Source organism: Notamacropus eugenii, chromosome 6 (genome assembly GCF_028372415.1).
Source record: "Notamacropus eugenii isolate mMacEug1 chromosome 6, mMacEug1.pri_v2, whole genome shotgun sequence".
In the NCBI taxonomy this organism is placed as follows: domain Eukaryota; kingdom Metazoa; phylum Chordata; class Mammalia; order Diprotodontia; family Macropodidae; genus Notamacropus; species Notamacropus eugenii.
The window spans coordinates 157,896,099-157,968,187 of NC_092877.1; the positions used below are offsets into that span (position 1 = coordinate 157,896,099).

Below are 72,089 nucleotides of genomic sequence, written 5' to 3' on the forward strand. Positions count from 1 at the left end.
AAAATTTGATTTTCAAATACAAGAATTAAGAGAAGCATGAAAGGGTTTAGGAAAGAGAAACTATGAGGTACTCATTAAAGTTCAACTGTTTACATTCCTACATGGAAAGATGATATTTGTCCTTCATGAGACCTTTCTCAGTATTAGGATAATTGGAGGCAACATGTGTATGTGAGTGTGTGTGTGTGTATGTGTGTGTGTGTGTGTGTGCAGAGAGAGAGACACAGAGGGCATAGTGTGAGTTGAAATGAAGGGATGATAGCTAAAAAAGAAAATTAAAGAATAGGAGGAATGTACTAGGAGAAAGAGAAAGAGAGAGGTAAATGTAGTAAATCATCTCACATAAAAGAAGCAAGAAAAAGCTTTTACAATGGAGGGAAAGAAGGGCAAGGTGAAAGGGAATAAGTAAACCTTCCTTTCTCCAGATTTGGCTTCATGAGGAAATAACAAACACACTTTTGTTGGGTATGGAAGTTTATCTTACCCTACAGAAAAGCAGTGGGGAAGGAAATGAGAGTGGTGGGATAATAGAAGGGATGGTAGATTGAGGCAAGGTGTAATCAGAAGCAAACACTGTGGTAGAGGGATGGGTCAAAGGAGAGAATTGAATAAATGGAGGACAGGACAGGGTAGAGGAAAATATAGTTAGTCTTTTACAACATGATTGTTATGGAAGTATTTTGCATAACTACACATTTATAACCTTTATTGAATTGCTTGCCTTCTTGTAGAACTCAAAGCTTTATACATCAGTGTTAGAGTTTGCTTTTACATGCAACTAGAAACTAAGGTATATATGAGCAATGGGATATAGAAATCTATCTTACCCTACAGGAGAATAGAAGGGAAGGAGATAGGGGGTGGTAGAAGGGAGGGCAGATTGGAGGAAAGGGCAATCAGAATACATGCTGCCCTGGGGTGGGGGTAGGAAGGAGTTGAGGAGAAAATTTTAAATTCAAAATTTTGTGGAAGTGAATGTTGAAAACTGAAAATAAATAAATTTATATGAAAAAAAGACTTTCAAATACTTGCAGACATTTATTACATCCTCCCCTCCATCTATTGATGCCCCAACTAACTCATTTGTAGCATTATCTTGAAGGCCTTCAGGGGTATGCTGGGGCAAACTGGAACTTGTTCATAAGAGCTGATTCTTAAATTTTCAATTTGAGTCTTTACAACTCAGAAATTGACAAATGCCACCAATGAGGACTCGACTTACTGTTTTGTTGTTTTACAGAATAAATCCATTTATTAAAAGGATTTGTTTTGTGAAGTTTGGATTCAGTCAAAGGGCTGCACTTGAGGGCCTGGAGTCACACGTGACCTTGAGACCTCAGGTTGCCCATGCTTTGTCTAGACTTAGGAAAGTGATGGAGAATATATTAAGGATTAAAATTAAACTTAAAAGTGTACCCCTTGTATTTTCTCACTGCCCTTTGACCCTACTGCTCTCCCAGTTCAGGAAACTCTTCAGATTATCAACATTCTTCTGAAAATGTGCTGCCTGGGACTATATTCAATAATCGAGATGTGGTCTGACCAGGGAAGACTAACAAGAATAATGCCTCTCAAGTCCTAGAAACTAGATGTTCCTTAAGGTAGCCTAAGATCACCCTAGATCTTGGCTGCCATATTATACTGTTGACTCATGCAGTCCACAAAAAGCCTTAAATCTTTTTTTTTCAGAACTGCTGTCTGAGTGTGCTGCCCTCATGTTATATTTGTGAAAGAGAGGATTTTATTTACATACATTTATCACTACTAATTTCATTTTGTTAGATTGAGCCTATTGTGTCAGCTTTTAGAACTTAATGGATTCTATCACCCATTGTCTTAGCTATTTCTCCAAGTCTTGCGTCATCTGCAAATTTTGTGAGCATGTCAAGCATAACTTCATCCAAATCATTAATAATGATGTTAAATACCACAAGGTCAAAAAAAATAACTGAGGCACCCTACAGGTGACTTCCTTCTAAACTTACATGGAAATATTAATGATAACTCTTTGGATCTGATTCCTTCATCCAGTTCTTAATCTACCTCACTGCATTATTATCTAGCCCACATCTCTCCATGTTTTTCTGAATGAATAATGTGAAAGATTTTGTCAATAGCTTTGTTAAATTCTAAGAAAATGACATGTACAATATTTCCCTCATTTAACTAATAATCCTGACATAAAAGGAAATCCAGGATCTATTTTTAAACTTAGAAAAAAGAAGAAAAGTTATTGAAAAGAAGTCAATATTAATAATATTCCTGCTTCTGTGCTTCAAAGATATTAATTATTCCTCAATTTAAGAATGTCTTCTCCCAAATATATGGTCTCATGTATTGCTTTGGCCAAAAGATTCACCACCTAAGCAGCCACTCCTCAAGTGATGAGCTGTTTTGAACTTAGCTAGGCTGGTCCATAGACAGGAGACATAGAGCCTTCATCTGGGTCCACAGCCAAAGCCTTTCAAGATTTGTAGGACCTGACTAAGCATTCATACCAATGGCATGGGCTTTAAGAACCAAGAACCACATTCTCATCATGATGAGGAATACAGAGGAACAAATCAGTAGAAGATTGTATTTCATAATCAGTAACACTTCTAAAGGCAAATGATTCTCCATCAAACAATTAAGTTCAAATATGTTTACTTTAAATTTATGAAAAAAATGCTAATGGGTGTAAACTATAGATTATTTCTCATATGCTGCATACTCCCTTCCCACTGAAAAAGTGTACTTTCTGGGAAAAGCTTTCTAGGTGGCCCTGAGTGGCCTAATTAGGATATCTTCACATTAAGAATGGGGTATAAAATTCCAGTATGATTTGGCATATTTTCCATGTGACTAAGAATAAAAGTACCAAAGGGAATATGGTCAGGAATGGGCCAAGGATGCTGCCAGGATATGATATCAGGCATGCTAAGACTCTCCAGCTTATATCCTTTCTTATCTCCTTAGGAGGAAATTTTACTTGTGTGTCTAGGTCAAATTCTCATACAGTAATCTTCCCTCACTGAGGATCTCCCCCTCTACTTAGGGCTGCCCCACATGACGAAGAGGGTATGATGCTAATGCTTCCATTCACAGGAAGGGGGTAATAGAGGTCAATTATTTCTACACTAAAAGAAATTGCTACTTTCACGGTAGCTCCATTTCATTAACAGTAGATGAAATTCTCTTCCTGTAAGATGTTGAGAAGTTTCCAAACATTTAGAATTCAATAATACAATTGCCAGAGTTTCATAAAAGGGAAATTTGTTCCAAACAGTTACTCCTTCAAGACTTCAAAATTAAAATATGCACTAGAATTTTCACGATATTCTGATCTACAAGTCTGTATAGGAGAGCTTTAAAGTCAATGCGATTACTGTCATGTTTTTCTTTTGTAGATTATGAGGTCATAAACTATATTCTGATTTTCTGACATTAAAATTCTATCACTCTAGGAGTAGAATATCAGTGTCTCTGCCTGACTCAATGAGCTGAAAGATTTGTGCAGATTTTGATGACCTGGGTATTTGTCTCAGACTATCATGGACTGTTTGCATAACCATGGAGCCAGTAGGAGACTCAGTAGAGACTCAGTGCTCCTGAAATCAGGAAGATTGTTGTTCAATTTGGCCTCAGACACTTACTAGCTATGAGATCCTAGGCAAGTCAATATACCTCTGCCTCAGTTTCTTCAACTATAAAGGAGTGATGACAATGGTACCTGCCCACCTCCCGAGTTTGCCACAAAGATCAAACGAGATAAATATTGTATTTAATGAAATGCTTACTTCCTTTCATAGACAGGTCATAATCTCTTGGGATTTCCTTTTCCTGCTCTGTAAAATGAAAGGGTTAAATTAAGTGAGCACTAAGGTCCCTGTGATCTTTATGGTCTCTGGTCTAAACCACATTATTCCATGGATTCATTTTTCCTTGCTCCACATTTCCTTCTGCCGTACTGAAACTTGCTCTGGCTCTGCCTTTATTTGCCCTTCACTCAAATGAATATTGTTTAAATTCACGGGACGCTATAGCAATGTGTCCATATCTCAGCATTTTTTATTGGCTACATCCCATTCATAATGGCCTCAGATATTTAGAAAAATAGCAACATCAGTCAGACCATTATACAGTTTAACAGATGGTATACTCTTTGAGGTTAAAGACCATGTCTTCTTTGTGCTCTGGAAAGTTTCCCTAGTACCTAATAAACTCAATAAATATTGATGCTAAAAGATAGCTTGTAAACATAACTGTCCATGTCACCCTGCAGGCATAAAAAGATACACCCAGACTCTAAGCTCACAAAGGAGTTTACAATGTCATTTAATTTGCTACATATACCATCTTGTACACTAGAGTATGTAGACTGATAAATCATCAAATTTTAGAGCTGAATGGACCTCAGTGGCCATCTGGTATAACCCATACCATACACAAAAGAAACTCCCAATATTACAGACCCAGCAAGTAGTCACCCAACCTCTGCTTAACCACCACTTAAGAGGAGGAGCCAGGGCAACCATGTGGCACAGTGGATAGAGAACTGCTTCTGGAGTCAGAAGCACCTGAGTTCAAATACAGCCTCAGATAGTTACTAGCTGTGTGACCCTGGGAAAGTTACTTAATCCTGATTGCCTTAAGGGAAAAAAAAAAAAGAGGAACCTGCCCCATCTAGATGACTCATTCTACTTTTGGATAGATCTAATTGCTAGGAAGTGTTTCCTGACATCAAGCCAAAAATGTCCTCTGTGCAACCACTATCCATTGCTCCTGTTTGTGCCCTAGGGGCCAAATGGAATGTCTATTCCCTTCTCTATATGGCAGCCTTTCAAATACTTGAGGATGGATTTGAAAGTCTAAAGCTTTCTGTAGATGAAATTGTCAAATATCTACATAAGCAGCACACATTCCAGCTAACTGATACCTAGCAGGTTCAATTCATTGGTGCATGAAAATTGAGCACATGGGGTGTGTTGAACTAAGCCTATCTCCAATGGAAAAGAAATACCATGATTTGAAAAATATCTATTTTATAGCAGGTCTTAGAAAGATAGATTAGTCACCTTATCATCATCTATTTAAAGAAAATGAATCTTTCAACAAGATTCTTTCTTGCCATATCTTTCTGCTGAGGTTAATCAACCTTTTCAAATTTGTTACCAACTTATCAGTAAGCCAGGGAATATGCTAGTATGAAACAAACCATATAGGAAGGAACTAAATTCGTTAGAAATAAGCGGAATTTTCTCATTATTAACACCATTTTGGCTTTCAGGAAGAAAAATGAAGGACATTAGCTCTGAGAATTAAAAGCTTGGCCTTTAGCAATTCATTATTCATAAATAATACATCATGAATTATTCACCAATTTCATTTTAATAAAATAGGTAATAAAAGAGTGAGGATAGCTGAAATGAACAGATGTTCCTGGAACTTGTATTTATTTGCTTCAAATTATACATTAAGCATTTAAATTAATCTGGGCCTCCTTACGTATAGGAATTGGGGATCACCCTCAATACAATACTTACAGGGCACCAAAAAGGTTGTCTGCCAAATATGTATCACAATAGCCACCCATGTTGCCTGGAATTCCCACATTAAAGTTACCCCTTTGGACTGAAGTATTAAATCTCCAGAATGTCTCTATTAAAATTTAAAATATGTTATGTAGAAAGATTAATGTTTCAAATCAGGGGTTTTTTGGTCCTGTGTAAGGAACTCTCCGTTGAGAAAAGCTCCTCCACCAAATGCTGCTCCTCTCATCCATTCCTTACCCCCCATTTTCTACCTTTTACTCTGGGAACCTTAATCAAAACAATTCTCCATTGCTTCTCAAATTGGTGAGCCACTCCCCTGTGGCTCAAGTCACTATCCCTGTGAGTTACTGGACCAAAATAGACTTTCCTGGCCACTGCTCCCTTAAATCACAGGATCTTACATCCTAGAATTAAAGCTAGAAAAGCTAGGGGTCAGGTTTAATGCCATCATTTTATGGATGAAACAACTGGTGACCAAAATATCTAAATGACTTATTTAGGGTCACACAGCTAAAAAGTATCTGAGGAAATGGCACTAAGGGAGATGAGAATAAATAGGAATGCTGAAGACAAACTTCAGCTACCATTTTGCCAAGGACAAGTCTCACCAATAAGCAGGCGTGTCTTGAAGGTAATACGAGAACCTAGTATTAGAAGATCCAACAATAGCTTTTCTGCTATTTTTTTGCATTTGATTTTTGTTTTACTTTTAAATTGTGCAAATATAAATTAAAATCAATCTACAGAAAAATATTTTATTTTACTACTTTACTAAAATATGATTGCTGATGTTATTATATTGTTATTTAATTATTCATTCTTCTCAAAAAGAAAGTGAGGAACATTAAGAACAGTATGCAAAATACTGGTGTGGAGTAGCATTTTTTTGTAGACAATTCTTAAATGAAATATCAATATCAATTTCTCAAGTAAACAAAAAAAATTAAAAAGAATAGTCCTTCAAAAATTATTTCAAAAGTAAAGTTTAGGGGTAAATATACAAACAGATACTTTGTTCTTCAAAAATGTTTGAGGCAATGAGATCCAATGATCACTTTCCACTACTGTAAAATGAGGATAATAATAGCACCTAGGTCATGGGGTTGTGGTGAGTATCAAGCAAGATATTTGTCAAAAGCATTTAGCATAGTGCCTAGTACACAGAAGGCACTACGTAAATGCTTATTCCCTTCCCTTTCTAGAGGCCTAGGTTCATTCATGTTAATATGAATGGGATATGGGATATAAAGATGGGCCATTGAGAAAGGGATGGGAACTGGTCTTGAGATTAGAATAGTGTTGAGGAGATATCACAACAGCAGGATTTAACTCATAATATCTTCACTTTTTGTTAGAAGAGAAATAGGTTTAGACATTATAGTTGATGTGAACAAGATGCAAATATCTACTGTCATTCTAGCCAAATCTGAAGAAAATCTTAATAGATAATAAAACTGGCTTCAAAAAAAGTGACAAACTAAATTCTTTCACTTCTACCCATAAAAAGAAAAACTTTCTGTATACATGTATTTTTTTTTCTAACTAACCAACTTCCAGTCTAAGAACCACTTGGTTCCAAGTCACAAGGTATAATTTAGATCTCTCTTTAGAAAAAGTGGAGCTATGAGTATAAATAGTCGGCTGTGAATTGTTTCTATTCTGAAAATGCAATTTATTTCCAGAAGGTCTGGGAATACTATGCTTTTGCTGTAGCTATGGCAGGGTTTTTGCTACATTCCTGGAGGCTACACTACGTGTTAATTAATGATCCAATAGATCTGTGCAGGTCATCATTAAAGTCTTTGAGTTTTTTGTGAGTCCTAGATATGGATTTGCCAGTGCTGAGAGAAGCAACATGTACTCTTTGGACATCTCTGTTCTGAAGGGAAGGATCCTAAATCTAAGGTTCTCCAAAACCTAGGAGGTCAAAATGCTCCAAGAACCAAGGTAACATTTGGTCACTGTAATCTTTAAGGTCTTTCTTTACAATATGTCTGAATCTCCTCTGCTAAGCAAAGGGATCAATGTGAGCACCTTCAGGACAGTATTCTATTTTTATAGTCTCAGTGCCTGTTATAGTGCTTTGCACATAACAGGTGTGAAAAGGTGTTTGTTGAGTTGAATTGAATTGAACTTAGTCAATAACACTGACTGGTTTGATTAAATTAGATCAGATCATCATTAAAACCATTCTGCAGTCAAATACTTAGGCCAATCCAATATAAAATATTTTTAAAGTACAAGGCAACATGTATAGGGTATGGGGGTACAAAAAAATAGCTCCTGCTATTGGAGCCATATGGAGAAAAAGTGGATGTTTTCTGTGAAGGCAGAATATTTTCAGAAACAATTCTACAGAAGTCTTGTAGAAGTACTCAAGTAGTTCTATGTCCCAATACTTTTATCCCAATTTTTACATTAATAACAAGCCCTTCAAAGTCATTGATTCATAGGCAATATTTTGGCTCCATGTGCATTGATGTAGGTGAGAAGAATTTTGGCCCTCTGTTCTATCACATCAATAAGTTTTTCAATTCCTTGTCGACCTCCTTGGCTTTCCCAATAAACTTTGTCAATAAACAAGGATTGAAGGAGCTTCTCTCTTAAGTGCTGACTCTTCAGAACTGAAACTGCAGATTCAGGAAACCTGAAAAGACAAAATGACATTTCAATCTAGGAATTGTTTAGAAGGATTATAGCCAACAGTTCTACCCATCATTGATCCATCGTAAATCATAATTCATAATTGCCTCTTTAAAAATAGACCATTCAAGTCACTGTCACTACTGGTATGTCTTTTAACAATGACATATTAGAAAAATGTCATTCGATTTATCTAAATTTTTAACATTACTCCTATCTTGGTATTTGGGGATGTATCCATATAGGCAAGGTAAAGAGCAGAACTGGGTGACTGGAATACATTTCTTTAATCATCTATTTTGCTTTATCCATGGTGATAATTTTCAATTATCATGAAGGATGAGTCTGCTTATAGACCATCAGTTAAGGGTAGGGCAGGTAGTTATTTAACAAAAACTATATTAACAATTTTAGCTGATGTATTTTTCATAGATAATAGGTACAGAACTAATGTTCTTATAAGGGACTCGATGTGGGGGCTCTCTATAGCTTCCTCAAATCCAAATCCTTTGGCTGAAAATGGGCAGTCTATTTGTTTCTAGCTTTGAAGCATCTGTCTGGACACCCTATGTGTGGAGAGGCAAGTAACATCAACCTCCTGAAAGAAAGCACAGTCATTTGAGAGATCTGTGACTTGAAGGAGCAGGGTGTTAAATGTGAGAGTATGTACTTACAAGCTGCTTTGAGCTCCCTAGAAAAATTTGCTCTGTGAGAGACTAAACTGTTAATAAAACTCAAGATGGATGGTCCCTGATCATGTCTTCTGGTGATTGTTATTTCTAGGGAGCTATAACTTAAGGAGGTATTTATTATGTAACATCCTTCCAAATGCGCTAAATGACAGTCTAGGTACCTGAGTCTTCCTTCGTACGAAAGGATGATTTGGGTGCAGGAAGGAAGAAAGCCATCACATGTCAAACCTTCAGCCGTAAGTCCACAAAAAAGATATGCAAGATGCAGACAGAGATAAAGCAGGCCATGTTGACAATTAATTAAGATGGGATTTTGAAGAATATTACAAACAGAATTAGCTCAAATTCCCAAGTGTTTTCCCCCAAGCCCATATTCTCCAAGGAAGTATACTTTAGAAGGATCATTTAAATATGTTAGCAGAAGACTGAACAAGAGTGGCTGTTTCTTGTTCCACTTATCACAATAAAAAGAGTATTATTTAGTAGCTATCTCATTTTCTGCCACTTATTAAGCATTTGACTTTGGGCAACTACTTTAGCCTCTCTGAACCTCTGTTTCCTCATCTCTAAAACATGAATACTCATAATCCAGTGCCTCTAGGAGTGATTGTGAAGATCAAATGTGATACAGTAGATGTGAAAAGATTTCTAAAAGTATGTATAATATACCTTATATATTTATATATTATGTATATTATATAAATATATTTATATAATGTTTTGTGACATGTATGTTGTGTGCATGTATATTTAATGTTACCTATTTCATACATATTAATATATTGTATATATTTGGTATTACATGTTAACATATTGCATATAATGTGTATATATGTACATGTGTGTATGTGCATGTGCTCACTTGTGTGTGTGTGTGTGTGTGTGTGTGTGTGTGTGTGTGTGTAACAAGATCAATGGCAGTTTTTGGGTAAGAGTAGCAGTGTCCTGGAGCTAGCCAGACTTGCTCCCAAGAGCTGATTGTTAAATCTTCATAGTGAACATTTACACCTTGGAAACTGACATATGTTCAAATAGATTTATTATTTTGTTGATTATCTAGATTTGAGAAAATATTCATAATGAACATTAAATTTTAAAAGACATCATGCTTGCATTTTCTTCAAATACCTAACTGTTTACCATTTACCAGAACATCCCTGGATAATATTAGTAACTTCTTCAAAATCTTTAAGTACTCCTTCCATCAACAGAGATTGCAACTACTCCATAGTTTAGAAAACAGTCTTTAAAAGATGTTAAAACTAACCAATTCATTATCCCATATCCACACTAGGAATAAGATTCTCCAAACAGAGACTATCATCAAACAGTACAACAACTTCTTTCAACAGACTCACATTTTGTAGACTCTATGTTGTCTATAAGATAAAGTCTATATATGACCAGAAAAGGTGATAAGCCCATCGTACTGTTGGAGGTTGAAACTCCATAACATGTTTCATATCTGCCAATTTCTCTCTACTCACATAGCTACCATCTCAGTTCAAACTCTCATCACCTGGACTACTGTGATGGCCTCCTAATTGATCTCCTTGTCTCAAGTCTTTCACTATTACAAATCTGTCTCAACACAGCTGACAAAGTGATATTCCTTAACACAGGTCTGATCACATCACTCACGTATTCAACAAACTCTAGTGGTTCCCTATTTCCTCTAGGATAGAATGTTAGTCTCCCTATTTGGATTTTAAAACCTTTTACAATCTGCCCTACCCTGCCTTCCCTCTTCATCCTCATTACCCATTACTCTCTCTCCTTCACTCTATGGCCCAGCCAAACTGGCCTTCTATCTGTTCCTCACATGGCACTCCATTCCTCACCAAGACTAGAATAGATTTCTTCCTTCCTACTTCAAAGAAGCCCTCTTTTCCTTTTCCTTCAAGACAAAGTTTAAGCACAACCTTTTATAGAAAGCTATCCCAGCAAGTGCTAGTAGTTCCCTTCCTAATAACCTTGAATTTAACTACCTTGTATTTTATGAAAGGTATAAAAGATATTGATTTTCTATTTAGCCATACAACATATAGTTATATATGTCAATGGCATCTTCCCAAAGACAACGTAAGATTTTTGAGTGTAGGAATTGTTTCATTCTTTATTTTTGAATCCCCAGTGCTTAAAGCACATAGTAGTAAGTTAATAAATGCTGACTTGATTTGACATACAGGATGACAAGGGGTGAAAGAGCTGTCATTTGCATTGGTGGAAGCAGTTCTGGTGCCAGTGAAATCACTGACCTTAGAAAGTGACAATATATTAGGAGCCATGAGATGGTAACGGGGATAATTTCTGTGTAACTAGGTTTTGCTCTACTTAGCATTACTTCCCTAGCTCCAGCCTTCTTTCCTAAGAGACACAAATTATATTTCTATTAAAAGTAGGGCCTAAAGCCTAATTTCTTTCAGTCTTTCTACTTTTCAGCACTGAAAAGAGTATGAGCTCATTATTATTATAATCCAAAAACTTACTCTTTGATTCCTTCTAATAATTTGAAATTTAAATTATCTTCACTTCGGTCAAAGAAACCTTTATTGTCTATAAAGACCAAATGTCTTGGGTCATGCTTTCTTTGAACGATGTGTGTTAGCTCCACAGTATCTTGGTTATCACATTTCTGCCTCACTCCCTTCTGACCACAGGTATCCTCCTTCCGAGGTCTGAATCCACAGCAGTTTACATCTAAGCGGTGGTAGATCTGAAAATACAAAGATTGAAAAAATAATAATAAGCCAGGTTACAAAATGTTCTCAACATTTATGAATACCAGAAGAGTTCTAGAAGTGAATAAGGGCTATGCTTTATTAAGAAATGACTTGTCAAGATCAAAAGGAATTAAATAATTTAATTAAAGGCAAATGTCAGTGTAAATTCACAGTTTGAGACAATATGATTTAACCATGACTGGTATAGAGGATAGAGAGCTGGATATGGAGGCAGTTGAAACCAGAGTTTCAATAGTAATTGCGACCCTAGGCAAAACATTTAACCTCTGAGAGCTTTTCTTTCCTCATCTATAAAACTGGGATAGTAATATCAACAGAGTAGTTTTGAGGCTGTAATGAAGGTAACGTGTAAAATATTTTTTGAACCTTAAAAGCTATTAGTATTAACTAACTCCAGCTTACCCTAATGCTAGCAAGTCAGATCAATCCACACAACTTGCCATCTCTATCCTTTACGTATAAAATCCCCTTGATATAAAGATATGTGGTCAGAAGAATCCCTTGCTTTATTTATGGTAACAAAGGAACTGTAGCTCCTAAATCATAAAAATTTCAATATGATTAAAACTTAATAGACAGCAGTATCACAAGGAATAAAACATCAAACTTGGAAGCAAATAGATCTGGATATAAATTCACCCCTAATATTTGCTAGCCTTGGGACCATGGGCAAATAAGTTACCTAACCTCTCTGAATTAGTCTCCTCATCTGTAAAATGGGCAAGAGGCAAAAAGAAAGACATTGCCAATAGTGCCTGCATACCTACTTCATAAAATTATTCTGAGGTTTCAAATGAGGTGTCTATAAAGTGTTCTGCAAACTTTAAAACTTTTCTATAAATGTTATCAATTATAATGATGATGTTCAAAGTTAGAGCCCTATCAAAGAAAGAGTGCAATCTACACATTTTGTCTTTTCTTGGGGAGGAAACATGTGAAGACAAACAGTAGCTCCCAGCCCCTGGAGTATTACCCCTATCTATGGTCCAAACCACTAATATAGTGTTTTACTAGGATGACACAATTATATTTTCAGAGCTGGAGGGAACCTTAGAGATCACCTAGCCCAATGCTTTTATTTTACAGATATGCCATGCCTAAGATCACATAGTCAGGGCATAGTCTGGGCACTGTGCTAAGCAGTAAGGATACAAAGAAAAGGAAAAACACTCCTTGTTCTTACGGAGCTTATAACCTAATCACAGAGACACATGGGATCCACATAGGTAGGAATCTGGATTTAAGCAGATATCTTTTGATTCCAGTTCCAACACTCTCCATTGTACCATGCTGCCTTCCTAATACTGCCAGCTCAAATTCGAAGAGTCCATAACTTTGTCTAGAGAGGAAGCAAAATGGAGAACTATTCTATGTTTTGGACATAGTCATGGCATAGGTCGGAGTTCCAAGTCCCATTTACAAGTGTTGAGACCAAGAACATTAGAATCACTTAAATAAGTCCATAGTAACTGAAAAATTCACACAGGAAAAGCAACAGGGATAAAGAATGTGCATTACTTAGACTGTGCTAGGAAAATATAAAGAGAGCCAGTAGAGATCAGCCATCAGTCCACACATCTTAAAAGTGTGCTGCAAACAGACAAATTGGAGCCCAAAAGTGAACAAAAGGAGGAAAATTAATTGGAGCATTTTGGGAAATTAAAACTTTGGGGGTTTTTTTGGTTGTTGTTTTTGTTTTTAATGGCACCATGCTATCACTGAAACAAAAGTCGACTTTTTTTCTCCCCAGTCAACATTGTTCCAGAGTTACAAATGGAAGACATCTTATTTAGCTTACTTGGAATATTATCTAAGACTGATCACCATCCTCCCACTTTTGTTATCTCTTGTTCCTTGCTCCCACCCCACCAACCTACCATCCCTGCCATTTCTACCTAGAATAGGCAGTGAAAGGATAGGCCAGTCATAGTGAGCTGATTCTGTAATGATGCTCAATTAGGAATGATCCATGCACTAAAAAGAGAAGTGGTACATGGCAGGAATCTGATGCCCTACATGGCTATTTAAATTCACACAGTTTAGAGCAAATTGCTGGTGAGAGAGGCAGATGTGTTTCAAATGAGTTGACCAGCAGTTACATGAAGAGTCAGAAATTTCACGCAAGGGTAGTGTCAGTGTGGTAAAAAAGAACAGAGATATGCCTAAATAGATAAACAGAAAGCCAGGGACCTGCCCTGAATGTGAGCAAGAGTTCAAGAATCTGTCCCCAAGCTGACAGAAAAGCAAGTCAGTTGCCACAAGGGGTCAACAGGTTGTTCAAAGGATAATATGTGTTAAATCAGCTCATGCAAAGATCATATCATATAGGCTTCTCCATGATCCCTTTAAAGGAAATAATTAGTCTAATGAGGATAACAGAAAATATTTTGATAACTTCATTGAACTGTTTCTATAAAACCAGAGGTTTTATTTGCATAAGTAATTTCTTTGTTATAATTGGATAAAAAAGGAAACATAATCTAAACAGGGCAGTATCTGGAAGCCATTGTTGCAGTTCTATTAAGTACAGGAAAAAATGAATACAGAAATCTGTGTCTCTTTCAGCCCAATTCCTTCTCCCCACATAAGCATTAGACAAGAAATGTTATGGAGGCCCCATGCAATTGGCCCATACTTTCTTTTTGTACATTTCTAGATAAAAATTCACTGATGTAGTACAGATGGTCAGACCTGTCTGCAAGCCAACTACTGTAGATTGTATATCTCTCAGTAGACTTTTTAAGCATTCTGAGGACAACATCCTACTGTGACATATCCTACCATACCCTGAACATTGGACTTGCTGTGTGTTGTTGACTAACGATTACAATAGGCTCATGAAAACACATTTGCATTTGGATTATTTTTTCTCTGCGCTACAATTGCTAACAAAGATGTGGCTATAAAGAGCTTCACTGGCATTAAATAACAATCACTCTATAGAATATGTCCCATTTCTCAGTGAATGGGTATTTATTCTACCAATCTATTTTCAAACTGCATGAAATCAACTAAAATTGGATATGGAAAAGATCTATTTGGGTTCTCTTTTCTATTCCCTTGACAGCAGTAGGTTGTTTCCTGTGGTGTATTTTTAAAGTGCTTTGTCTAATCTAGTTCTGAATGACTCAAAAGATGATGCTTTACTCCGCCATTTCCCTTGGCAGACTGCTGCAGTCAGAGGCTGTCAGACCTCACTCTTAAGAAATGTTTTTTTGTGTTGAGCCCAACTTTCCTTTGGTAAAATGTTATCCAATTAAATTTAATTGTACCCATTCACATAACCAGTACACAGAAAGACCAAAACTTGTTCCAAAATAATATTAAGTATAAACACATGTATGTGTGTAAATATACATAAGTATATATGTCTACTGTTATATATTGTTTTTATAAGTGGTAGTATAGACACATATGCATGATAGTAGTTACATATATGTACATATAACCACTTATAAAATCAGTAAATAAGAGTAGATATATACACAAAGAGATTGTCCTATACAAATATATTTATAGTCATATAAATCTAGACAAAAAAGGCTTTAAAGCCCTTGTTTCAAGTCTTGCTGTGAACACTTATTAGTTGTGTAACTATGATCAAAACATTCTGTGCCCTGAGGCAATTCTCTAAGATTAAATGTTACAGATGAGTGACCCATTTGTAATGATGGAAAGAAATTCTATACTGAATATATTTTACACTAATAAAATCACAAGTCAGATACCCCCCAAGAAAGATAGCTCTTTGTGATCTTCTTCAAGAAATGACAAATAAAGCTTCCATCCTCTGCTATCATCTAGACAACTAATAACCAAGACATCCAGTCCCTCCCTACAATTCATTTTCTTTGGACTTCCTAAGATTTTTGTTTCTCCCAGCTCTTCTCAGAAATTCATCTAGATTCTTCTATTTCCATTCATAGTCAGACTAAAAATAATCCACCCTCTAATCCACTCCTTAAAGTTTAGTGCCTCTCTGGCTGCCAGTTAGTGGAGGAACATTATGAAGAAATTTCTGCTTATTTTTTTAAGGGAGAGCACAGCTCTGTAAAGTCTAACAGGGTAACTCTGACTGATACAGAAGTAGACTGCTCATGTTGAAACACTCCCATTTTTGACTGGTGCATTCCTAAGCACTGTAGTTCATGTCTGCATTTCTGTTGTGGTGGTAGTTAGGTAGTCATCCCCAAAGGAAGTGGTGTTTAAGGAAAGTTCTTAACAAATTTTTTTAATGAAATAGTTTCAAACTGACTACTGAACTGCAGAAGAGATTGTGTTATAGCATGATGAAATTATGTCTGCTTACCTCTTTCTTGAATAAAAAGATATGACTTTGTCCACTGTAAACTGTTCTATTCATCCATTTCTAATCACTTAAGAAAATGTGTGTTTTAAGCATTTTGCTAACTAAAAATTACCTCAAGAATCCAGGTGTTTCTGCCAAATTTTCTGTTCATGGAGATATTTTTAGACAGATTTACTTCTACCGAGATGTTTTTCCCTCTTTCCTTTTTGGTACCATTACTTTTACAGCTCAGCAAGAAAACCTTCTCAGTTCGTTATTTAAGTTAGGCCTACAGAATAAAAATAGAATGGCCCAAACTTGATTCTGTCTTTTAAAAAGCTCCACAAATATCTGAGCTAGACCATCTCATGTTCTAACCCAAGAGTTATTGCCCCACATACACCCTATTCCTTTCCCTGGTGTTTGTGACACATTCAATAATGATTTTGTCTAACCAACAAAACTCTAGCTTAATTATTATGTTACTTATAGTCTCTCTCATTTTCTAGAAAAAACATTACCAAATACTATTTTCTTCACAGTCAAACTCATTCTGAGTAGGGCTCATGTCTGAATGATGTCTGAATGACTTGTATACTTCTAGAGATAGCTTGGAGTACCTGTCCAGGAGTCAGGAAGACTCATCTTCCTGAATTCAAAGCTAGTCTCAGATACTTCCTAGCTATGTGACCCTGAGCAAGTCACTTGATCCTATTTGTCTCAATTTCCTTATCTGTAAAATGAGCTGGAGAAGGAAATGGCAAAAACTTCAGTATCTCTGCTAAGAAAACCCTCAATGGGCTCAGAAAAAGTTGGACACAACTGAACAACAAAACAGCAGCATACTTCTCTCATCAAAAATCACTGGCAAAGAAAGAAGCAACATATGAGACAGTCATTCACTGACATTTTACATTTTCATTTATGAATTACATTACCTAAACAGTTATATGCTCAACACCTTCCCCATCCTCTTCCAACTTCTCCACCACAACTCTACCTAGTTCTCCAGATGTCTTGAAATCAGTGAACTCTTTGGCTTCACTGATTCTGGTTACAATTCAGCACCACATTTTCTTTCTTCATATAGGTGTGTCCACACCCTCTGAGTGGCCATGTGAAATTCTATCCTTACTGTCTCGCTCAAAAATAATTCCATAATGCCTATAGGATAAAACTCTAGATTTCTTCAGCCTGGAATTTCACAAATTAGCTTCAACCTACATTTCTTCATCCTTTTCACTCTTATATTTCCCTAAATGAACCCTTTCATAGGACTAGATATGCATGGTCTCTTTGTGTACACTTGACGCTCTCCTACCTCCCTGTCTCTGCTTGAAATCATTCTCCTACAACCCACCTCCATCCTAGAATGGGCATCATTCCTATCTATATAAGTACTCTCTCAGGGCCTGTCCAAAATGATTTCTCTTCCTTGAAGACTCCTTGATCATCCCAGAAAAGAGTCCTCCCCCCCTATATCTAGGAGCCCATACACTCTCTATCCTACTAAGTTAGTATTAGGTTCATGTAACCCACACCTTTAGACACAATCAATTTCGATGACTTAAACCTGTAATGACGGCCCTGGCTCCTTGGCCCCTGATTCATTCACTCTCCAGTTTTTGAGGCAGTTCACCGTCACTTATTTGCTTAACTCCAGCCCAGGCCCTGAGCCCCAAGCAGTTACAATGTAAAGGAAGTACAAGGACTGATGAATTTGTGACTCAGGTGGTTCAGCCTCAACTTATGCTGGTCTTAAGGAGTTTGTACCCCAGTTCTGATAACTTGGCCCTTCACTTGTTAATTTGTGACCAGGGATCCTCCTCATTTTCTCTTTTTTACTATTTATATTTTTTACTATTTGGATTTTATTTTTCCCCCAGTTTCATGTCAAGAAAAATTTTAGCATTTATTTTTATAAGATTTTGAGTTCCAAATTTTCTCACTCCCTCTCTCCCCTTCCTTCTTCTGAAAATGGTAGGCAATTTGATGTAGTTTATACATGTAATATTGTGTAACAAAATATTTCCACATTAGTAATAGCTGTGAAAGAAGAAACAGATTAAAAGGAAAAAAAACATTAGAAAGAAGTAAATGAAAAAATACTTCAATCTGCATTCAGAGACCATCAGTTCTTTATCTTGAGTATGAATGGCATTTTCTTTCATGAGTCCTTTGTGCCTGTCTTGGATCATTCAGTTGCTGAGAAAAGCTGAGGCACTGATCATGACACAATGGTGCTGATACTGTGTACAATGTTTTCTTGGTTCTTCTCATTTCACTTTGCATACGTGGTACAAGTCTTTCCAGGTTTCTTTCTGAAATCTGACTGTTCATCACTTCTTATTGCACAATAATATTTCATCACATTTATATATCACAGCTTGTTCAGCTATTCCCCAGTTGATTTCCAATATTTTTCCTCCATGAAAAAGACTGCTATAAATATTTATGTACATATAAGTTCTTGTCCTTTTTTATGATTTCTTTGGGATACAAACCTCAGTGGTATTGCTGGATCACAGTTTGGTTGCCCTAAAGGCATAGTTCCAAATTGCTCTCCAGAATGGTTGCATCAGTTCACCATTCCATCAACACTGTGTTAGTGTGCCAACTTTCCCACCTCCTCATCAATATTTATCATTTCCCTTTTTTGTCATATTAGCCAATCTAATAGGTGCAAGGTGATACCTCAGAGTTGTTTTAATTTGCATTTCTCTAATCAAAAATGATTTAGAACACTTCTTCATATGCCTAAAGATAGTTTTGATTTTTTCATCTGAAAACTGACTGTTCATATCCTTTGACCAAATTTATCAATTGGGGAATAGTTTGTATTCTTGTAAACTTGACTCAGTTCTCTACTTGAGAAATTAGGCCTTTATCATAGACATTTGTTATAAAGATTGTTTCCCAGCTTCCTACTTTCCTTCCAATCTTGGTTGCATTGGTTTTGTTTGTGCAAAGTTTTTTAATTTAATATAATCCAAATTATCTATTTTACATATTGTAATGTTCTTTATCTCTTGTTTGGTCATGAATTTTCCCCTCCGCATAGATATGACAGGTCAGCTATTTCCTGCTCCTCTAAATTGCTTGTGGTATATTATGTCTAAATCATGCCAAAGGTCTGTAATATCTAACTTTTCTAATATCCTATTTATCTCCTTCCTTTCTTTGGTGTGTATTTTTTGGTTGCATTTACTGAGTTCTGAGTGGGGAGTAATGAAGTCCTTGAATAGTATAATTTTGCTCTCTATTTCTTCCTATAACTCACTTACCTTCTCCTCTAAGAGTTTGGAAGCTATAACATTTGGTTCACATGCACTTAGTATTGCTATCAGTTCACTGTCTATGGTATCTTTTAGGAACATGTAGTTTCCTTCCTCTTTTAACTAGGTCTATTTTTGCATTTATGTTGTCTAAGATTAGGATTGCCTCCTCTGCTTTTTTGTGCTTCTTTTTTTACTTCAGCTGAAGCATAATATTGAATCCCTTATGTTTTCTTTTTCCTTTATACCTGTTTATTCTTCTCTTGGGTCTTGATATTGGAGGTCAGATTTTTGGCTTAGTTCTAATCTTTTCTTTGTAAAAGCTTGAAATCCTTCCATTTCATCAACTGACAATTTTTTTCCTTAATGTATTATGCTTAATTTTGCTAGATGATTCTTGGTTGTAGACCTAGGTCCTTTGCCTTCCAGAATGTCATGTTCTATGGCCTCTGATCCTTTAATTTTTCAGCTGTCATGTGCTGTGTAATCCTGAATGTCACTCCATAATATTTGAATTGTTTCTTTGTGGTCAGTGCAGTATTTTTTCCATGACCTAATACTTCTGAAATTTGGCTATACTCTTCTTTGGAGTTTTTATTTTGGGATGTCTTTCCTGAGGTGATCAATGGATTCTTTCAACACCTGTTTTGCCTGCTAGTTTCAGGTCATCAGGGCAGTTTTCCTTGATAATTTCTTTTTCTAAATATTTATTTATTTACTTTTAGTTTACAACATTCATTTCCACAAAATTTTGAGTTCCAATTTTCTCCCCATCTCTCTCCTCCCCTCACTCATAATGCTTTGACTACCCCTTACTTCAATATGCCCTTCCTTCTAATACCCCTCCCTTCCCTTATCCCCATCTTCTCTCTTTTCTTGTAGGGCAAGATAGATTTCTATACCCCATTACCTGTATTTCTTATTTCCCGGTTTTATGCAAAAACAGTTCTCAACATTTGTTCCTAAAACTTTGAGTTCCAACTTCTCTCCCTTCTTCCCTCCCCACTCATCCCCACTGAGAAGGCCAGCAATTCAATATAGGCTATATATGTGTAGTTTTACAAAAGGCCTCCATAACAGTCATATTGCATAAGACTAACTATATTTCCCTTCATCATATCCTGCCTCCCTCATTTCTTCTATTCTGTCTTTTGCCCTTGCCCCTCCCCATATGTTTACTTCTAATTCTTGCTCCTCCCATTTGCCCTCCCTTCTGTCACACTCCACCCCACTTGTCCCCTTCTCCCATACTTTCGTGTAGTGTAAGATAAATTTTCGTATCAAATTGCGTGACCATGTTATTCCCTCTTTAAGTCAAATGTGAAGAGAGTAAGCTTCACTTTTCCCTCTCACCTCCTCCCTTTTCTATTCCATTGAAAAAGCTATTTCTTTCCTCTTTCATGACAGATAATCTGCCCCATTCCATTGCTCCTTTTCTCCTCTCATTATATTCCTTTTTCATCCCATAATTTTATTTTTTAGATATCATCCCTTCTTTTTCAACTCATCCTGTCCTCTCTGTCTATATGTGTGTGTGTATGTGTGTGTGTGTGTGTGTGTGTGTGTATAATCCCTCCAACTACCCAAATACTGAGAAAATTCTCAAGAGTTACAAATATTATTTTTCTATGTAGGAATGTAAACAGTTCAGCCTTAGAAAGTCCTTTATGATTTCTCTTTACCTTATCATGTTTCTCTTGATTCTTGCGTTTGAAAGTCAAATTTTCTATTCAGTTCTAGGCTTTTCATCAAAACTATTTGAATGTCCTCTATTTCATTGAATGACCATTTTTTTCCTCTTAAGTATTATACTTAGCTCTGCTGGGTGGGTGATTCTTGGTTTTAATCATAGTTCCTTTGACTTGTGGAATATCATATTCCAAGCCCTTTGATCCCTTGATGTAGAAGCTGCCAGATCCTACATTATCCTGATTGTATTTCCACAATACTTGAATTGTTTCTTTCTGGTTGCTTGCAATATTTTGTCCTTGACCTGGGCACTCTGGAATTTGGCTACAATATTCCTAGGACTTTTTCTTTTCAGATTTCTTTCAGGAGGTGATCAGTGAATTCTTTCAATATTTATTTTACCCTCTGGTTCCAGAATAGCAGGGTGGTTTTCCTTGATAATTTCATGAAAGATGATGCCTAGGCTCTTTTTTTGATCAGGGCCTTCAGGTAGTTCCATAATTTTTATATTGTGTCTCCTGGATCTATTTTCCAGGTCACTTGTTTTTCCAATGAGATATTTCACAGTCTTCTTTTTTTTTTCATTCTTTTAGTTTTGTTTCACAATCCTTTTTCAGCTCTTCTATGGACTGAGAATATTGAATATTTACTTTGAAAATTTTGGATGCAGAAGCCTGATGTTATGCTTTGTTCTTCCTCATCTGAGAGAATGGAAGAAAATACCTGTTCACCATGAAAGTAACCTTCTATAGTCTTATTTTTTTCCCTTGTTACTTGATTTTTGTGTCCTTTTTCAAGAGGAGGGTGTACTCTAGGGTCCTGTAAGTTCTCAGTTCCTCCAATCAAGGGAGAGGAGTTTACTCCTCTCCTGGACTATGCATTGGTCTGGGAACAATCAAAAACTTTTCTGCCCAGAATTTGTGAGTAGAATTCCCTCTCCACAACTGTCTCCAGCTCCACCATACCAGTGGTCCTCCTCCTTACCCCAGCTCCCTGCTCAGAGCTGAGATTCAGATCAGGGGCTCAATTCCCCCAGGGGCTTTAGGTGAAGGGCTCCCAGGTCTGAGATTCAGATCAGCTGCTCAGTTCCCCCAGGGGCTTTAGGTGGAGGGTTTAAAAAATGGATGTTGCTGCTGCAGCGGCTGCTTGGTGGGGCCAGACTGTGTTCCCTTCTCACCCAGATTAAAAGGCTTTCTCACTGACCTTTGAAGCTGTCTTTGGCATTTGTGGATTGAACAGTGTGGGAACTGCTGCTGCCAGTGGTTTCCTGAAACCTGTTCTGGGTCCTGTCCCTGCCAATGCTAGGCTGCACACTGCTCTGAGCCCGGTGTGATAGACCTTTCCTATTAGCCTTCCACGCTGTCTTGGGCTGAAAATCTCTTTCACTCTTTTGTTTTGTGGCTTCTGCTGCTCTAGAATTTGTTTAGTCACTTTTTATAGGTATTTTATGGGCTATGTGGGGGAGCTTCTACAGGTCTATCTTTCTACTCCACCATCTTGGATCCCCCCTCTCCTTGATAATTTCTTGAATGATATTGTCTAAGAATTTCTTTTGATTTATGGTTTTCAGGTTATCTAATGATTCTTGTATCGTTACTTCTGGATCTATTTTCCAGGTCAGCAGTATTTTCCAAGAGGTATTTTATGTTTTCTTCCATTTTTTCATACCTTTGAATTTCTTTGATTGTTTCTTGGTGTCTCATAGAGTCATTAGCTTCCACTTATCTGATTATAACTTTTAAGGTGTTTTTCTCAATTAACTTTTGCACTTTCTTTTCCATTTGACCAATTGTACTCTTTAAAAGGTTGTTTTCTCCAGTGTGTTTTTGCATCTCCTTTTCCATTTGGCCAATTCTACTTTATTAAACAGTGTTCTAAACTGTTGACTCTTTTTCTCATAATTCTCTTGCGTCACTCTCATTTCTTTTCCCATCTTTTTTTTCTACTTCTCTGATATGATTTTTAAGCTCTCTTTAAAATTCTTCTATGAGTTCTTTTGGGACTTGAGACCATTTCATGTTTTTCTTTTAGGTTTTGCCCATCAGTGTTTTGACATCATTGTCCTCTTCTGAGTTTGTATCTTCATCTTCCTTGTCACCATAATAACTTTCTATGGTCAGATTCTTTTTTTCATTGTTTTTTGCTCACCTTCTTTTTGCCTTTTTACTTTCTTTTAAATTTGAACTATGTACCTGGAGTGAAAGGGGAGCTGTCTCAGGCTTCTGGTGCCAGGGGCTGCAGGTTCTGGCTCTTTACCTGGTACCATGCTGATGTTGCCCTGAAGTCTCTGGGGGATCTTTATGTCTGGTGCTGTGCTTAGGGCATGAGGGCTGGCTGGTGCTGCTAGAGGCCATAGGGGTCTGGCACCTTAGCTGGTGCTATGCTGGGGTCCTAGTATAAAATGGGGAAGATGTAAATTAGTTTATCTCAAATGTTTTTTTTTTCCATTTGAAATCTATGATCTTCTGATAAGAACCATACCTGCTTCTCACAGTTGTTGAAAAGGTGGAATGTAAAGCAGTTCTAAAAACCTAAAGAGTTATATACATCTCAGCCCTTTATTTGTATGGAGGCTAGTTGGCAGAAGACCTGGGTTCAGATCCTGCCTCTGACCCATACTGGGTGAACCAGGGAAGGTTACTTAAATTCTCAGGGCTGAAAAGTTGCTGAATGCACCAGTAAAGGTCATTCCCTCACTGGGAATTCCCTACCTGAGTGACAACACAGAGCCAGACCAAAATATTTTTGGTACTATTATTACTAGCCCACCCTCAATCATAGTTGCCTGTCCTATTCCCCTATGATAAGCAAACCTGGGTACTCTGCCCTGTGACCTATATTCTATAAGACTAGAATCCTTGCTTTGTTTTTGATGGTTCTTCCACACCCCCAGAGCCCTATCTCTGAACTAGAGGTTCTAGTATCGTATTCATCCTTGCTATCACCAGTCAGATATCCTTGACACTTTCTTCCTGGATCTCTAGTATTGTCTACTGCCACGCTCCTGATGTGCCACAGGGCTCATCCTGCTTCCCCACCATGGGACCTCCCTAGCTATTCCTTACCCCATCTCCAGATAGTCAAAATACATGCTTAATCATGACTTTGTTCACCTTCAAGCCAAGGACTTTCACAGGCTATTTCCCACATACATTTTACCTGAAAACAAATCCTACAATGCTATAAGTATATCATTCCCAGATCCCTGTTTGAGTTCAAAATAAGCAAAAACTAATATTACTATGCCCCCCCCCACATCCTCTTACTGGTATTGAGGCTGTTCCTACCACCCACACAACTCTCTGTTTCTCACAAGCAGGGCCAATTAGGAACACATGCCATTTTCAATATGGTATCACATACACTAGGACTACATTCATCCAACACCATATCACCATTGTCCTTCAAATGTCCTTCACCACTCCCTAAAGATAGTTCCAGGGACTCAGCACATGTTTGATGTCAGGGTTCAAAGCCTCAGTGGAGTGGGCCAGCCTCTACCTAGCCCCATCATTCCTTCTCTCTTCTCTGTCAAATGTTTCTGAATTCTACAACACAAAGTCTGAGAAACACCCCCAGCTTCCCAGGATCTTGACCTGAATAAACACTGTACTTTAAAACACTCATTATTCACACTCCACAGACCCACGCAGTAACTCACGCCCATGGACAATACTGTGATTCACAGTACCAACCTTTCTCTCAGTCAGTCAATAAGCATTTTGTCAGGCACTGTGCTAGGCACTAGGGATTCAAGGACAAAGAATGAACCAAGCCTGACTATCAAAAAATTTATACTTAAGGGGAAGCAAACAGTTGCACTTATACATACATACAACACAAATATAAAGTGAATAAATGCAAATATATGCAAAGTAGTGGAGATTGGTCAAGGTCTTGTAAGAACAGTTATTAGGTGCAAAAATAGTAACTGCTAATAACAGCTAATCTTTAGATAGTTGTTTAAGATTTACCAAGCACTTTACTGTATACTACCCAATCTAATTTTCACAACTCCTCTATGACATAAGCGCTAATTGTTGTATTCATTTTACAGATGAGGGAACTGAGTCTTGTACATACTTGGGTAACTAATTTCTCTCTGCTTCTATATTCTTCATCTTCAGTTTAACCGTGTTACAAATATCCAGAGTCTTGCTGCAGACCACTGATTCCCTGCCTTTATATGAGCCACTACCCAGGACTTCACCTGTGTCTTGTCTGGCATCCCTAGGTCTAAAGCATGTTATAAGGTAGCCTAGAACAAATTGCTCTCAGAATTTTACCCTGATCATTCCACTTAATAGAGTGGAATTCCACTCAATTCCACCAAACTGGGCTGCTTTCTGTCCTCTACTATTATCCTGTTTGCTTTTTTCCCCATCTTTGCTTACATCATTGCTTCCATGCAAAGACATATCTCCATTCCTTCAAAATCAAGTCACATCTTTCTGGGGGGAAAGCATGCACACAAATACAAGATACATACAAAGTAATTGTAATGCTGAGGGTGAAAAAGGAAAGCCCTCAAACCACCCCCATAGCCACGGTTTGGGAACGTCCCCCTAGGAACTTAGAGCATTCTGTGATATGCAAAGGTCACAGTGTCATTGATTTAGGTCTGGAAGTGACCTTAGAGGTATCACATCCAACCCTTTAATTTTACAGATGAGGAGACTGAGACTGAGAAATGGTAAATGACTTGTCCAGGATCACCCAACCAGGAAGTGTCTGAGGCCATAATTTGAACTAGGTCTTTCTGAGTCCAAACCCAGCATTCTTTTCCTTTGTACCATCTAGCTGCCTTCTAGGTGCCATGGCAAACCATGCTATCTGAATAATGACATATGTGTGTGTGTACTTCTATGTATATACATATATATGTCTATGTATATAGACATATGTATGTATACACACTTATACATATATACTAGCATGGCAATATATAATAAGGTGAAACAAGTGTCAAAATCATTTGTTCCATGTTCACTTGCCAGGGGACCTTCACCTCCCCCCCACTGTCCCCCTCTGCTTGGAGTTCACTAAATAGCAATCATTCTGCTAAGCATTATCTCTTCTCTAAAGAATGTCACACTTTGAAATAAATGCTGCTTCTGTACTTTAATTCAAAACGATCTCCCACATCTGTGAAGCAGAAGCAGAGACAAGGCAACATTTGTATAATTTCTTTTCTTTTTAATTTAATTTTATTTATTTTTTAATGTTCTACAATCACTACCATAAAACTTAGATTTTAACCCCCTACACACCTACTCCCCTCCTCCCCCCTCCCTCTCCAAGATGGCATACAATTCTATGTAGGATCTACATACACTTTCATTTGTATAATTTCTAAAAAAAACCAGTAATCTATCAATTTCCTTAGAATCAAAGCCTACTCCAACTCCTCATCATAGGGTGAGGGTGACTCAAGGCTGTTCCAAGAGAGCCATGGAGGTCTCTGACAGGTACCATCAAGCTGAAAAGTATAGGTCCAGTGACAAACTGAGTGTCTGTTATTTATTAAGTTCTGAGAATCAATTGCCAGATGATTTTGGCCCCTGAAGTTCATAGTAACTGTTTGTTAGGGTGTGGAAAGGTCATTGTGCTCTGCCTAAAAGGAGGGAGTACCCACCCCAGTGAAATCAAGGGCCGTTTAAAGCCTTACAGAAATATTTAGATTCTATGACACATTTGATGCTATTTCCATAGGGCTCCTGCTATGTTTAGGATCAATATAATCAGCATCTGACTTTTTATCAGATGCCAAGTATTGCCATGTCCCTGAGAGGCTCAGGAGGAAGTTTGCCAGACAAGTGACAATCTATTTTTAGGCAAAAAAAATTCTAGTTCTTTAATTTACATAACTAGTGTTGCATAAAATAACTTCTCCCAACTGGCCACACCCACTCATTCAGAAAGTATTTGTGAAGGGCAGACCCCTTGGCTTAAGGAAGACCATAATCTTTGCATTTTAGGAAATGGGGATTTATATAAGAAATATGGGATCATATGCTATGCTCAAAGTTTAAGACAAGAACTTTATGAGATTTAAATCCAGGAAGATGAAAACCATTTCAGCCACAGTGTTTACGCCATGATGGGTTTGGGTTTTTTTGTGCTTTTTTTTAAGTCCTCCCACAGGCTTAACAAACAGATTCAAACCTTTCACAGGCACCCCTGTGGGCTAGTTAGGTAATGTTGCTATAGAAACCTGAAATCTTCCTTGTCCTCATTTTTGTGTATACGAAATTCCAGCCTTCACATAATATTCCCATCAATTTCCCTTACATAATGCTCTTAAAAGAAAAGCATTGAAGAAAATAAGCAAAGAAAAAAATCAGTCATGTTAAAAAAGTAATTTTACTAGAATTAACACTAAATCTATCTAGTCAAGTCATGTAACTGTTTGACTCATACAAAATAATTAGGAAAATGACTTAAGTTTTTGGTTTTTTTAAGATTTTTTGTTTGTTTTTAAATCAGTTGAACTAGGACTTTAAAAGTTAGTGATATGTGGAGAAGAGGGCAAGAAAGAAAAGCTGAATTCAGGCAAACTGGTTTAGGGTATGAATATGTAATCTCCAAAATCCAAAGCTGATTTGTGTCCAAATCTGCAACAAGTCCAGTTGAGAACTCCTAAGGAACTTGTTCCTATTAGTAGTGATTCAGAGGTTTCCAGGCCATCTCTGGGCTGTGTCTAGATGTGAGAATTCCAGGCAATCTTGGTGGTTTGAATCACTCTACCAATGAGGGTTCTAAAACCAGGAATCAACTGTTTCTCTGGAAAGACATTTTTTTTTCCTTTGCAAATAGACTGGCTGATAGATGGGGGTGCAATCAACAATGCCAAATCAAGTCTTACTATGTAAATAGTGACTTTCTACCTTCATGTCTTCCTTCAGATCACCATGTAAACCAGAAAAACAAAGGCGACTTTTGACCAATAGTGCTGCAAGCTTTACAAGAAGTTTCCCTTATCCAGTGCACAAAGGCAAATATATATGATAAAGCCAGCTCATACTGGCTCCTTATACCTCAGAAATAAAAAAAACACTACAAATAGAGAATTGATTTGTCCTTTTATTGATAATCTAAACCCAAGAAAGTGATCATGGAAGACCCTTTATTTTTTAAAGCAGGCCATTAAACATTTGCCAGTATATACCTGGATTCATGGCATTTATTTGGATATCCTTCTCTGCCATGTGTTTCCTTGATGTTCTCAAATTAAAAAGAAATTTACAGTGCCTAGAATAGTAAGTGCTTAATAAATGCTTTTTGACTTTACTTTATCCCCTCCCTTTTATTTCTCCACTGAATGCTGACTCTCCTCCCTGACTAGTATATAAACTCCTTGAGAGTTTGTCTTCATATATGTATCCCCAATTCCTAACACTCCATTTTGGTACCCAGTAGGTACTTAATAAATACTTAGCTGCTGCAGGATCTGTTTTGACTGCTTGATCTAAGATATTAATATCGATAGAATAGTCACAGTAGCCAGCATTGCAGCAGGATTAATAATGATAGCATATGATTCTATAGTACTTGCAGGGTCACAAAGTGCTCACTTTTAGAAGAAACTAAGATGCAGAAAAATGTAAATGCCCAGAATTCCACAATATTGGAACTAAAATTCAAACTCAAGCCTTTTGAGTCTGTCTAACTAGCAAACTTCCTTATTCAGTAAACTGATTCCCTATGAATGACTCTGTTTGCTTAAAGTAAAGGAACAATGATCTAAAAAGGTATTAACAAATAATTTTCCTGAAAGAACCTTCCAAAACTCTCTTAGAGAGGTAGAGAGGTGTTCTCCCTCCCTTCTTGCTTCTCAATACAGAAGCTGGTTTACCTTACCAGTTTAACACAAAATAATTTCTTTTCTCTCCACCCGTTTAAATAATTCAATTCAACTAAACTCAGTAAGCATATATTATGAAGCTAGTACATGAGAGGCATTGTTCTAGGTACTAGAGATAGAAAGGCATGAATGAAAACAGACTGGTTTTTGGTTAACATTTTCTAAATTTGTGGAAATAAAAAGTGGTTCAGGATTGGCAGGAAGTAGACCTGAACCCTAAACACTAGTCAACATGATTAACTGAGGACTTATCTTCATATCTGAACTCAGTATCAGGAACTCAGATGTTCATCCCAGACTAATTGGCGCCATTCAGCTGACATCTCAAAATGCATGCAGAGGTGAGCATGAAAGCCCCTACCCACATAAATCTAAGCTCTAAGGCCACATTCCCATACATCTCTATCTTCCTAGTCATGAGAAGTGAGCCCCTGGAAGTTCATGGGTATCCTGAATATTACGGGAGGGGAGGGAAATTCTATCACTAGAAGACTTCTCCTGAAAGCTTTGTTCAATCACAAACCTTTTAAGTCCCCAAAGCACACAACTACTATCCTTCTTTGAGAAACATTCAACTCTATCCACCTTTGAACTACTGGAACCATGCAATCAACAAATTAAGGATTAGTAACCCCATAGAGTAGAAAGAGTGCTAGATCGGATGTCAGGAGACTTGTGTATTCTTCTAACCTGCTGTTCGCCTTTGGCAAATTGCCTTTGGTATCTCTTGAGGTTTCCTCTGAAAATGAGAAGGATTAGACTGAGTGATCTTGCCTAGTTCTAGGCTTCTAGAAATACTCCTGAGCATCTATCCTTTGAAGGTACTGAAATTATACAAAACACTTTATGCTAAAATTTCCTCAACCAAACTACCAACTACCTAAAAAACATCTCAAGATGGCAAGCACTTTACTTGCCAATTGAACAGTTTCCTATAGCTGATATGGTTTGCACCTTGGAGAAGTCATGCAAATTCTCAGTGCTCTAGTAAACTCGCTCTGGTAAGTCAAACCAATAGTAGTAGTCCAAAGGAAAAAGGAATGGGGGAAGCTACCAAAATTGTCAGATTTCAAAAGGTCAAGGGTGAAAACTTCCAATTCATCTAGCCAGGTAAAATGTAGAGGGTTCTACAGAGTTTTAGCTGTACTTAAAGCACTGATACTTAATAGATCACAAAATGATGATAACACTACAACCTAAGGAATTGAACAAGATCACATCCAGGCTAATTCCTTTCTTTAAATATTTATCATATTGAACATATATAATCTATATTAAATTGTTTATCATCTTATGGAGAAAGGAAGAGCTAGAAGAGGAAAGGGAGGAAGGGAGAAAATTTGAAACTAAATTTTTAAAAAATAAATATCAAAATTATCTTTACATGTAGTTGGAAAAGATAAAATGCTATATAAAAAACTATCATAGATTCTACAAGACTGTAAGTTTCTTTGAAGTGAAAATAATGAGTTCATTCAAGGTAGGCTGAAAGGTACAAGAGATACAATGTCAGCCTTAGAGGTAGGAATAAAATATCAGAATCAAAGAATTAGAGATTTAGAGGTGAAAGGGGCCCTAGAGGTCATCTATTTTAACCTCTCTCATTTAAAGAGGAGAGAACTGAGGTCAAGAGAGCCATAGTTTACTTCCTGAGGTCAGAAAGGTAGAAATGCCAGAAATGGCAAAGAAAATTTGAATCTAGATCCTTGACTATAAATCCATCATTCTTTTTTTACTGTTTTATGTAAGGCATAGATTCTAGTCCTGCTTCTGATACATATAAGATCTGAGATCATGGACAAGTCACGGAACCTCTCAATGCCACCAAGAAGTCTCTAAGCCTTTAAGTTACAAAGCTCATCTGCTTTAGTATAGTGACTTCTTACCTGTCTCTTAAATCCCCTACACACATGAAAAATCTTTGCCTCATTCCCTAAAAATAAACTTGGATATTGAAAGAAATAGCACTGAATCCAAATGTGGTATGTGTGGGATTTTTTTTTATGAATTTAAGGAGTTTTAATAAAAAGTAATGCATGTAACAAATCAAAAAAGCTATGTTCCTTCCTTGCTTTCTGAAATAGCCCAGAATACCTTAAGGTACTTTTCAGCGGATTCAGCATTCTGAGGTATCCAAATGGTCTCCTCCTTCAGTGCATTCAGGGACCAAAAAAAAACCAAAGGTATGACTCAGCACCTTTGTGACACAGAAAGTGTCCAGATGTACTGACGGAAATCGCAGGAACAGACTGATGATCACTCCAAAGTCTAGGAGACTCTATAGGGACAGGTGGCAGAAGGGGAAATATACTGGGGACCTGTCTAAATGTCTGCCTCTTAAAGAAATTCATTGATTGGTGTACCTCTGAGTTTCATAAATCTGCCTACATAACTATGCCATAATTGTGTCCTTTTTAATAGCACCAACTAGTCACAGGCCCTGGAGGTGAAAGGGATTCTAACAAAAATTCTTGGAATTTATCAATTGTTTGTGTTCTTTTGATTCAATCAGGGATGCTTAGAGAATATGAGCAAAAAAAATGAAAGCTAAGAAAAATATTGTTCTATATACAATAATCCTTTCAGTCAAACATTTTAAATTTTTTGAAGTTACCTAGTTTACTAAGCTTGCTAGGGTTAATGATTCTTGAGGCTCAGATCTACATGGGAAATATTCAGAAGAAAATGGAAAGGAATTAATCCACAACAAACAAGGGAGAAGATGCTACCATAATATCAGAAGTCTAGTTCTGGAAAGTGTATTAGAGACAATCAAGTCCCACACTCTCACTCTACAGATGGGTAAATTGAGACACAGAAAGATTAAACTATTTGCCCAATGTTACACCATTTAAAAATATCTGTGGTGGGATGTAAATTAATTCCACATCAAGGGTCCTATTCACTATACCTAAATCTCCCCACAGTACAGTATCTTTTAAGGTCTTAGTTCACAGATTTATAGAGGTAGAAGGGACCTAAGAAGTCTTCTAGCCCACCTCTACCATTTTTCATATGAAGTCAAGAGCAGTTAAGTGACCTTCCCAAGGTAACAGAGATACAGCCTAGATTTGAACTAAGGCTACATTCAGTGGATGGTTCACTATATGATGTTTCTTCTCTAAAGTCTTTGCTAGCTCTACTTTATTGTTATTTCAAGTATTGCCCAGCTAGAGTGATAGTGATACTGCAGTGATACTCATCTTTGGGCAACTAGGTTGTGAAGTGAAAGGAGCGATAGACCCAGAATCATGAAGAGTCATCTTCCTGAGTTCAAATCTGGTCTCTGATGCTTATTAGCTATGTGACCCTAAGCAAGACACTTAACCCTGTTTGCCTTAGTTTCCTCATCTGTAAAATGAGCTGGAGAAGGAACCAGCAAACCGCTCCAGGATCTTTGCCAGGGTCACAAAGAGTCAGACACAACTGAACAACTACAAAAATTCATCTTTCAATAAATTATAAAGGACTTCCTAGAATTTTTGCTTTGGAACCTAAAAAGCCCTAGCTCTTCTATCAGATTAGCATTTAAATGCAATTTAAACTTGTGAAATTCCTCAAAGTGCTAACACTCACCCATTCAAATGTACTATGGATTAGATAATTCAAATATTTGTTGGTTGCAACTAACAACTTGGCATTAGCTTCTTACCTGAAGCAGGAAATCAAAAAGTGCCATCTTAGACCATTCATGATGATGTACTTCAGTACATCCCCATTCAGCTTTGGGCACTCTACCATTTTGCCAACACTTTTGCTTGAGTAATTGTTGATAAGCACCCCAAGTGAGTGAAGTGGAAGAATGACTTCCGTTATCTGTTGGAGACAATGATGAGTCCCAGAGAATCACAGGACAGGAACGGCCATCTAAAAAGAAGAAGAGATAAAAAAAAAAAAAAGCAATATTGATATGTTTTGGATCACTTATAAATTCTCTGCCCCAATTTGTTCAAGTATAAAATAAGTAAGTTATTGAAAAATAAATGTGTGTCCATCAATCAGGAAATGGCTGAACAGATTATCATATATGAATATAAACTGGATATTGCTGTGCCATAAGAAATGATGAAAGGGACAGTTACAAAGAAATGTGGGACTTATATGAACTGATGACTAGTGAAATGAGCTTGAATCAAAAAAACAAAATTAATTAAATTAATTTCATTGTCATATAATTTTTATATCATTGTTAATATGTAATGAGTGTTCACATATGATGATTATATAACTACTTATATAACCAACAGCTTTGAAAGACTTAAGAACTCTGATCAATACAATGAACAATCAAGATTCCAAAGGACTCATGATTGGAACCATTCTACCCTCCTGATAGAGAAGTGATGGATTCAAGATGAAGAATGAACCACATTTTTTTTTAACATGGCCAGTGCGGGGATTTGCTTGACTTGGCTACGTGTATTCACTTCAAGGGTTTCATTTTTCCTTCATTTCAGTAGGTTGGAGAAGGAAGGAAGATTAAATTTCTTTTTGTTCATTAAAAAAATAAAGTTAAAAAAATAAAAACTTTTATCTTCTAGTCTCTGGGCTGGGGGATGGGAAAGAGAACATAATGGAAAATCAGGGTGATGTAAAAACAAAAAATAAAATGTTTGAGAAAAATAAAACAAGATGAAGGAGTCAGATTAAGAGATCTCTAATGTTCCTTCCAGCTTCAGTATTTGCTAGTTACAGTATTCTGTCAGTAATCTTCACTGATAGAATCTTCAACACTGTTGGTATATTTGAGAATCATTTTTCCATGAAGATATTTTATAGATGTGGTAGGAATTTACTCCTAACTACCAATAACAATGTCCTTTGGTTAATGTGGTCTTACTCCACTTCTAAAAACAGTCACCACAGAAAAGGAAAAAACCCAGACATTTATAATTGTCTATTGAATGTCTGAGTAGAGCTACTCTCCATTTGTAATAACAGTTGTCTGCTTTTCTGAGGCCACATTATGATGTCAGGAAGACAAGGATTTTTAGAAGTTACAAATGAAATTGTCTGGCTTTCCTAACCTACCATGTGCCAAAAAAAAAAAAAAAATACAAGTGAACTCAGCAAACGCCCATTAAACTCCTATTACATGTAAGATGCTGAGATAGATATTAGGGATAGAAAGCTTAACAATAATATAATCCCTGGCCCCAAGGAGCCTGGAATGAGAGAGATAAGACAAGGACATAAGTAGCTCAATAGCAGATAGAATGTGATAAAAGCAAAGCTGAAATCTCAAATGCTTTAAGAAACTTAAGTGGGAAAGATCACTTTCTGTTAAGGGAATGAGGCAATCCTTCACAGTTGAGGTAATAGCTGAGCTTGACTTTGAAGGATAAAAATAATTCTCAGCATTTCAAGATGACTGGTGTCCATTCCAGGAAAAACTGTAACTAGGAATTCCATCACCTGAGGAAAAGGTAATCAGATAGGATGTGGAGACCAGAGGTAAGACTTTGGGTATTGAGATACAAACCAGAGATTCTAGGAAACCACTACTAGGGAGGGAGTAGATAGAGCAAGACTGGGTTGGAGAAAGCTCCCCTCAGATATGAGTAAGTCTGAGAATTATAGTTGGAGCCTGCTGGTCTTCACCTTCCCATTAACACGTGATTTATGATCATTGTTTGTTCTTCGTTCTTAAAGAGGACCATATCATCAGGAAGGTGATGTCATGACTTTGCAAGTGAATTGGATTTAAGTGAGGAAGGGCTGTGCAAAGTCACTAGCATCACTCTCCTCCTGAGCCATCTGGACAAGTCACTAATGAACTCTACTTTCCAGTGAGTCCGGCCAAAGTCCATTTCTTGCACTACACCACATGAAACTCATGAAGACTCATTAGAGAGAGAAAGCATGCCCTTAAATTGTATGAACCCTGCTTGGAAAAAGCTCCAATCACCTTGCCTTGTTAAGGCTGAGTTAGGAGAGAACAATGAGGTAGGAAAGGGAAACTTGAGATCAGCAAGAATTCTAGCTTAACCAGAATACAAAGCAGATGAAGGGAGAGCATTGAAATAAGCTTAAAAAATAGGTTGGTGCCAGACAGGGAAGAAAATGGATTGTCAGATAACTACTATAGTTTGTTTTCAGAGCAACTGAAAATACTCTTGTTAATTATATTGAAGAGACTTCTCTTGGAACTGAGTGACTCAGTTATGTGACTTTAACCCCAAGTCTAGCAAGACAGTCAAGGATGTGTCCCCAATGCACTTAATCCTCATCTCCCTCAAGCAGGCCCCCTGGTTTACCAAGGGAAGTCCAATGAAAACACTGCAACTTCAATATCTTAATCTTACTTAGCAAAGTCATTCACAGTCATTGGATTAATTATGTTGGATATATTTGGAACAAACCTCTTGTGTAAAGAATTGGTCATTGTGATTGCATCTTTTCTTCAACTTTTTCTTCTTGTCATTCCACATGGAAGGGACATGGGAACCTCCAAGGCTCTTATGATTTTGTACACTATTTTCAGTTATATTGATAATAAAATTCTCTTTCAAATAGTAATAAACAAATAATGTATTATCACATGAGTTGGAATTGACTAGATTTTAGGACATGAGAAATGTAGTATAGGAGAGGAAGGAATCAAAGATGATGTAGAACTTTTGAAACTGGATGCCTTGGGAGCATTTCAGCACTATCCTCAGAAATAGAGGAGTTAGTATAAGGCAGGGTTCTGGCAGGGCAGAGGTTTAATTTTGTATATGGTGAATTTGAAATGCCAGTGGAACATCCATGAAAAGGTGTCCAGAAGGCAGCTAGAAATGAAGAATTAAAGCACAGAGGATTGAATGGAATCTGAAATACTGAATTTTCTAAGTAGAGGTGTCACCTGAAGCCATTGGAATGGAGGAGGTTGTCAAGAGAAGAAAACAGAGAGACAAGAAGAGGGCCAGGATAAAGCTTGGGGGAGTCTCAAGAGAAACATTAAGGACATTTGATTTGTCTGAGAGAAAATGCCCAAAGCAAAAATATCAGTCTCAGTAATGGGCTATTACATATCTTGCCTCAGAAATAAAGTTTCCTCAAATGTCATTTCTTCTTAAGCATATGTCTAGACAGTAAAAGTCTCTCACCAAAATTGGTATTTTTTCCCTTGCTAATTACTTTTGAATGTTGAAACTTCTTTCCCATTAATAAACTAAATGGAGAAAATGGTCAAGTAGACAACTCACAAGCCAAGACTTACAATGCATACAAGTTCTCTGGGCCTCAGTTTTCTTATCAGAAGGATGAAGGAACTGAACCACATGAACTCTTAAGATCTCTGCCTTTCAGACCCAAGATGCCAAGATTCTAAGATAGGCAAAAGCAGCATTGTAAAGACATATTAATGCCAAAGGTTGGAGCTAACTACTCCCAACCTCTCCCCTTCTGTACAAAGTCACAGAAAGTGATTCTAGAGCTTCACCTTTTATTCTAAAATCCTAGGAAGAACCTTATCACCACCCAAACAGACTGAAACACATTACAAGAAAAGCATCCTCACTGAGCTGTAAGCATAATCTCATTCCTGATAGACTCAGAAAATAGGCAGATTACTAAAGCCTCTGAAAAGATGATCAGAATGTCTTGACACGTTCCAGGAATTTTTAAAAGTCATTTTTAAAATAACTTCAAGTATTCCTGGGTCTTGTTCTTTAAAATTTCCCTCACTTGTTAGTGGCTTGGATTTTACCACCTCAATCATTTGCCTTAATGTAAAAGTTCTTATCTCAAGTATTTAATACAGGAAACATTCTTCTTCCCTACTACCCTCTAATTTGGTATCAGGGTGACCTCAATAACTTTAACAGCACAGACTCAATCATTCTAATCACCTTCCTTCCATTTGGGGCTCTTTTCTTCCTGCAGTTAGCTAAAAAATGAGGGGGAGTGAAGATCATGGCCCTTGATAAAGGCCTGTGGAAATTCCTCTGTATTAAGGTAAAAGTGAGAAGAAAATGTGCCACCAAAGATTATTATTCATTTTCACCTAAGCACTAAAGGCAGGAAGAGAAAAAAGAACATGAAGTGAGTCATTTCAAAGATCCTAGCTCCTTTTAATATTTTCACTCTTTTCCTTCAACATTTCCATCTAATGTTTGACTTTACTGAAGACTATGAAGCCTTCATATTTAACTTGACACTTTTCTTTGTTGGGGGGGGGGATGGGAGGGAAGGGAAGGGTAGAGGAAGATGACCAGTGATTTCATTCATTCAGTGGCTCTAGAATGGTGATAAGTAGAATTGCCTGCGGCACTGGAAAGTTAGAAAGGCTAGTCATGGTCACACAGCTAGTTAGAAAAAAGGATTTAAACCAGATTTTCTTGACTGAGATTGAGGGCCACCTCTATTCATTACACCATGCTACCTCTCCTAATTAGTGTCATACATATGGGAGAAAACATAGTAGACACAGCTCTGGATTTGGAGTCAGGAAAACCTAGATTCAAATTCAACTTCAGACACTTCTTGATCATTGATGTGATCCAGGGTAAACCTCCTAACCTCTCTATGCCTCAGTTTCCTCCTCTGTAAAATGAGGGTAATAATAGCACCTACTTCCCAGGATTATTGTAAGGATCAAATAAGGTAATGTATGTAAAAGCTTTGTAAACCTAAAAGCACTATATTAATATGAGCTCATAGAATCATAGATCTTGAGCTGGAATTGGGGTTGCAGGGCCATTTAGTCCAAGCTCTTTTTATTTTTAAAAGATGAAGAAATTGAGGCTCAGGGAATACGACTCGCCCAAGGTAAGGCAGTGGTTGAACTGGAATTCAAATATATATCCTGTTCCAAATTCAGACTTCTTTCTATTTCACTGCTCTGTGTTTAGTTTCCAATGCTGCTCCAATGCTTCCCCTCTTCCATCTCCCTCCCTCCCTCCCTCAAGCAGAAGAGTCCCACAGAGAGTGAAATGAATAGGCATTAGTTCATTTGTGTGAAGAGATGAAGAACCATCTAAAAACCAGGTCACCTAGGAGGCTTATCATTTAAACAAAAATATTAGACAGGAGCAGAAAGAGGCAGATAAACTCTCTCAGCTTTCTTCTTTTTGGAGGAATATCAAGCTTGAGGATGACCAGGAGGGAGGACAGGGCATCTTTCAAGATTCCAAATCATTTCAACTTTAATTTCAGAGAAGCTGTAGACATAAGATGAGTTTTGCATCTGCTCATTCTTGGGTCACCAGGATTTGGGCAAAACTTTGGACAGTGTTTTGAAGTCACACCAAGAAGTTGAGTCACAACTAGTCCCACAATTATTATTTCAAAATTCCAATGCACTAACAAACAATGGAAAGAGACATCTCAATGCCCTTTCACTGGGAAAGCATATTTTTTTATTCAAAAGACTCCAAAGTAATCAAAGAGAATCAGAATATTACACAGAAAATAATACATTGGCCTGGATCAAAGAGTTGGCTTTTCTATTTTCAGGAAACCATGAAGAACAGTAAGGAAACTATCGCAATTACATATGAAGATCTAGAAAAATGTTCCCAGTTTTTAAACATTAAGCACCCTCCTCAGTCACCCACATGCAGCGAAGCTTCAGCTAAGAATCTAAAATAAACATTTGAATTCTTCCCTGAACTCATGCACATTTTTCAAGAAGCACTCAAATTCTTTTGATCATCCTCTAGAAACACTCCCTAACTACCATTCTGGCAATAAATGCCCCAGAGGGAGGAAGCAGTACCCAAGACAAATAGGTAATGAGTAGTAGTTGAAAACTGACTCCCATGTGGATCATTCCCATGTAACCTGCAACCCCTTAAGATTTCCAGTTGTTCCTTTAGAATATTATGGCATATGTATATACATATACCCCCCATATATATATATATGTATATATATGTGTATATATATATACATACATACATACACACACACACACACACACACACACACACACGGCTCAAAACTTATGGCTCAAACTCCTTTGTGCCTCCACTCACATTATTCTTTAGATTAATGCTTTTTGCAGATGTGGGCCCAGAGTTAAGGAACTGTAAGTACCACTGATGAGAAATCATCGAAATTGTGAAATGAATAGGACCTGGTTGGATCTGAAGGAGTGACTAAGAAATAGTGTCTATAGACAGGACACTGGTTCAGTCAACATAAATTGACCAATTGCAATAGGTTTTTCTCTTCTCATTCTGGCCTGTCCAAATGATGTACTGTTTTATCCTCCAGAGATATCTTCGCGATTCAAAGATAGAATTCTAGCTGTCACAGTGGAGAGAAAGCAAGCTTTATGGGATGAGGGAAGATTCAAATGAACTAAAGTCTATAGTTCTGCCTTGAAGATTGAGATTTACCAGAATATCTTGTCTTTGTTCAATTGTTTCCAGTCCTTTTTGACTATTTGTGGCCCCATTTGGGGTTTTCTTAGCACAAATGTAAGAGGAGCAATTTGCCATTTCCCCCTCCCCTCCCTTCCCTTCCCTTCCCCTCCTCCGCTCCCTTCCCCTGTCCTTTTCGGTCCTGTCCTGTTCTCTCCCAAAAACTTAAACCTACTGCACTACGAAACTGGAGCTCCATTGGGGCCTTGCCTGAGGGCTCTGCCGGACCCTCCTAGCTTGGAATGATTAGCAATAGTAACTGTTACTGTTTCCCTCCCAGCTTGATCTCTTTCTTTTCTTGACCTCATTAAAGGGGCCATGGCCTGGCTACTTTGTAAACAGGTCTATTCAATCAATGGGCATTGCCTCACCCTAAGTGACTGCCTGTAAAGACCTTGCCCTAAAGGGCCCAAGGTCTCCCACTGCATCCTGGGTCACCCCCAGTCATCCTGATGAACATCTGGTCACTGGATTCAGATGGCTCTGGAGGAGAAGGGAGGCTAGTGACCTGCACAGCCCTCCTTCACTCAAAACAAAGTCAAGTGCAAGTCATGTCATCATTTCTCCGACAGCATGGTCTTACTCTGCAACATGAGGTAAACAAGGCTAAGTGACTTGCTCAGGGTCATGTGACTTGTAAGCATTTGAAGCCAGATTTGAACTCACAAAAAGAAATTTTCCTCACTCCAGACCTAGCACTCTATCCACAGCACCACCCAGTTGTCTGTGTATCTTTTTTCTTTTTGCTTTGTTTGTTTTTTTTAAATTATTAATCAGTTTATTTTTTGTTTTCAACATTCATTTCCATAAAATTTTGAGTTCTAAATTTTCTGCCCCTTTCTCTTTACCTCCCTCCCCAAGATGGCATGCAATCTGCTATAGGCTCTACATATATATGTGTGTGTGTGTATGCATATGTACATGTATATATGTGTATATATACATGTATATATGTGTACATGTATATATGTGTATATATACATGTACACATATGTATATACACATACATATCTTCATATTAAACATACTTTCACATTAGTCATGTTATGAAGAAGAGTTACAACCTATGGGAAGAAACACAAGAAAGGAGAAACAAACAAAAAAAAGAAAGCAAATAGTATGCTTTGATCTGCATTCAGACTCCAGTTCTTTCTCTGGATGTGGATAGCATTTTTCATCATGAATCTTTCTGAGTTGCCTTAGAGCCTTGCATTGCTGAGTCTATCAAAGTTGGTAATTGCACAATGTTGCTGTTACTGTGTACAATGTTCTCCTGGTTCTCCTCACTTCACTTTCATGTAAGTCTTTGCAGGTTTTTCTGAAGTCTGCCTCCTCATCATTTGTTATGGAAAAATAGTGTTCCATTACATTCATATATGACAACTTGCTCAGTCATTCCCCGATGGAAGAGCATCCCCTTAATTTTCAATTCTTGGCCACCACAAAAAGAGCTGCTATAAATATTTTTGTGTACGTGGGTCCTTTTCCCATTTTTATGATCTCTTTGGGATACAGCGCTAGAAGTTGTATTGCTGGGCCAAAGGTATGAACAGTTTTATAGCCCTTTTTTGTCTGTATATCTTGCCTAAGTAAGCTGAATACTTCCCCTGAATTTTTCTTTCTTCACAAACATTTTTAAAACAATTCTAGATGATAAAAAGTAAAAGAAGCAAACCCCCTTGAAACAACTGAACATATTAAATCAACAATAATGATAACATTTATATAACATTTTAAGGTTTTCAAAGTGCTTTACAACTATATACCACTTTTTCCTCACAACAGTCCTGGCTTATTATATTCATCTTACATATGAAGGAACTGAGGCAGACAAAAGGTTAAGTGGCTTACTTAGGGTCACACAGCTAGGAAATGTTAGAGCCTAGATTTGAACTTAGGTCTTCCTAACTCTAGCCAAGTCCAGTGCTCTATCCACTGCACTATCTGCTACTTAACAGCAAAAATCCTTCATTTGGGGGAATATGCCATCAAAGCTTTATTCAAAGAAGATCATATCAAAATTGTTTATAATTGCCAAAAATGGAAATAGACTAAATGTCCAGTCATGGGGCAGGGGGTGGGGGATAGGGTGGAGTATAAAGAATATTACAATAAAATTAAGATGAACAAATTTGAAGAATTTAAAAATATAATATGAAGAATATAAGGAAATGCTTGAAGTGGTGCGGAACATGAAAAAAACAGAACCAGAGGAGTATAAATGAATTATGGCATGAGAAGAAACCATTGGGAATAGACAAGGATTCCTACCTGGAGCAAATAAACTATTACAACAGTTTATGGATCGAATTTCATTTGCTTTAAATGTGAACACTTGCAAAGCAGACCTGAACGTGGCGTTCCCCCACCCGATAAACTTGGGTGGGTATGTAAATTCTCCCACTTAGCTAGTGTGAAGTCTTGCATAGTCTAGCCTCAAGCTATCCAGCTTCACTGGGCATTATTCTCCATCCTACACTCTTTAACCCAGCCAAAGTGGCCTTCTCTCTCCTCCTGTAACATCTCCTCTCAGTGTCTTTGCATAGGCTATCCTCCTCATATTGATTTCACAAAATTCTTCCATTCCTACAAAACAATTCAAGCACTATCTTCTACATGCTTTCCTGATGTCCCCTTAAAAACTGGTGTCCAATTATTTTGTATTTATTTATTCTGTAAGTTAAATACAAATTCCTTATTGTCTATATCTTTAGAATTTAATGTCCTTACTAGTAGAGACTGATTTATTTCATTTTTCAAGCCCAAATGCCTGCCACATAGTATACAGTTAAGTTACTCAGTGGATAGAGCACTTGGCCTGGATTCAGGAAGACATGAATTCAAATCCAGCCTTAGACACTTACTAGATGTGGGACTGTGGACAGATCACTTAATCTGTGCTTGCCTCAGTTTATTCCTCTGTAAAATGGGGGATAATAACAGCACCTACTTCACAGAGTTGTAAGGATCAAACAAGATACTAGTTGTAAAGTATCTGGTTCAGAGAAGGTGCTATATAAGTGTTAATGAATATTTATTGAGTGATGTGTAAGGTTTTGTGCTGTTAGTGTTCCTTTAAACTGTAGCAGATAGGTGGCACAGGAGATAGAGTCATTGCTTGAAGTTAGGAGAACCTGAACTCCAATCCTGCCTCGGTCACTTGGTAAATCATTGACCCTCTTTCAGTCTCTTTCCTCATCTATAAAATGGACAGAATAATAGCACCTCCCTCACCAGGTTGAAAGGATCCAAATGCTAACTACTGCTTTTTTTATCAATGTGGCAAATTTCTAATGTTAAAAATGCCTTGAGAGAAGCAGGTGGGCAAATTCTCTTCAACTTCTACATTATTTATCATGCAGTTGCCTTGGTCACTGAGTGCTTACTAACTTACCCCTGGCCACATAGGTTATAAGAAGAGCAGAGCACAGTGGAAAGAATAAAGATCTAAAATCAGAAAACCTATATCTGAATCTCAGCTCTGCGTTTGTGCTACCTTGTGCAAATCACTTAACTGCCCTGGATCTCAGCTTCCTCATCAGTAAAATAATGAAGCTGGATTAGATATTTTTAACATCCCTTCCATCTAAATCTATGATCCTTTGAACCTGTTCTCAGTTAAAGCTTTGAACCTACATCTTGCTGAATATTCAAGGTCAGTTCTCTGTCATCTAAGCCACACAGCATCTTAGCAATACTCATTATTGCTTATAATAAATCATTTTTTTTAATTCAGAAAGAATTGCTAAACAGCAGCATCCTTTGTTTGATTTTAACATTCATACTTTTTATTTTGAACATTGGCTCTTAGATTATGCCAAACTATAAGTAAATGCTAAGTCTGTTGGATGTAACTGAGAATATCCACGTCTACATTTCCCACTGAGTAGAACCAGCAAAAGAAATCCTAAGAACTTTCACAAGAAGCACTTTTTGCCACACCTAACAAATTCCCAACCTCTGTTTGAACAAGACAAACTGGAAAGTGACAACATTGCTCATAGCCCTTCATTAAAAAACAACTTTACAAAGCACAGTAAGGGAAAGAGAAAAGGACAAATGAACACTATGGCCAATTTTCATTATAGAAAATGAGTTCTGTGTGACTCTGAGGCAATTGTCAATAATCCATCACAGGGCACTGACGATAATGTAGCTGCTCCCTAATTGTGGATGGCAATTGTCGATCCATTATGCGGAGCCAATGATAACAGAGCACTTCCCTAATTGTTAATGAGTTCCTCCGCAGTACCATCTATCTCTCTGTTTCTACAACACTTATCACAGTCAGACTGGCACTTAAACAAAAATATTAGACAGGAGCATAAAGAGGCAGATAAACTCTCAGGTCTCTTCTTTCTGAAGGAACATCAAACTTGAGGGTGATCAGGAGGGCAAATGGGTTAAGCTCTTGAGATTCGAAACAATTTCAACTTAAATTCAGGGAAACCTAGAAGATGAGATAAGTTTTGCATCTGATCATTCTTTGGCCACAGGGATTTGGGCAAAATCTTTGGAGAGTACTGAAAGTGTATTAAAAGAAAAAAAGTCTTTTTCATGCTCAAAGAATTCATTAAATCCTAAGTAGAAGTCAATGTGATATATGTCACAAGAGTCGGGAACAGATCAGAATAAAGACTTCTCTCTGGTGTACCAAATATACATGCCTTAGCTCATTTTGTGTCAACGATCAAGATATTTCAACATTCCAGTGTGAGAGTGAGGAATGTTTCTTTCCCTCTGGCAAGAGCATCACCCAGAAGAGGGGAGGTCATTCTCTAGCCATCTACAAATGGAAAAAATGGGGGTTTTTTGTTGTTTTTTTTTTAATTCCCTCCTAAAGTTCTTAGGGAACCAAGCATGAATGATGAATTGAGTAGTGCCTCAGAAGTAGCCACCAAATTGCATAATACATCTGCCAACAAGAGTAATTTAAAGTTAATGAAGGATATAGTGTGCGATGTAGGATAAGAGCTGGTAGAAAGAACATTTGATTAGGAGTAGAATCCTTGCTTTACCACTGACTTGGTAAGTGCCCTGGAGAGAAATCCTTTCATCATTCTTTGCCTGTTTTCTCATCGGGAAGGTATCTGAATGATGACTCTTGTCCTACCTCACAAGTTGTTTGGAAGAACAAATGAAATGATAGCTATGAAACCACTTTATAAAACAAAGATTTGGGGGTTGGGGATTATAAGGTCTTTATTAATTTTTTGAAAAACGTGGGCAAAATGCTGGAGTAATCCAGCAATCTAAGTCAAAGCCTATCTAAGCAACTGAGCCCTTTAGTCCATAAGGGATATTGGGAAATTGAGTATTCCTTGGTTACAGATTGCCTTGATGTGTTATGATACATTTTCTCAACTACATATGTTTCTGAGCAATGTATGATGAATTCATGGCTTTTGGAGATCTCTGGAGTATCCTAGAAAATTAGGTAAGGATGAAAATGGCAAAAAAAATGAAGGGGGTGCCCCATCTTAAAAAAAAAAGCTTGTACCAAACAAAATTCTCTGCTTTGCTTTTAAAATGAAATTGCTTCCTATTTAAAACCTAGCCCAACACGACAACTTCTGCTCTCTTCATTAGCCTTTGACTTCCTCCCTGGCTATGGAAATTCCCTGGTTTTCTATGTTTCAATTTTTCCCTTCTGCAAAATGGAGGAAAATACTTGACTTTAGAAGGGAGCAACATGACACAGTCCTTACACCAGACATCTTACCTCCCAGCCCCAAATCTTCATACTAGAGACCTTCACTTGGCAGATGAGAATCTACTTATACCAAAGCCTTTTTTTTTTTTTTTACAAAATGAGGTCTTGTCTGAGCTGTCCAAATTTTAGTTCTTTCTCCCTCTTAAAATTCCTTTTTATTACTAAGTATATCCTTTATTTTTCATTTCTGTTTACTTTTTATAATACCTCCATAATAAGTAAAATGTAAGCTCTTTGAGGAGCTCCTGCTTTCACCTAATTCATATGTCATACACATATTATGCACTTAATGAATTGATGAATGGACTTTGCCTTCTTGAGAGCATGGACTCATCAGCACTGACATGAAAGTCAGGGGTCCATTTCTTGGTTCAGGATCCCTAGTGGTAAGGAACAACAGGTAGGCTCAGAACAAAGGTATGACCATTGTCAATGGCTGAAGACAGCTATACACAAAGTAAAACTGCAAATTGCTTAGACCCAATAAGGTCAAAGTAGTCTGCAAGTTTGTGGAAGTCAGCATATTTCTGAAAGTATTGTATTGCCTACTATTGTAGTGTAGTATTTTCAAAATCTCTACACTCTACTAGACTCACCTGTCAACCTGGAACCAAGAACAAATTATGAGATTCTCATCCCCCCTCCACCCTCTCTCCAACATCACCTAGCAACGGATTGTACTTTTATCAGAACCTATCAAGACAGGAGGAATAAAGCAAGGGAAAATAAAATCCCCAAGATGATTTTTCTCTTCTAACATAATAAGAAAGTGTATGGAAGGTTGGGAAACAATGAGATTCTCAATGGGAGCTTGTGGAGTGCCTGTGGTTTGTCAACTAAGCAGTCATGACATCCAGAATTCCTGGAACTGGCCATCTTCATTTAACATGACAGCTCTGTGGCCTTAAAGCCTCATCCTAAAAATAACATGTGCATCATGTATCTTCCATGCTGGGCATGAATAATAGTAGAGTGCTAAAGGCTGCCCCTGCAGATCCCTTGAGATTCATTCACACTGCTAAATAGACTATGAGGGGAACTTTTGGCAATGTTGCTAAATTATTCACAGAATGGGCCTTTATTTTATTTCTTCCCTGCTTTGGTTTTCACAAGGCCAATATCAGTTTAATATTCTCCCAAATAAATTTCAAGCTACTTGAAAACATTTTTGTTTTTGAACTGATATCAGAAACACAAAAGAAAGCATCCAATGATCTATGTAGAAGCAACCCTGTCTTTAATTTGAAACTCTCCAAAGAACAATTTGACACATGTAGAGCTGTAACATGATCAGTATTGTTGATAAAAATTTGATTTCTTTGAAATGTAAGCCAAATCTGATTTTTAAAGTTGCATTATTCCAAACATTCTGGAGAACAATTTGGAACTATACCCAAAAGGCTATAAAATTATGCATACCCTTTAATCCTGCAATAACACTGCTAGGTGTATATCCCAAAGACATCCAAAAAAGGAAAAAGACATATTTGTACAAAAATATTCATAACAGCTCTTTTTGTGGTAGCAAAAAATTGGAAATCAAAGTCATGCCCATCAATTGGGAAATGGTTAAACAAGCTGTGGCATATCAGTATAATGGAATATTAACTGTGCTCTAAGAAGTGATGAGCAGGAAGATTTCAGAAAGACCTGGAAAGACTGATAATAACTAATGCATAGTGAAGTGAATAGAACCAGGAAAATGTTGTACACAGTAACAGCAATATTGTTCAATGAAGAACTGTGAATGACTTAGCTACTTTCAGTGATACAATGATCCAAGACAATCCCAAAGGACTAATGATGAAGCATACTATACTATCTGCCTCCAGAGAAACAGCTGATATTGTTTGACTACAGACTGAAGCATGCTATTTTTTCACTCTTTCATTTTTTTTCTTTTATTTGAGCCTTCCTGTACAAATGACTAATATGGAAATGTTTTACATACTTGCATATGTATAACTACTGTCTAATTGCTTACCATCTCAAGGAGCGGGGAAGGGAGGAAGAGAGGGAGGGATAGAATTTGGAACTCAAAACCTTAAATAAAAATGTTTTTAAAAATATAATTCATTATATCTTTAGTTTTCCTAATGTCAAAAAATACATCTTTAAAATAAAAACACACCTTTCTAAGTGTTCACAGTCATATATTTGTTTGCCTTTCTTCCTAGATATAAGTATTGTGAACATTAAATGCAAAATGGATTAAATTTATATGAGAATAAAGATGAAAAAGAAAGACAAGGTACAGTAGAGAGACTTTGAGCAAGGCATGAAACTTCTTTGGTCCTCAGTTTCTTTATAAAATAGGATTTGGGCAGAGGTCCCTCTGGGGACCTAAACTAGAAATCATCGCTAAATCAGGTATCTGAAGAAAGATTGTGGTGGATCCACTACAGCTTTGCCCCAGGGCATAAAAATTTTAAAGATGCTAATAGTACTTGAAGTCTGAAATAGCTGGTCTTGGCATCTAATTAATAACAACTGGTTAAAATGAAGAGTTTCAGAGCTTTCTTCCCCTGGCAGCTACATCTCAAATGAATTCCTTTCTAGTCTAGCTCTATCCACCCATACACAGGGTTCCTGGTCCCAAGGATAAAATTATCTGAGATCAAAAGCTGGAAGAGGCCATCTAGTACAAGCTAAGGCCCAGAAAGGTTAATTAGCTTACCCAAGGTACAAGGGCACATAAATAGTAAGCATCAAAGGTGGTATTTGAACCTTCAGTAACTGACTCTATAACACCTTCCAATACACGTGGGTGCACACACACACACACACACACACGTATGCACGCACTCACGCACACACCCACACAAAGAGTGCATCAAATTGCTTATCCCAGGCCCAAGAATTCCAAGTTACAGTTGTGTGGCATGGGTGATCATTTTTAAAGCTGGTTTCTACCTGGAATTATACCATGGCACAGTTTTATAGTTGAAGAAGCAAATCCAGCATTTCAAAGACCAAATTAAAACAGTCTCCTTAAGGTGGAACTTCAGTTCCTTTGGACAAGTAGTGAATGAACAAATGTTGGATGAGGAGTTATCTGAAGAATGAGAAGAAGCCTGATGTAAAGGTTAGAAAGAAAGTCGGACTTGGAATCTGACAGGGTGACTCTGGGCAATCAACTTATACTCTCCTGTTCCAGGAAATTCCCTGAGATTATAACTGCAGTTTCCTCACCTGGAGTTCCCTATGCCAGTGAAATCACAGGTTCAGTACTTCCATACACAGTCACATATTCACACATACATGAAGAAACCAGCAGAAAGGCAGCTGGTGGGTTTTATACTAACCCCATCCCCTCTTATACAAAATATTAAGTTTTCACAGTTTCCCTTCTTCCTTTCATTCAACTCCTGAACAAATACACCCTTTCTGTGACAAAGTCTGGGACTCAATTCTCACAAAGTGCTCTATTAAAAGGAACTGTGGTTACTTTCATTGTATGTGTGTGTGTGTGTGTGCGTGTGTGTGTGCGTCAGTGTTTGTGTGCTTATGTGCATCCAGATACATTGAGATCTAGGTGACACCATGGAAAGAGTGCTAAACTTAGAGTCAGAAAGACCTGAATTCAAATGCTGCCTAAGAACCCTTGTAGCTGTATGACTCCCAGACAAGTCACAGTTTCTCTCAGCCTCACTGTCTTCTTCTATAAAATTTAGGTAATTATAGCACCTATCTCATAGGCTTATTGACACAATCAAAAGATATGATGCAAACAAAATGCTCTGCAAACCTTAATATACCATATGGATCTTAGCTGTCATTATAAGGGCAAATTGCTTTGTAAACCACAAAACATACGTGGATAGATAGAGAGAGAGAGATGATATAGACATAGATGTGGATGTAGATATAGGTACAGATATAGATATACACACATATATATATTTAGCTATTATGTTCTTAAGTGCTTTGCAAACCTTTAAGTAGTATGCAAATATGAACTTTGATCATTATTTTTATATATGTAAAGCACTTTGTAAATCATAAAATGTCATAGATACATATGTACATATAAAGAACTTTACAAATCTTAAAAGCATATAAAAATATTAGTTATTAGGACTATTACATTGCAATGTCTTTTGCAAACCCTAAAGAGCCATATCAAAGCTAGGTATTATTAAATGGGTAAAACACTTTGCAAAACTTAGCTAAAATAATTGAGATATTATTATTCATGAGTGCGCATTTACATATAGATGTATATACTCTCTACAATGTTAAAACTCAGATTTCTCGCACTTTGACCAACTGCACATTCAGTGACAGAAGGCATGGCCCATTCCGGACTGAACTAGCTGCTGTGTGCTTGATCTGCACATCTATGTCTAGTTTTAGTTATTTAAAGGGCCCTGATGGTCAACATTAGAGTTCACTCCTGTTAGCTTTCCTTCTCAGCCACTGGAAGGGTACTAAAATAATCATACCACTGATTCCTAAGGTAAAGGCTTTAAAGTTACATCTCCCCATTGTGTGTGTGCACCTGTACTTCATATATATTGGTATGCTATGCTTTGAGCAATCATACTATAATGACAGAGTTTTTTAAGCACCTACTATATCCCAGGCATTGTGAGAAATGCTATTTGCCATTATTATCTCATTTGGGCAATAGGTGCTACTATTATTATTCCCATTTTACAGTTGAGGAAACTAAGGCAAACATTGGTTAAAGCATTTGCCCAAGGGCACCCATCTAGCAAGCTTTTGAGGTTAGATTTGGTCTAAAAAGCTCCTGAGTCCAGGACCAGCACTCTGTCCACTGAACCACCTAGCTGCCTGTCGTCTTTATAATTTAAATGCTTAACAGATCTATAGTCTTGTCGGTTTGTTTCCTCCACATTCCACCTCATGGCTGTGGCCCAAAAAGTACATCCCCTGCAGGTATCCAATTTTCTGGTCATGCACTTCTTCGAAATTAGATAGGTTTTCCCCTTAAGGAAAGACTGTCTGCCTGCCATCCAGGTTGTATATGAAGCTTTGCTAGCTTTGCAATGTGGACCAAAGCTTCTGCTCTACTGGTATAGTCTTTGAGAATTCCAAGTTACATCCACATGAAAACAAAGCACGTAAGGACTTTTGTGGAGGGAACTAAAGAAGAACTGTCCAAAAGATGGGAATAAAATGATAATAAGATAAATTCATGCATACTGCACTCTAAAGTTTACAAAACATTTTCTTCATTATTAAAGAGGCAGCACAGTATGATGGGAAAGGCAACGGCCCTGAGTCAGAAGACCTGGATTTGAATTCTACCTCTGAAACCTATTTCTGTATAACTATGGGCAAGTCATCAAACCTCCCTGGGACCAAGGTTTTTCTCCTTCATCTCTACGTTACATGAGCCCTTGTCATATTCTCCCATTCTTGCCCCCATTCTCTAGTCTTTGACAAAGAGAAGGCCAGTCCCTTCACTGAGGTCAACCCTTCCACATACACCTTTGTTCACACTTCCTCTAAAAATCTGCTCCCACAATCACCTCCCTTTCTCCATTATCTTCATTCTCTCCTTCCCTCTTTACTGGTTCTTTCCCTGATGCCTACAGATATGCTCAAGTTTCCACATTCTTAAAAAAATTCTCTAAATCCTGCCACTTCCCAAGCTATCCTCCCTTTCTCAGTCAAATTCCAGCAACAAAAACAACAAAAAGCTTGCGTTTACTTCATCTCTTTTTAATCTTTTGCAGTCTGATGTCTGATATCATTGTTCAACTGAAACAGGTTCCTCTAAAGTTACCAATGATCTCTCCACTGTCAAATCAAATGGCCTTTTTTTTAGTTTCTGTCTTGCTTGCCTTTCTCTGTAGCTTTCGATACTGTTGAACAGCTTTCCTTCTGGATAACCTCTCTTCTGGATTTTCATGTCACTGCTATCTCCTAGTTCTCCTCCTACTTGTGTGACCATTCCCTACTGGTTTCCTTTTACTAGACTATCATCCATATCATGCCCTCTGTGAGTGTTCCAAAGGTCTGTCCTGGGACCTCTTCTATTATCTCTGAAAATGCTCTTGTTGAGCTCATCAATTCATGTAGGACCTGATTTTTCATCTCTTTACTGAAGACTTAGAGAACTCTATTTCCAGCTTCAGATGCTTGAGTTCTAAGTTCCCCATTACAAATCACCAATTGGATATTTCAAATGGGAAGTCTCTTAGACACCTCAAAATCAATATGTCTAAAAGACAACTCATCTTCCCCCTCAAAATTCCCCTTGCTCCTATCTTCCCTAAGATCCTCTTTATTTCAAGCACCTAGACTTACAGCCTCACTATTATCCTTGACTTCCCATTTAATCTTTTCTAACCTACATAGCCAATCAGTTGCTGAATCATGGAATTTCTTTGTCTATGACATCTTTCGTCTTATGTCCCTTTATTCACTCAGCTATTTGCACTATTTCAGGTCTTAATCACCACTCACCTGGTACATTGTCCTCCAAGAGACAACCACCTCTCCACCCCAAAGCTGCCAAAGTAATTTCTCTAAACCATGTCACCTTTTCCCCACCACCTGCCACTCATAATATCTCCAATGCCTCCTAATTATCTCTAGGAAAAATAGAAACTCCTCTATTTGTCACTTAAAGTTCTTTATATTATGGCCTCTTTCCAATTTGAATACATTACTCCCCTCTATGAACTCTATAGTCCAGTAATATTAGCTTCCTCACTATTCCTTACACACATGCTCCATTTTCCACCTCCAGGACTTTGCACTGGCTATTCCTCATGTCTAGAGTGTTCTCCCTCCTTATATCAGACTCATAAAATCTGTGGCTTCCTTTAAGACTCAACTTAAGTGCCACTTGCTCCAGAACAACTTTCCCAGTCCCATCAGCTGCTCAAGCCTTCACCTCAAAAGCTACTGTCAAGCTTCTTGAGATTCATCTTGTATGTACAAATGTATGTATATGTTGTTTCTGCCATTAGAACATAAACTTCTCGAGAGGAGGAATTATTTGTACCTTTTTTGGATCCACAGTGCCTGACACATAATAAATGTTTAATAAAAAAGCTAAGTTTTTTGGGGGGGGGGGCGGGGGGCAGGGAATGTTGGAAGCATTCAGGGTTAAATGACTTGCCCAGGGTCACACAGCTAACAAGTTTCACAGACTGGATTTGGACTCAGATCTTTCTGACTCCAGGGTCAGTGTTCTTATCAACTTGCCACCTAGCTGCCCCAATAGATGCTTGTTGATTCACTGATTGATTGAATTCCTAAATTTATAATCATGAGAGAAAGTGCCAACATCCCTTCAGCTAACAGGTGCTCTTTTCCAATATGTAATGATTAGGGTATTCCTATTGATTAGCCTATTACCGTAAACTTGTCCTGGTCCTTGCTTGGTATGATAGTTTTCCCTCCTTCACAGAATGAATGGAATTGGAATAGCAAGATCAGCCCCTACAGCTTTAATTGCAAACATTGGGTTCCAAGGTGAGTGAGTCCAAGTATACCAATGCTTTTTATTCCTTTGTTTGCTGAACCAAACCCATCAGTCAGTGGATCAGGGAACGGTTGCATAATGCTAGAGCATAGTGACCTGAATCAAATTGGCCAAAAAACTACAAACTTCTCCGAGTAACCTACAGCCAACTCAGAGGGTGTCTATTTTGAATCCAAGTTACCTAGTCCAAAGGCCTTCCATACTAGCAGTTAAGTTCTGGAACTCATCTTCATAAAAATTAAAATCTGCTCCAGTCCTGATCCTCTGGGAATCTCCCCCAAATGGATCAAAACCTCAAAGGGAAGGGAGGTGGTTAAAGCAAGGAAGGGAAGAACCCATATCTGACTTACTCCTACCTGTTCTAAGGTCCTTTGAATATTCTAACAGTCCAAACTCCATGTACCTTCCATGGGTGCAGTCTTGTACAAAGATAAAACTAATAAAAAGTTTGAATCAACACTTTGGAACCACTTCATGGGTGAGGTTTGTGATCTGATTATATCCCATGACTTGGCATGGCAATGACACAGACAACTTACCTAGAGCTTTCTCCACATGGAGTGATTGGGCCCTTCCTGGATTGTGCCAAATGGTATGCAACCCAGAGAGGATACACTCACCTCCAAAAAAAGTTACAATTCTAGATTCAGTGATGAAAGGCATTTTGAGAGGAAAATCAATTCATTCTCTTGCCTTTTAACTGCACTTAACTGTTCCAAGAAGGAAAATGGCCCTATTTTTAAGGCTACTATCTCATTGGACAATGAAGATCAAATGAAACAATGTGGATAGGAGGGTTTTGAAAACACCCATATTGTAGAAAAAAAATACATTGAAGTAAGCAACCTATCCTGAGTAAGTCTCAGGGACTGGATTCTCAGGAGTACCAATGGCCAGTCCAGCTACTCTACACTATCATCCTCCTCCAATGCTTCATAATGGTGTGGAGGTGACCCTGGTTCTTAAAAGATTTGCACCAATGAAATACAATATGGTTAAGAGGAAAGAGCACTGGCTCTGGAGTCCCAGAACATGAATTCAAATCACACATCTTACACAACCTGTGTAACCTTGGGCAAATCATTTCACCTTCTCAGGCCTCAATTTCCTGAATTTTAAAATGAGATTATGTTGTTCTAAGGTCCCGTCTAGTTTCAAATCTAAGATCCTATTTAAAAACTATTGATTAGAAAGGTCTTATCCTACCCTCACTAAACTTGGAGAAGTTCATAACTAGATTGGCCTCAAGCAAATGAATTCATCAGCCACAGAAACTCTCTAACAGACTACTAAACTGTGGAGGAATTCTTCTTGGTGCCCATGAAGGTAGTGCCCACACCAGAAAAATGACATCTTGGAAAGACTGAAGGTATGTAACAGGGATTTGCTCATGTTCTTTAATGGTTTAGTCTAACAGCTCTACTTGCGCAATTTGCTTTTGTATTTTGCTCAAATTCAGGGCACTGTAAGTTGAACTTCATTCTCTTCTATTCTATCTTTAGTAAAAGTATTCAATAATCCTTAATATACTTAAAAACAATAAACTCTGCGCCTAGGTTGTTGATCAGGGCAGGCACCAATCCTTCCCTTTAAGCCAACACGCCCCTCCCAAATTATCATTGGATAAAATAAACTTTAATAAGCCACTGGAAAATAGTCTGAGATCTCTAGAGGGGCCCAATTAGCCAATGAGTTCATTTTTTTCTCCAAAATCAAACTTCTCTAAAACTCCCGTAGTCTACTATGATATTAATGAATGCTAACTCTATGGAAAGAAATTCTGCTGATGTTGCTGCTGGCCAACAGAGAAATATGAGTAGGGAAGAGCATTTAGAAAAGTAAAGAGAAAGGAGAAAAATCTATTCAAAAGTCCCCAGAAGCTGCAAAAGGATCAGTATGTGAAAAAAGTTACCTTGAATGAACTCAGACTTCCTGCTCACAGACGGCAGGGTTCTGTTGAGGCCCAGGATACGGTCCAGGTGGAAAGCAAACACCTCACTCATGTCCAAGGGTCTCTTGAGCAAACCACAAGGACTGGTGCCACAAGAAGGCCATGTGTTCTTCAAGTTCCCCTCCAGCACCAGCAAGCGGGCCCCAGTTTCAGAAGGCAGTTCTTGAATGTCTCCAATAGCACTGTCAGCCAGCAAACGCATCCCACGGATATCTTCTCTGCTCAACCATGAGGGGGCACTCTCACTATATATTCTAATGTTGCTCTCCACAGTTCTAGGCAATTGGAGGTCTGGTCCCTGGGCCAGTCTCCAGGGACGCCCCCAGCCCCTGTCCACCTGTTCCTTGTGGGGATTCCCAGGGACATCACCATCTGCTGGCACTGCCAGCCCATGGGGTTGGATGGATGACTTAGTCCACATCTCTTGTCTCTGGGTTAAGGAGGCCAGAGCATATTTTTTCCTGCGTTTGGGCTTCACCGTACCTCGAATGTTAGCAGGTTTGCTCCTCTTGGAGCGCAGGGTGATGTAGACCACATTGGGTTGCAGGGTGGTCTCATTTCCTTGGCTATCAGGGGGTGCCAGTGTGCCATCCAAGGGTAGCTCCAGAAAGGGTGTCCCAGCAACATCCAGATTCCGGTGGGGCCCCTTTTCTGGTGCCTTTCCATGCTGGGGTGACACATGCCCAACTTGGCTCACCAGGAAGCCCAGGTAGAGAGCACAGGCAGTCCCTAGCAACAGATTTCTCCTGGTCCTTGGGCGTCTGCTACTCCAAAGCCTCAGCACCCTCGGGATGCACAAGGAGCAGACAAACCAGTTTATGAGATGGCCTGGCTTGTCTGGGCAGGTCATTTCTCTGGTGCATCCACATGGTGAAGAGACTTTAAAGCCTGCAGACTGCTCCAGCTGGGATGATACATGCTTTCCAGCATTCAGCAGACCCCCTTCTTTGATTCCTAAGCAGTCTCCAATGAGTAGTGGCGGAAGGAAAGGGCTGGTGATGGGGCTGGGAATGTTTTAATGACTTGGACACTTGGCCACAACAAGCTTCTGGATTCTTATCGGCCTCCCCAAGGGAAGTGTGATTTGTTTCTGAGAATGAAGGGAAAGAGAATTAACTGAGTCACCAGCTCAAACCACTCCAGTTCCTTCCCTACCAGAGTGAAGGAGATGAAATTGACACTCTTTTCCTTTCATAAATATACCCACTAATTGTTGAAAAAACAAAAATGAGAAGAAAGCAAATGAAAAAACCCAAGATCCAAGTGCAGATATGACATAAAGCAGTTCCCAAATCCAAGTTAAAATAGAATACCCACATCAAAGAGCAGACTGCCACTGCCAAACCAGAATCATTTATTTTTGTACTGAATGTGCTTGTCAAGCATTTCCCTTTTTGGTTTCAGAAAGTATATGACACAAGTAATGGACAGTTTCTTTAATGTTTTTTTTTTTTTAATGTGCTGATCTGACAATCTGCATTAGGTAATTTTTGCGTTAATTGGGTTTGTAGCAGCCCCAAATATAAGCATTTCAGTTTTCAGAAGCATGCAGTCTTCATCTGCTGGGACAGAATTTTCTTAACATTTTCTTCATTACCTTACATTCAAAGAACTTAATACAGTTTGAAGTCACATACTGATGCATTCTATAATCAATTACAATTTTCTTCTATTCAGTCACACAAAAACTCAGCTTATTTTTAAAAATATATTATCGTCATTGTTACTAACACTACTACTGTTCCTTTCCTGACTTCCAAAAGTAATTGAAAAAAATAAAATAAAAGGGAACATTGGTGTAATTGTCCTTCCATTATTAGAAAAGAAAAGTGATAAGCAGCCTTACCTATGCAGCTGGTCCCATACATTCTTTGCTCTAGGAAAGTGGAAGTCCCTGACACTAATGCGAAGAACTTTCTAAAGGCTGAAGTATGTAAGTAGAGCATATTTCATGGCCAAGAGTACTCGACATTTCAAATATTTCAATCTAGAGTAAATACTCCTTAGAAAACTTGCTTATTTGGTGATGTATATATAAATTAGGCAGCGATAAACTCTTAGGAAATTCGTTTATTTTTTTCCTTAATATACATATATATTTTTTAAGAGACAAAACGTCTTTTTTGAATTGTGAAACAAAAAAAGCCTCAGGGGATGGACTAGGTTTCATTTGAAAACACATTCCACCCATTTCTAACTCCTGAGAGCCCTCTAGTGACCCGCTAACAAACAGCCGGAGAAATCTCAGCCGGCAAAATTAAAGGGATAAAAATGATTTTCTAAGCCTTATTGAAGCGTTTGCACGAGAATAAGTGAATTGTTAGGTTAGCAATGTCACCCAATTCCCTCAGTCATACCCACCTGGTGATGAAGTCCAGGGATTAAGAAGCACAAAGACTTCCAGAAGAGTTCTGCTCCCCTCACCATCCTCACACTTGAAAGTTATTCTTCTTCCCCTACTTTAGTCCTGAGGAAGAGAAAAAAAAAGGTCCAACTGTAAGTTGGGAAAGAAGACCAAGACTGAAGGAAGAGAACAGAAAAAAGGAGAAAACCATGGAGCAGGGAGCTGTGCAGAGCTGTGTATGAGCAGGGAAAAGGCATTGAGAGTATGCACTTAGGCACCGGGAGAGTTCACATGGAGAAGCTGTAGCATGTTTCTGATTGGAGATTTTCAAGAGTAGGTCAGTGATTGGTTTGGAGAGTTTGTAGGTCTCAGCACCGAGGCAACTGCTTGTTAACCTGGGGTCTCTTTCAGTGTCATTTCTTGAGACTCTGTGGCAAATCAGGAGGATGTTATGGTTTTTTTTAAAACTAGTTTATGGTAATTTTAAGATGAAAGAATAAATAAAAATCTTTAAGATTAACTTAGTGAACATATCCCTAATTTTTCCCTATATTTTAGTACAAGTATAAAAGGGATGAGAAGAATTGAAGGATATACAGAAAAAATAAAATGATCAGTTTGTAAGGGGTAAAATTCTAACAAATTTGGCAAAAAAGCTAAGTATTATTTTAGCCTATATAAATCCCTCTTTCTGGTCTGTTTGCCAAAAGGAAGGAAGAAGAGGATGGACTCCAAATTTTACATCAATCAGACTAGAATGTTCCTGTAGGTTTTGACATTAAAATTAAATAATCAAACATTGTGAGTAGCTGATTTTTACACCCGTTAATTTTAGTATGCTCTGCCCGACCTCCCTCCTCTTTTTTTGCTTCTGAATCTCTTAAAGTACACTCACAAAAGCTGTATTACTTCCTAGAGTGAGAAAATTATTAAATTTCAGCACTGGAAAAATTATTCAATGATTTTTAAGTGTGTTCTTAACTTTTTGAAAATAAAAAGAGCTTGACCCCTTTAAGAATTAAAAGTAAACTTGGCAGAGGCTAGGCTGGAAAGTTCAATAGACTGTTCTAGCTGATAGAATGGGGGAAAAAACAAATAAACAGAAATCATTCAGTAGAAGTAGGGGAGAGATTTGAGTTAGCAAATTCGGTTGTCAGACAAAATGTTATCCTGATTGAAAAAATACCATCACATGGTAGATAAGGCTCCGCCAACGCAGCTCTGACCTATTTCCATAACGTTTCCTCTTCCAGGAATAATTGATCATGGATTTAGAACAGAAAGGGGTCTCAGAGAGCATTTAAATACAAACCCTTCATTTTGCAGAGAGGGAAACTGAGGCCTAGGGTAGCTTCAATTTGACCCAGATAATATGTCAGGCTTAGGACTGGAATTCAAGTCTTCTGACTCCACAGTCAGGGTCCTTTCCCCTTACTATGTTGCTTACCTTGAAAGCTACCTAGAACAAAGAAACAAAAGGAATTAAATGTATCTTTTCCCTGCAGGGCAAAACTATACATAAATGAGTGTGTGTATACATATATATAGGTATATATGTGTGTGTGTATATGTGTGTGTGTGTGTATGTATATATATATATATATATATATATATATATATATATATATATATATATATATATATATATATATATATATATATATATACACATACATTCGTAGAAGGCAGAGTAGGAAAGGAGTTTTCAGAAGCCAAATATTAAATACTCCTTCTTCCCATATGTTGCAAGCAAGTACTTAAGGGCTGAAATGAGGTTACCAGAAAGGCCTGCTAAAGAGTTGCAGTTAAGCAGAAACTTCCTGATGACTGTGATCCTAAGAAAAGATTCAGGGTGGGTGAAAGCTGTGAGATCAGTTAGATAAAGTAAAGTTTCAGAGACTAGCAACAAATTCTTTTCTGTAAAAAAAAAAAAATCAGAGACTAGTTTCTCACCTGTCCCCTCACTTTCTTAGTCTGTTTACCCATTCATGCAATAAGCATTTAAGATAACTAATAGAAGAGGCAGTTAGGTATCACAGTGGATAGAGGTGATCAGGAAGACTGGGTTCAAATACATCCTCCAACACTTTATAGCTGTATGACCCTGGATGAGTCTCTGAATGTCTGTCAGCCTCAATTTCCTCATCTATAAAATGGGGATAATAATAGGACTTACCTCCCAGTGTCGTTGGCGGGGGAGGGAAGGATATAATGTTTGTAAGGTACTTTGCAAATCTTAAAATACTCTATAAATGTTAGTGTGATTCTATTACTACTAAAGTTTGTAAAGTACTCTCTTTACAGTGTCTCATTTGATTCTCTCAAGACCCTGTCAGATAGTTAATATTAGGAATTCCCAATTTACAGATAAGAAAAGTGAAGCAAATAGACATTAAATGACTTTCTCAGGGTCCTATGGCTAGGTAAGGTCAGAGACATTATTTGAGCCCGTGTCCCCCTGCCTCTAACTCCACTACACGACATGGTCAAATGTTTCTATCTAAGCAAACCTGTGATCTCAAGCTCTTCTGTATTCTGAAACCAGTTCTGATGCTATGGAGAAAAAAATACAAGGATTCCCTAACTCAGAAGATAGCTTGGTGCAAAGAAGTATTGGAGCTAGTGAGGCTGCCTTAACTTTTACTTATGGAATGATGTCTACAACCCCCTCCTTTTTGGGGGAAGGGGGAGACTGACACCTGCGACTAAAGCAACTAATAGTGATTTTTCTCGTTTTTCTCCTTTCCATTATGAAAATATGGTTTCAAAGTAGCCCCAGACTAACTAGAATAACCCAGCCATGCTGCATCTGAGGAAGATATGAGATAGACAAGTGAGAAGAGAGAAGAGGTACCTCATCAAAAATCAATGTACGAAAGGAGGTTCTAATATGAGAGGAAGGCATATCACTCAAGAATGGGGGTGAGAGGAGACAGACTCACCATAAACAGTTATGGAATTATGAACCTGTCTAGTTAAACAAGGTCCCTTCCTTTGTTTTTCAAATTGAATATATTTCATTTTTCCCAATTATATGTTAAGCCAATTTTTAAATTTTTTTTAAGTTTTGAGTTCCAAATTCTATCCCTCCCTTTCTCCCTTTCTCCTCTCACACCTCCCCTGAAACAGTTAGCAGTCAGATATTGAATGCACACATCGAATCATGTAAAACATTTCCGTATTTGTCATTTTGTACAAGAAGACTAAAGTAAGAGAAAAATAAATGAAAGAAAGTGAAAAATAGCATGTTTCAGTGATAGTCAAACTATCCGTTCTTTCTCTGGAGGAGTTATCTCAGTATGCTTCATTATTCCTTTGTTATTGTAAGAGATAACTGAATCGCTGAGAATAGCTAAGTCATTCACAATTCTTCATCATACAATGCTGCTGCTACTGTGTGCAATATTCTCCTGGTTCTGTTCACTTCACTTTGTATCAATTGATGACTTTCCAGGTTTTTCTTAAATCATCCTGCTTGTCATTTCTTATAGCACAGTAATAGTCTATCATACATCATAATCATACATCACAGTTTGTTTAGTGATTCCCTAATTGATAGGTATTCTTTTGATTTCCAATTCTTAGCAACCACAAAAAAGCTGCAATAAATATTTTTGTACAAATATGTCCTTTCCACATTTTTTCGATGTCTTAGGAATATAAACCTAGCAGTGATATTGCTGATCAAAGGGTGCACACAGTTTTATAGATCTTTGGGCATAGTTCCAAATTGCTCTCCAGAATGGTTGGACCAGTTCCTACCACCAAATGCATTAGTATCCAAGTTTTCCCACATCCCCTCTAACATTCAGCATTTTCCTTTTTTGTCATATTAAAAGTCCCTTTTTCTAGAGGGAATCACTAAGAAATAGCCAAAGTGACTGATAAATCCAATGAGCACCAAAGGGATTTTTACCAACTGTTACATATATCCTTACTTAACTTACTCATCATTGGTCAATTCAAATATATTTAGAGTTGCTTTCTTGAAATTGAGTTTGGTGGGTTTTTTCATCTATTTCATTTATTTACTCCTGAATATAAAATTATGTAAGCACCAAAGGTCAGGAACCTCTCATGTTGACTTGCAGTCTTGCCAGAGCTGACGGGCTCCTGGGTCAACCTCAAGTCATGAGCTGGATCAAGGCAAAAGAGACTCAGAGAGCTGTGTCACAAATTAGGATAATATCTTTATTTTGACAGTAATAAATTATAATGAGGGAACTTCCCTCTGCTTGGTGAAAGTTGATCATAAACGTCTTGACAGATCTCTTCCATCTTTCATCCATTTTATATCTTTTTTCATCAGAAAGTTGTGTCAATGCATTTGTATTTTAACATTAAAGTTCCACATGTATTTATAGTGATAATGGAAACATCAGTGGAGAAAAAATGAAAAATGTAGCTGTATTAAACCAAATATCCAAATAGAAGATCCATGCCCGGGAATACATAATTTCAAAAATATTGAGAAAATAATTTCTCAAGATATATGAAAGAGGGAAAGACACTCAACGGATAAGAAAAATTATCAAACCTGATTAGGAAAAAATGACAGAAAGAATATTACTAATTGTCTACATACAGGAGAACAATTTCTACAATAATAACATTGTGAGGACAACCTTGAAACACTGAAGAACTCTGACCAATGCAGTGATCAATCACAGTTCAAGAGAATCAATGATGAAGCATGCTGTCCACCTCCTGAAAAGAGGTGATGGTCTCAAGCTATAAAATAAGATATGCATTTTTTGTCATGGCTAATATGGGATTTTGTTTTATTTGACTACACACATTTTACAAGGTTTTGGTTTTTCTTTTTCCTGTTGGGTAAGGAAGAAGTAGAAAGAGAAAATGAATGTTTTAATTAAAAAATTATCAGAATAATCTGAACACATAAGTGAGTATATGCACACATTAATGAGTGTATTAGAAGAGAACTGGTAGGCTTTTTCAAGTGATATTCTATATTAACCATTTCCACCAGGCAGGATTTATACTAGCAATGCAGGGTTGATTCAATATTAGGAAAACTATCAGCATAATCAACTCTAATAACAAAAGTAACAGAAAACATATGATTATCTGAATAGATATGGAAAAATTTTTTTTAACAAAATACATTACCCATTTCTATTAAAAACACTAGAAAGAATAGGAATAAATGGAATTTTCCTAAAAATTATAAGTACCATCTATCTAAAATCATCAGTAAGCATTATATGTAATATAATGAGGATAAGCTAGCAGCATTTCCAATAAGATCAGGGGTGAAACAAGGATATCTATTATCACCACTGTTATTTAATATTGTACCAGAGTGTTGTTAGCACTAATAGAAGAAAAAGAAATTGAAGGAATTAGAATACACAATCAAAAAACAAAGCTATCACTCTTTTAAAATGATATGATGGTATACTTAGCGAATCCTAGAGAATCAACTAAAAAAACTACTTGAAATAGTTAGCAACTTCAGCAAAGTTGCAGGATATAAAATAAACCCACATAAGTCATTGGAATTTCTATATATTACTACAAAATTCAATAGTTAGAAAGAGAAATTCCATTTAAAGTACCTGTAGACAACATAAAATATTTGGGAGTCTACTTGCCAAGAAAAACCCAGTAACTATATGAAGACAATTACAAAAACATTTCTCATACATATAAAGTCAGATCTAAATAATTAGGAAAGTATCAGTTGCTCAAGGGTAGGGCAAGTTAACATAAAATAGTGACAATGCTACCTAAACTAACCTACTGATTTAGTACCATACCAATCAAACTATCAAAAATTATTTTATAGAACTAGAAAAAATAATAACAAAATTCATCTGGAAGAGCAAAAGGTCCAGAATGCCAAGGCAATTAATGAAAAGAAATGCAAGGAAAGACGACCTAGTCTATCTATAGACTATCTATAGTCACATGAAAAAAATGCTCTAAATCATTATTGATTAGAGAAATGCAAATCAAAATAACTCCGGTACTACATCACACTCATCAGATTGGCTAACCTGACGAAACCTAAAAATGATGAATATAGAAGATGTAGGAAAATTGGAACACTAGCGCTTTCTTGGTAGAGTTATGAACTGATCCAGTCAGTCTGGAAAGCAATTTGGAACTATGCCCAAAGGGTTATAAAACTGTGTATTTTTGACCCAGCAATACTACTTCTAAGTCTGTATCCCAAAGAGATCATACAAATAGGAAAAGGACCCACATGTGCAAAAATTATTTATAACAGCTCGTTTTTTGGTGGCCAAGAATTCAAAATTGGGGGGATGCCCACTGACTGGGGAATGGCTAAACAAGTTATGGTATATAAATGTAATGGAATATATTGTTACATAAGAAATGATGAGCAGGCAGACTTCAGAAAAACCTGGAAGGACTTACATGAACTGATGCTAAGTGAAGTGAGCAGAAGCATGAGAACATTGTACACACTAACAGCAACATTGTGTGATGACCAACTTTGATAGACTTCACTCCTCTCAGCAATACAAGGATCTAAAACAATTCCAAAAGACTCATGGTGAAAAATGCTATCAATATCCAGAGAAAGAACCGTGAAGTCCAAATACAGATCAAAGCATATTATTTTCTCTTTATTTTTCATTTGTTTGTTTCTTCATTCTTGTGGTTTTTCCCTTTTGTTCTAACTCTTCTTTATAACATGACTAATGTGGAAATGTGTTTAATATGATTAGACATGTAGAGCTTATATCAGATTGCATGCACATCCTAAGGAAGTGAATGTTGAAAACTAATAAACAAATAAAATTTTAAAAAAAATTAAAAATATTTTGAAGTAATAAAAACAATCTTTAGCTATGACATAGCAGAATTTTTTAAGTGAAATATGATGCAATCCAAATGACAACAACATAGTAGATATGTCTATGTGCTAGCCAGGGGTAACAACACAACATGCTAGAGAGTAAAAAGGGGAGAGGCACATTTTAAATGCTATTTCCACTATTATTCTAAAATATTATAATCTTGACACTAATCAACATAGTAAATAGATAGTGTAAGTACCACTTACAATAAAGAATAAGGGAATATGCACTGAAAAAATCTTTTTCATCACTCAGATAGTTTAAACATGTGGTAAGGATCCATTGTTTATTATTTGTTGACTACAAAAAAAGCATTTTAGATGAAATACTCCTTTAAAGGCTTTCCCATGCCTATGTGAATATTATTTATGATTTTTGAAAGAAAATGGTAGTGCTATGTAGTGGACAGAGAGCTGGGTCAGAAGCCAAAAGGATCCAGGTTCAGTACCTACCTCTGCGACATACTGGCTATGTAGCAAGCTACTTACTTTCTCAGGGCTCTGGGCAACTATTCAAAATTATAAATTGCAGTAGGTCCTCACATGCATTGGTAGAAATTCTTCCCCAATGGAAAGCCATATACCAATGAAATCATATCTTCAGTCCCTATGCCCATATTCTTGAAAAAAACATAATGATAACTCTCTGACAAAAAAAAAGACAAGCTGGTAGAAAATAAATGTTATTGAGACTATGATATAATAACTAGCATTTTCAAATGCAAAATGTATATTTGCTAAAAAAATATTTTATGGAGAGCTCACACACAGCAAGCACTCACATGGAAGTCAGAAGAAACAGTACAAGGACATTCTCAAGATCTTTCTGAAGAACTTTGAAAATCGATTGCGAGAGATGGAAGACACTGACATAGGTCTGCCCAGCATGACATGTCAGTATCAAAGAAGGTACTGTGCTCTATGAACAAAGCAGAATTGTAATAGTTCAAAAGAAAAGAGAGATGAACAAATTTAGAACATCTCCACTCCAAAATTCATATGAACTATTTGTGCCCAATCTGTGGTAAAGTATTCCAAACTCTTATTGATCTGATCAGCCAAAGATGGACACACTGTACCTTGACCCCAACATAGTGATGTCATTTTCATCCACTTTGAGCATAAAGGGGAACGATCAAACAACCAGCTAGCATTGAAGTGGCACTTTGAGGTTTGCATGTAGTTTACCTGTATGTTCTCATTTAATCCTCATTACTTTTCCACTGTTGTTGTGAGTGTGAGAAATGGGATGCTAGAGTCCTCAAAGCATTGAAAATGAGTATTACCAAAAGGGTGATAGAAAGATATAACCACTGGATAACTTTTATTCTCCACAATTATCCAGAGATGTCGAGAGAAAGTGAAGAAAGCTCAACAAACTGAGTGAATTCCCTGTGGTGAACTGATTTAGAAAGAATGGCCAGGTATCTGGAAGTGATGATATCCACCAATGGAAGTAACAGGGATGAGCTCACAGATATATGGATGTATTAGAGCTACACAGAGGTCTGTTTTGAGTTATAAAGTCAGTGACTGTTTGAGAGAAAATCTCCTGGGTAATAAAATCATGTGATTCCCTCGTTAGAGAGTGACAGAACTGGAGGAGCCAGCAAAAGAGCTGAGCTGTAAGAGACAGGAAAATAAAGTATACCAAGAATGGTCTGTAAAATTGTTCTTGGAGGTAGACCCAAGATGTCAGAGTAAACCCCTCCAAATATCTTTTTAAAATGACTCTAAACAAGTTGTAGATCATCTTAAAACCACAAAAAGATGAAGTAAAGCAAATTTCCACCCCAAGGTCTCAGAAGACAACTTGGGAGGTCAGCAGGAAAAGTCTGTTGGTGAGAGCTGAGCACAATCTATTTCAGGCTGCACCAGCACAGCCTGGGCCACAGCAAACCAAGAGCAGGCTTTGGAAGTGACTGAATCAACAGTGGCAGTGACTGCTTCCAGAGATCTCAGCCCACAGATAGTAAAGGGGTCAAAAAACTCATCAGAAGGAGAGTACAGGGGTCATTTAGCTGAGACAGAACTGTTACTTTGCCCATACTTAGATCCATCACAGTTCTACGTGGCAGTCCTCAGTGGCAGTTCCAAGGAGAAAATGAGCACTAGCGTAGCCGAGCTTGTGACCACAGGGGAGGGGGCACCCTCCTCACAGTTTCAGTGAAGGCTCACAGACTAAAACACAGGCCAGGAGAGTAGTATACACATCTTCTTAGAACAAGTCTGAACAACCTGCAGCCAAGGGTCCACTTATAGCCCTTTGGCCACTTGCAGCACACCAAAGGATTTCAGGCAGCTTGTGAAAAATGTAGAGGAAAACATCCTTTGCATGTAAAGGAAATCCTTTGGTGGGCCATGCTCATATGCTGTAAGCAATCCAGGGCCACAGGTTGTATAGGTTGTTTTAGAACATACCACCCTGGAAGAACTGAAAATCTACGTGTTCCTAGAAGTATCTCTGAAAACAACTACATCAAACTCCTGAAGCTTGGGGCAGTGTGACCTCTACCATGGAAGCAGAGGTGTTCTTTAGCAAAGACTTAAAATCCGGCTAATAGGTTGGGGAAATGAGCAAACTTAGAAAAACCTCTGACTATTGAAAGTTACTATGGTGACAAGAAAGATCAAAACATATGCTCAGAAGAAGACAACAAAGCCAAAGTTCCTACATTCAAAGCCTCCATGAAATATATGAATTAGCCACAGGCAATAGAAGAGCTCAAAAAGAATTTTGAAAATCAAGTAAGGGAGGTAGAGGAAAAATTGGGAAGAAAAATGGGATGATGTAAGAAAATTATGAAAAATGAGTAAACAGCTTGATAAAGGAGACCCAAAAAATTTCTGAAGAAAGTAACACCTTAAAAATAGATTAGGTCAAATGTTAAAAAGGTCCAAAAAGCCAATGCTTTAATGCTTTAAAAAGTGGAATTGGCCAAATGGAAAAGTATGTCCAAAAGCTCACTGAAGAAAATAATTACTTAAAAATTAGAAGGGAACAAATGGAAGCTAAGGACCTTATGAGAAGTCAAGAAACAATAAAGCAAAACCAAAAAAATGAAAAAATAGAAGACAATATGAAATATCTCATTGAAAAAACAACTGACCTGGAAAATAGCTCTAGGAGAGATAATTTTAAAATTATTGGACTTCCTGGAATCCATGATCAAAAGAGAGCATAGAAATCATTTGTCCAGAAATTAAAACAGAAAACTGCCCTGTTATTCTAGACACAGATGGCAAAATAGAAATTGAAAGAATCTGCCAATCACTGCCTGAAAAAGATCCCAAAATGAAAATTCCCAGGAATATTATACCCAAATTCCAAAGTTCTCAGGTCAAAGAGAAAATATTGCAAGCAGTCAGAAAAAAACAATTCAAATATCATGGAGCCACAGTCAGGATAGTAGATGATTTAACAATTTCCATATTAAAGGATCAGAGGGTTTGGAATATGATATTTCAAAGGGTAAAGCAGCTAGGATCACAACCAAAAATCACCTACCCAGCAAAACTGAGCATAATACTTCAGGGGAAAAGTGGACATCCAATGAGATAGAGGACTTTTCACCATTCTTGATGAAAAGACCAGAGATGAATAGAAAATTTGACTTTCAAATATAAGACTCATGAGAAGCATAAAAAGGGAAACAGGAAAGGGAAATCACAAGCAACTTAATAAGGCTAAACATTATATTCCTACATGAGAAAATGATGTTTGTAACTCATAAGACCTTTCTCATTATTAGGGTAGTTAGAAGGAATCTAGATACATAGAGAGCACAGGTGTGAGTTGAATATGAAGAAATGATCTAAAAAATAAAATTAAGGGGTGTGAGAGGATTGTACTGAGAGAAAGAGAAGGAGAATGGTAGATTGGGGTAAATTATCTCACATAAAAGACACAAGAATATTTTTTAAAGTGGACAAGAAGAGGGGGAAGGTGAGAGGGAGTGAGTGAACCTTACTCTCATCACAATTGGCTCAAAGAGGGAATAACATACACACTCAGTTGGGTAAAGAAATATATCTTATCCTACAGGAAAGTAGGAGGGGAAAGGGAAAAGAGAAATGGGATGTGGCAGAAGGCAGGGCAGATTGGGAAAGGGAATAGTCAGAAGCAAAACAGTTTTGGGAAAGCACAAGGTGAAAGGAGAGAGAGGGTAGAATAAATGGTTGGAGGATAGGATGAAGGGAAATACAGTTAGCAATAGTAAATGAAAGAAAATTTTGAAGCAAGTTTCCTGATAAAAGCCTTATTTCTCTAACATACAGAGAACTGAATCAAATTTATAAAAATAAAAGGCATTCCCCCGATGATAAATGATCAAAAGATATGATCAATTTTCAGATAAAGTAATCAAAGTAATCTATAGACACATGACAAAATGCTCTAACTCAGTATTGATTGAAGAAATGCAAATTAAAATAATTCTGAGGTACTACTTCATACCTATTAGGTTGATGAAGAGGACAGAAAAGGTAAATGACAAATGTGGCAAGAGGTGTGGGAAAAATAAGACTTTAATGCAGTGATAGTGAAGTTGTGAACTGATTCAACCATTTTGGAGAGTAATTTGGAACTATGCCCAAAGGGCTATAAAACCATACCCTTTGACCTAGCAGTGATACTACTGAGAGATTAAAAGAAAAAGAGAAAGAACCTATACATATAAAAAATATTTATAGAAGCTCTTTTTTGAGGGTAAAGAATTAGAAGTTGAGGGGAAGTCCAACAATTTGGGAATAGTTGAACAAGTTGTGGTATGTGGTTATGATGAATACCATTGTACTATAAGAAATGACTAGCAGAATGCTCTCAGAAAAACCTGGAAAGACTTTCATGGGCTGATGCAAAGTGAAATTTATTATGTACAAAAATAACATCAATATTTAAGATGATCAGATGTGACTGACAGCTATCCTTAGAAACACAATGATCCAAAACAACTCTGAAGGTCTTATGATGGAAAAATTCTATCTATCCCCAGAGAAGGAACTGATAGTATCTTAATACAGAGTGAAGCATACGGTTTTTTACTTTATTTTTCTTGATTATTTTTGGTCTATGCTTTCTTTCACAACATGACTATTATGGAAATATTTTTCATGACTACACATGTATAATCTATATCGAATCACTTGCCTGCTCAAAGAGGTGGGGTGGGGAAAGAGGAAGGGAGAAAATTTGGAAATCAAAGTTTTAAAAACAAATGTTAATAATTGTTTTTACATGTAACTAGGGGGAAATAAAAGCTAAAAACAAAAGGAGGAAAATGAAAGATTGATTTCCTGCCAAGGAGCATCAAGAAGTAGAAAGCAGAGAGTATTAGGGAACGGTGATTGGAGTCACCCAAACAGAGCAGCAGGGAAAGAAAAATATAGCAAAGACAATGATTATTGAGAAGAGAACAAAACAGTAAACAACAACAAAAACTGTGGCAACCTTTTTTTCTGGTACCCTATCCAGGGCAATACAGTAAGTCATGAAGACTTATAGAGGAATTTATAGGGACAGTTGGTCATAGGGAAGGGGCGGCTCCCTTGACTCTATAAGACAGTGGTTTTTAACCTTTTTTTTGAATCGTGGACCACTATGAACTTTTTCTCAGGATAATATATTTAAATGCATAACATATGATATGGGATTACAAAGAAAACTAAATCTATTGAAATACAGCTATCGAAAAAAAATTTTAAGCCTACAGATCTCAGATTAATAACCTCTGCTCCAGTAGGTCAGATGTGAGTATTTTGTCAATCTATTAATTTGTAAATAAAACCATTCTGTGATCTGAAATTTGTGAGCTTAAATCTAGGAACACATAAACTGATGCAAAGTGAAATAAGCAGAACCAGGAGATCATTGTACAAAGTAACAGCAGTATTATAAGAATCATCAACTGTGAAAAATTTGACTATTTCAATCAAGGCAATGATTCAAGACAATTCCAAAGGATCCTTAATGAAAAATGCTATCTGCCTCAAGAGAGAACAGTGACGAACCTGAGTGCAAATTGGAGCAGTTTTTTTTTCATTTTCTTTATATTTCTTGCTTTTCTTTTTGTAACATTGTAATATGGAAACACATTTTATATGATTTCACATGTATAATTAATGTCACATTGTTTGCTTCCTCAGTGAGTGGCAGAGGGTCAGTAAAGAGAGAGATAATTTGAAACTCAAAAAAAATCTTTCAAATGAATGTTTAAAATAAATGAATAACAAATATGTATTTAAAAAAAAGAATAAGAAACTTGTAGCTTCTACTTGTAAAAGAAGCCAGTAACTCCCCCTAGTGAGGAGTGTCTGATTATTGACTTCTCAGATTATCTCAGCTGGATCAACATGTCAAAAAAAAATGAGAAGTTCCCAAGGTGTCCCAAATGCTAACACAAGAATTGTCCTCAGATTCCATGCTATGATCCTGAAATTTCCTAGGTCAGACTCTTTAGTCTAGGTTCCCAATACTATGACACCTAGTCCTTCTGGTGTATCTTTGACAATTTGTTTCCCAGTATCCAAGTTCCTCGTTTATTCCAGCTCCCAGACATTCTGAATATAACTCTCTCCCCTATTAAAGATAATCTCTTTATCTTCTTGTTCTTAGTGTATCTTCAGGGACATGACCTCTCCCTGGAATCTCAAATCTTGGTCATATTTAGGCTATCATGTTCTGCTCATATTCAAGATCAAGGGTGATTACAAGAGGTGAAGGTCCTTAATTTATAGCTAGGTCTGAAAAAATTCTTCAAACCTTGCTGTATGTTGAATGTCCACTTAATGAGAGCAATTGGCATTTAATTCACAACTATGTTCATTTTGTTAAGGTGCAATTTGTTGAAAAAAATGGAATTTACTGTGATGTATGCTATAATTGAAGGCTTGGTTATTAATGTTTTAAGTAAATCCCACTACTTATTCCACGAGATATTCATTCTCTTCACCTTTCTGTTCCACTAGTCATCTTTTGACCTACAAATAGCTGCTAAAATTCTTTTCAATGCTGAGACTTGCCCCACAAGTACAGCTGAAATTCTCATCTACGCAAACTCAGAATCTTTCACACCAACATATAGATATCCATTTAGTAAATTTGAGTCTTATTTGTTCTTTAAAAATCCTTACAATATGATGTCTCAGTACGATTAATGCTTTCTTCCATACATACTATTGGATTAATCAATCTGTATTTCTTACTATGTTCCAGGCACTGTACTAGACAGTGGAGATAGTTTGTTTGTTTTTTCAAAAATCCAGTCTCTTATCCTAGTGATCCATGTATGCAAAGTTAACTTGAAGGAGGGGATACACTAGGGAAAGCATTTTTTATGTTCCCCACAGATTGCCACTAATTTTCCTTTTCTCTATCTTATTTCCCTATCTTAGGCAAGCCTTACCTATGTGAATTAGACCCAAGGACATCTATCATTTCATTCTTTTCAGACCCTGTTCCTACTCTTCTTAACACTTCTAATCTTTCATCTTTAAAAAGAAAATCTTATTGGTTGTTGCCCTTCGTCTTCAAAGAGGACCAAAATGACATCTCCATGATAAATTGAAATTTCAGTGTGTCTGACTGTGGCTGATCAGACCAATATGAACTCGGAATGTTCTACCACAAACTAGGCACAGATAGTCCATATGACTATATGGGATGGATATCCCAAATTTGCACATCCTGCATTTGCTTTGTGCTGTCTCAATTCTACTTTGCTCATGGAGCGCAGCACCATTTCTGATGGGGGCATGCCAGTGTTGAGTGGTCCTGTGCCAATGTCTCACATGTTGCATAGTCAAATCCGAAGTTCTTGAGAGAGACCTTCAGAGTGGCCTTGTATCGCTTCTTCTGGCCATCATGTGATTGCCTGCCCCATGCGAGTTCTCCATAAAATAGTCTTTTTGGCAAGCGTACATTCTGCATTCGAACAATGTGACCAGTCCATCCGAGTTGCACTCTCTGAAGCATAATTTGAATACTTGGCAGTTCAGCTTGAACAAGGACTTCAGTGTCTGGTACCTTATCCTGCCAGGTGATCCTCAGAATCTTCCTAAGGCGTTTCTTGTTCAAGAAATGAGTTTTGATGCAACATATTGACAACAAAGGAAAATATCGGAATTATCCTATTAAGCAAAGGACGGACAGGCTAATTTCTCTAATCTCAGAACTGGAGCTTTCCTTCAATCTCTGATACGTCCTTTCTCAGGATGAAGGGATTAGTTCTTGTTTCCACTCTAGACTCTGAATTCAAGGAAAAAGTTTCTCATTACTAATCCTGCAGAATTTGGTTAGTCACTTAACCTCTTTTTTTCCTCAGTTTTATTTCAACTGTTAAATGAGGATAATAGTAGCACCTACCACCCAGGATGAGGATCAAATAAGCTAATAATTATATAACACTTGGGACAGTGTCTGGCACATAGTGAGCACTGCATAAATGTTACTAATTTATTTAATCATTCATGTATTTATTTATTTAATATTGCTACTGTTTTTTGTATAAGAAAAGACACACAGGATTTGGAACTCGGAGTCTCAAGTTTAAATACCAGCTCTGCCACTTACTAGGTCTTAGCTTCCTCATTAATAAAATAAAGATGTTAGGCTAGAAGACCTTTATGGTGCCTGTGACCTCTAATGTCTATGATTCTATGGTTTTATCCTACTGCCAATGTGATCTT

The 72,089-nt window shown here is 37.3% G+C and overlaps 1 protein-coding gene across 2 annotated transcripts; it reads right to left on the reverse strand.

Annotated features, from left to right (window-relative positions):
• Nucleotides 1–5,351: 5,351 nt before the first annotated feature.
• On the reverse strand, nt 5,352–56,820 carry GASK1B (golgi associated kinase 1B). Of its 2 annotated transcripts, none has more exons than XM_072621357.1 (5): nt 56,572–56,820; nt 54,172–55,300; nt 32,382–32,596; nt 11,359–11,585; nt 5,352–8,181 (listed from the first exon to the last, which is right to left on the reverse strand). In XM_072621357.1, the coding sequence occupies exons 2-5, from the start codon at nt 55,058–55,060 to the stop codon at nt 7,974–7,976; spliced, it is 1,539 nt and encodes a 512-aa protein (XP_072477458.1). In that variant the 5' UTR covers nt 55,061–55,300; nt 56,572–56,820; the 3' UTR covers nt 5,352–7,973. The 2 variants fall into 2 exon arrangements, with proteins under 2 accessions (XP_072477458.1, XP_072477459.1); XM_072621358.1 differs by lacking the exon at nt 56,572–56,820 and adding an exon at nt 56,057–56,204.
• Nucleotides 56,821–72,089: the final 15,269 nt, after the last annotated feature.

Bases quoted from the DNA above. Each gene is read 5' to 3' on its own strand.
- GASK1B (XM_072621357.1), bottom strand. From the start codon at position 55,060: ATGACCTGCCCAGACAAGCCAGGCCATCTCATAAACTGGTTTGTCTGC. The intron at 32,597-54,171 runs GTAACTTTTTTC...TCTTCTTTTTAG, and splicing joins GAAGTCTGAGTTCATTCAAG to ATGGCCGTTCCTGTCCTGTG. The intron at 8,182-11,358 runs GTAAGTTTTTGG...TTGTCTTTTCAG, and splicing joins TTATTAGAAGGAATCAAAGA to GTTTCCTGAATCTGCAGTTT.